The sequence below is a fragment of the Calypte anna genome, chromosome 1, assembly GCF_003957555.1.
Source record: "Calypte anna isolate BGI_N300 chromosome 1, bCalAnn1_v1.p, whole genome shotgun sequence".
In the NCBI taxonomy this organism is placed as follows: domain Eukaryota; kingdom Metazoa; phylum Chordata; class Aves; order Apodiformes; family Trochilidae; genus Calypte; species Calypte anna.
This window is the reverse complement of record NC_044244.1, coordinates 47938194-47999141: the sequence shown is the minus strand read 5'-3', so window position 1 is coordinate 47999141 and position 60948 is coordinate 47938194. Positions and strand designations below refer to the sequence as shown.

At 37.2% G+C, this 60948-nt stretch overlaps 3 protein-coding genes across 3 annotated transcripts in view; 1 reads left to right on the top strand and 2 right to left on the bottom strand.

Moving 5' to 3' along the window:
- Positions 1 to 3045: 3045 nt before the first annotated feature.
- Positions 3046 to 41669, bottom strand: SCYL2 (SCY1 like pseudokinase 2). Its single transcript, XM_030453219.1, has 18 exons — positions 41483 to 41669; positions 36961 to 37165; positions 29355 to 29512; positions 25300 to 25444; positions 24565 to 24714; positions 23778 to 23999; positions 22766 to 22882; positions 21164 to 21289; positions 19211 to 19387; positions 14060 to 14182; positions 12724 to 12837; positions 12125 to 12257; positions 10209 to 10327; positions 9454 to 9554; positions 8625 to 8691; positions 8413 to 8502; positions 7145 to 7264; positions 3046 to 6565 (listed from the first exon to the last, which is right to left on the bottom strand). The coding sequence occupies exons 2-18, from the start codon at positions 37135 to 37137 to the stop codon at positions 5915 to 5917; spliced, it is 2790 nt and encodes a 929-aa protein (XP_030309079.1). The 5' UTR covers positions 37138 to 37165; positions 41483 to 41669; the 3' UTR covers positions 3046 to 5914.
- A 79-nt stretch (positions 41670 to 41748) lies between these two features.
- On the top strand, positions 41749 to 56446 carry DEPDC4 (DEP domain containing 4). The gene is made up of 9 exons (XM_030454143.1): positions 41749 to 41858; positions 43169 to 43595; positions 44098 to 44249; positions 44767 to 44953; positions 48227 to 48453; positions 51049 to 51191; positions 51387 to 51512; positions 52900 to 52978; positions 55306 to 56446. Exons 1-9 carry the CDS (start codon positions 41774 to 41776, stop codon positions 55521 to 55523), a joined length of 1644 nt encoding a protein of 547 aa, XP_030310003.1. The 5' UTR covers positions 41749 to 41773; the 3' UTR covers positions 55524 to 56446.
- A 2179-nt stretch (positions 56447 to 58625) lies between these two features.
- ACTR6 (actin related protein 6) overlaps positions 58626 to 60948 on the bottom strand; it is a 9871-nt gene continuing 7548 nt past the window's right edge. Inside the window, exons 9-11 of the mRNA XM_030447027.1 lie at positions 60712 to 60883; positions 59737 to 59875; positions 58626 to 59029 (exon numbers count right to left, since the gene is read on the bottom strand). Coding sequence (XP_030302887.1) covers positions 58900 to 59029; positions 59737 to 59875; positions 60712 to 60883 — 441 coding nt within the window. The 3' untranslated portion in view covers positions 58626 to 58899. The remainder of the gene's footprint in view (positions 59030 to 59736; positions 59876 to 60711; positions 60884 to 60948) is intronic.

The following is a 60948-nucleotide window of genomic DNA, read 5'->3' as shown; positions in this document are numbered from 1 at the left end:
ATCCTACCAGTGTTCACTAAAGGAGGGGACAAAAAGAGTATTAGCACAGTAAAGGATATTCAAGTCAGATTGGAACTGGGATCTGCTGAGTAGCTTAAGGCAGATGTTTTCTCTGCAGGGTGCCATCAGATGTGGCTCCACCTTACTGAAATTCCACTCTCATCTTCTGCTACTATTGACTGCAAGCTGCATATATTAAGGGTGCTCTCCATCGATGGATAAAGCTGTGGGAGGAATAGGGATGCTGTCATGAAAAGAGACACCTGATGCCACTTTTCTATTTTCTCCTAATCCATCTCTTTCTTTTTATTCTCTCCTCCCACACCATCTCCAGCAAGCAATGGTGCTTGTAAGCAGATCAAAACTCTGATGTCTCATACTCCATCAATTTATACCATACAAAAAGCTGAGAACTAGCTTCCTGCAGAGTGCTGGCAAACCCCAAGCCTGACAAAGCAGTGTATCCTAAAACCCACCTTAGCCAAAGGGCTGGTTTCTGGGAGAGAAAGCAGTGAAAATGCAAACTGAGATCATTATGTGGCATCAGAACCCCAGATTATGGAATGGGCTAAGTGTCTTTCAGAAAAAGCAAATGGTAATGTTAAAGACATCTAGTGCATCACTTCTTCCCCAGGACTTTTATTTTTTGCATGAATATAGTATGTTATCATATTTTACAGATGCCTGGACAGCAAATTCTCTAAAAAATTAACTCAAAATTAATTGGGAAAAACATATTTTAAGCGAAATATACAGTGATAAACTCTTCTACATAAATTACTATTAGTTAATGTTTGGAACTTTAAAATAAAAATATATTCCAACATGAAAATATGAAAAATTCATTTTATTCTCATAGGCAACCTCATTCACAGTACAAAGTGATACGAATTTCTCAAAACCATCACTGTACCTTTTACATGGTTTTTAAGTAACTGATCTAAAAGTTGATACAAGAATAAATTTGGCTTTTAAGAGCTGCCCAATAAACCAGATATACACAATGCCATGCTATGACAGTTCTATTTATGAATCACAGCTGACACTACAGCAACATCACTTGATAAATCTCATGAGAATTTTGATGTTTTACAATCAAAACATAAAACTGTCACTTGTACAGAGACTGTACGATTAGACAAATAAACAAGTATTAAATAGTTTGCACAAGGCCTGAGTTCACTATAGCACATTTTGATTTACAACTTCATCTCAGAAATCTGTACAGCAGTTAGAACTGTTTCAGAGACAATACAACTTCCAGGGTTTATTTATTCTGTTGATCCAAGTGTGAGGCCTAGAAGGCAAGAGGATTTGGTGCACCTTGGAGTCCAAGGTTTTACTGCCTTCTGTCATTTCCTTCTAAAGCAGCCAAAGCCTAATGAAAAGCAAGGTACAAGGCAGGACCTCACTTTAACATCAGCTAACTCATCTGAATTTCTCCAGATAGGTTTCCCCACAGCTATTTCAGAGTAAAAGTTCACCACGAGTCTATAAAATGCAGCATATCTCTTAACAAAGAACAGAAAAGGGTCACATATACAACAGGGTATTTTTTCTCTGCTCCCCCTCCCAGTATTACTTACACTGGAAATGGCACAAATCAGCAATATCCCACCCACACCCAATAAAAACATTCCTAATCAATAAACGAAAGTAATTCTAAGTCCAAAAATGTGATCTGTAACAACAGATCCATAAACTTATGTTTTAAAACCCTTTCTTTTCTGCTCAAGTCTTACAGATGTAGGCAGAATAATACATAAATTTTTTGACTAACAGAACTATCATATAATTGTTAGCCTGGATGGAAGCCTTGTGGAATTTGTTTGAAACCTAACTTCTAATTTAATCTTTGCTCTTCTGGTGCAAATGAACTGAAAAATCTAAAATCCTGTAGTATATATACACACTTCTCTATCTACGGACAGATAACATTATAACATGGCTTATAATACAAAAGTTAACACACATTTTTTTTTCAATTCAGAAGGCCATTTGGATATTTAAGTTCCATATCAGTGTGAAACAGGTGTTGCCAAGCAGACAAAACTTAACAGAAAAGGAAAGTTTTAAACAATAAGGCTTAAAATGCTGTGCACTGATACATCCCCAAATTCTGCCTTTTGCTTGGGATAGTCAGCATCTGTGCAGACCTGGAGGGCCACAACTTCTCCAAAACATTTCTAATTCACATAACCATTGAGAGAGGAAGACACAGCATCTTCATTAAAACAAACCACACCGTTCTACTTATGATCCCAGTAAAACTTCTCTTTACATCTCTCAAACTGATGGACTCCTTTGCCTATCAAGGCTCCTCTGGTGCTGCTGTCCTCCTGCATAAGCAGCTTCCACAGGCTTTCCAACACTTGTGTGAAAAGGAACAGAAAATCTGCTCCTTCTTCCATCCCTAAAAGGACATTTGTGCCCTTCCCCTCCATTTCCCTCCTCTTTAGAGAGGCAAACCTAGGGGCTTCTGAGCTAATCTGTGAGTAGTTTCAAGGTTCCTCTCCATCAGCCCCAGCAGAGAAAGTTTTCCAAGCATCTTTAATAAAATCCTTCTTCCATCTAGCAGAATTAGTTTATATTCTGAGATTTCAAAGGATGCTTTGGACATTTTTATCTTTAAAAACAAAAAGCAACAGTTCTAACAGGGAAAACTCTGGTGTCTTGGTGCCCCCACATTCATTTAGCACACCCCAGAGCAGCCAAAGGATAACTGGTGCTTATATTTAAGATGTGCTGCTACTTCCACATCTCTCCTTTTGGAGTAAACACAATATAGATAAATCAAATAAAGAATAAGAATTTATTCCCTTTTTACCTCTTTTTTACATAAGGCTGTAAGGTAACGATATAACTTGCCAGGTTTCACATTTTCACTGTTAAATTAGGTTGACAACAAAGGGTAGAAATTTTGTGTGATTCACAGTATTGTTCAAGGCCTTGCAATACAAGGTTATTTTGTATCATGTTACTTTCCCAGGAACAGAATTTGCAATTTGATAATCAGATAGCAATTTCAAACCTGTGTTGTCCAACTTGCACTAGGGCTGGACAGTCCCTCTGCTGCAGGCAAAGCCAGATGTAACAAAGCCAGATGCTTCTATCCAGCTCCAGAAACAGGAGGTCCCTGGAATGCCCACATTTTGTACCAGTGTCTTTTCCTTCTACTCTTCCCCAAACAAAAACTTGGACGTGAAGTACAACTGTTGCTTTCACACAGTGGTATCCACTCTGGCCACAAGATGAATCTTCCACTGATGATTTGTAAGTGGAGAGGTCAACTGGACAAGGCTTCCTAAAGGAAAACTATTGGAGCAAGGGCCTGGTGGCACATGCCCTTGAAGACTTACCTCTTACAACTCCTCTTTCCTTTAAGCTAAGAAGAAATAATTAGAGGACTTCACACACACACACAGTTTCCTGACAGACTAAGCAGGAAGCTTATACAAGGAAGAGAGATTTAGAGATTTGACCCTCTCATTTTAACTGAAGTTATTTTTTCTTTTTTATTTTTAAATAACCAGAATTTTTTTTTTTTTTTGCTTTCATAAGCACCCTTTTCTTTTTATTCTTCTATTTTATATTCTCAAATCTAAACAGGAAAATTCATATCACTTGAGCCAGGTAAAGATCCTGTTCCATTACATTACCACTGCATAGAAGAGCCTCACTTAGTTTGAATTTTTAGGATTTCTTTTACTTTGTTCCTTTGAAAAAGATTGTATTCTCAGACAGCCCATGCCAAAAGCACATACTCCAAAACCCCACTCTTCAGGAGGCCTAGTATATAAAATCAGACCTTTTTCAGTCAATTTTCCCTCCAACAGGTTAACTTAAAATCCAGTTCTGAAAAGCCCCCAAACCAGGAAGATCTGTGACTGAAATTCCAAACCAGGACACTGACATTTAAGACTGCCTTTAAATGGATATATTAATTTAATACATTGTAGTGTCCTATGAGATGTTATTTTTAATATAAACTTATTTTTCAAATAATTTAGAGGGATACAGATTCAAGTAATTCTTCAAGGGCTGGCCGTAAGTTACACTAACAAAAAGTAGCTTCCAAAAGTTGACATAAAAGACATTAGTGTGACTGAGAGCATAGAATACTAGTAACCATAAATGAACTTATAGTTTAACTGTTCTAGTATTTCACTTATTTACACAGGCATCTTAACATAACCTACAAAGTTTACCATGACTAATAACAGTACATATGCTTCACAATGTGTTAGATATTGTTTTCTAAACCACAATTTCACTGGTCCCTGGTTTTTAAAATGACAGGACTAAGGCAGCAGCTAGAATACATAAACGATTCTTTAAGAAATATGCTTAATGCCATTACTGCTTAGAACTGTGGAAATATAACAAAATACAAGTTACATTTACAGCATAAGGCCCTTTGGTTTCTTAAGCAGCAAATGAAAGAACAATTTCTTTAGTGAAAGGCTTTGAAAAATAAAGCATGTTGGCTTTCCATAAAAAAGGCAACTAGTTCTTTCCTGCTCAAAATAGCCAGCTCTACTTTTCAAAATATTGTATAAGAAAGCTCCTGAAATTCCTAGGAAAGAAAAAGTTAAAGCCCAACAGCAGTATCTGACAGAGCACAGATTCCATCATGGGCAAGCTGAACATACACCTTCTGGGAAGTAGAAGAAACTACTTTTTTGTTTTCTTTGGACAGCTTTATTAAATCTGGAGTAATACAATAAAAAGGATCTGAAATACCTGTGTATTTACTATATATTCTAGAGCTTACAAATCCATATTTGAGAACTTGCTCAGTATTGATCTATCCTTCACAGGGACTTAAGTTAAAACAGAATTAAAATGAAATTGTTTATTCTAGTCAAGGCCATTTATGGCAGTCTGCTTTTTTACACAACCATGTGCAACTTGTACCAGGCAATCCCTTTCCATCTTCCCAACGGAGCCAAAATTTATGAATTAATTCAAGATATTTCTGTGTAACTAGTGTGTGTGTTCAGCTGGGGCACTCAGCATATGAATTTTGAGTACATTCTCTCTGGGAGGTTCCATACCTACTCATACTCTTTTTTTTTTTTTTTTCCTTCCCTCACACCAGTTAAAAGCAGTGTCACAGTAGCCAAAACACTGGAATAAATAAAAAATGTGATCAAGTTACCACATGTATTTTAAAAGTGGTATGTTCTTTTTCCTATGTGGATGGTAACAAGCATCTGGCATTATAAAACATGTTCCCAGATAGCATGACCATGGGAGCAGTGCTCTTACTCAGCCCCAAACTTGCACAAAATTTTAAGCCAACTTATGCCTCCTCAGTCTTCCTGTTTACTACCAAATTAATTTTTTTTATCTCATAAGAGAAAAAATAGAAAATATTTTCTCAGCCTCTTGCATACTTACCAGTTAGAGATTTTTCTATGCAACATAACTTTATGAGGCAGTGTAGGAATTTATTTTACAAACTGTCAATATGGGAAAATGACAGCTTGGGCCAAATCCAGGCAACACAAACCATCAATAAGAATTTATCAGGCACTGAAAGGACTGGGCTGCAGGATTGTGTTAACCCAGTATTAATCCCCCCCAGGCATTTTTGTTAAACTTAAGAAGCAAAATTTTGTAGGAACTTTCGTAGGATTCTTTTTTAGTTGAATAGATGCATCCTACCTTCAGTGCTCTGATGTTCAGTAAAGAGACAGGAAATCTTTAGCATTTAAGAAGACTTTGCACTTAGACAATTCCACTGCAGTACCAGGCAAATGTAAAATCAGTCTTTTTTTCCAGTGCAAAAGTCTTTACTTTGCTGGGTTGAAAGTTTCCCCAAGTCATGCTTTTACTAATCAAAAAGATGTTAATCAGCTTACCCATGATCCAAATTTTCTCAGTCTTTGAAAGACGAAAACAACACATTTTACCCAAAAAGATCTTTTAGGTCATTACTAGCTGAGCTGCTGTTTGTCATTGTGTTTGCTGGTTGTGCAAAGTTCTGAGGAGCAAAGAAAGGATTACCCTGTATACCAAATCCAGGCTGTCCTATCATGTTCATCTGAGGTCCCAGGACTGAGCTGCTTGCACTTGGGGACCCTTGTGGGGGTACAAACTGATTAACCCACTGGCTTGATTTCTGCTGAGCCAACTGCTTCATACTAACTTTGGGTTTTTGAGGACCAAAAAGATTATCTAGAGCAGACATATCTGGGGGTCTGTTTTGTTGTGCCAGTGGAGACACTGGAGGTGCAGCATTCATAGGAATGTAATTTGGCATACTGGCAGCTGGTACAATGTTCATCTTGGTTGTTCCTGTTGCACTTGGACCACTGAAGAAATTCTGAGTGGGGGGAGCAGCTCCCATGCTGAATCCCGCAGTCTGAAAACCCATGTTAGGATTTAGTCCATTTGTGATGTTTCTCTTTGTGTTGTCAACAGGTGATGCAAATCCCATTCCAACACCCATAGAAGGGACAGAAGAGAAGCTGTTTGAAGATGCAGCTTTAGCTTTGTTGATAGGATGGCTACTCAACGATGATATATTATCTATCAAGGTGTCTGTCAAGTCTTTTGTCTGCAAAATACACAAAATGCAGTTAAAGGCTCCTCCTGTACAAACACTTCAGCAACACTTTGTGTCATTGTTCCTGCAGAAGTGGCATTCATTTTTCAGAATCAAAAATCCACTGCATGGAATTGGGCATGAAATGTAATTATACACAGGAGCAATCAGGTTCTTTGCTACCTACAACTAATAGTTATACAGCTTCAGTTTGTCAACAAAGACTATACATGAAGTAATACATTTGCTTACATGTCCCACTTCTATCTCCCAAGTCTTTGTAAATTTAGTTAATCTACTCTTCAAAGAAAAACTTTTTTAATACATGCTTTTTCCCTATCTAGAACAATGGCATTCCAATAACACTTATTCCTTTTGGAGAGTTCTGCAATTTAAAAACTGGGAAACATTGCTAACATTGCTAATGCAAATGGAATGCAGATTGAGACTTACTTTAGTTTTTCTCAGCTGTGACACTTACTACCCGTGAAAACAAACATAATTTTAAAAAATGCTAAATTCATACAGCATTTGATAGGAGAAAGCATCACAGCTCCAATGGAAACAGCACAGTAGTTTGCTCTTTCTCACCTGCTTCACTGGAGGTGTTACTGCAGTTGGTTGTGGCTTAAGAGGTTGCTGGCTTTTCAGTTTCTGTGCCTGTTCTTGTTCTTTAGCTAACTTCTGCTTCTCTTCAAGTGTAAGTGATGCCTTTAAAAGGGAAAGTACTGACACTAAGTTGCACTGAATTGTTATTCTTACTATGATATTTTTATTTCATAAATAGCACTGGCCTTTCAGTAACATGATAGAACAATACATATCATTAACATGGTAGAACAATACATATCATTTACACAAAAGAGAATGTGGATAAACACAAAATCTATTATAATATTGAACATATTGCTAAAAGCAAATAAATGCAAACTTAAAGTATTTTATGTTTTTTGAAAATGTATTAATTTCTCAAATGAGAAATTTGAGCAGATCACAAACTTTAAAAAAATCACAAATAAACAGCTGTCACAAAAAACAAAACACCAAAACATTTTAGCTTTGTCATCTTTATGTTGGGCATAAGAAGAAGTATTTGTCACTGGTTTTGTTTTCATATGGCTACCAAATGGCACTTGAATCAGAACTGCAACTGACCATGGAGTTGCAAAGGGAATTTTATTTTAAGATTGCTTAAGAGGCTTTTTCGAATTTTACTTCTGTTAATGACAAAGGAGAAAATAATAAAATCATTCCCCTTTAGTAAAAAATTAGTGAGATAGTTCAGATAACTAGTAATGGAAATGATAAAATGTATAGATTCTAGGAATCTATTTACATAATTATTAGGAGGAAAAGAATTGTATAGTTGTCTATGCTTGTGTTTAATATTCTATGTCATGTCATGCTTTTTCTTTGATTTTTATATTTATCCCCATTTTCACTTAACTGAACTGTATAGAATATGTTAATCTTTGTTGCTATAGGGAATTCTAAATTTTACCTTCACCTCTGTAATTTTATCATAAAGTTGATTTTCATATCTGAATTTACTCCTGAAGTTTCAGTTTCACTGAAATGTATAATTAAGGGAAATGAAAATGACTAAAAATGTATATTTCTAATTGCTGCCTATTTTGCACAAAACTACTTTCAAGGACAAGCATTCACAGAATTTCAAGGATATGATCTGAACACCTTTCACTGTACCTTGACATGTAACTATGTTTGGAGCTGTGGTTAAAAAAAAAGCACTTAGTTTTTCTTTTATATATGGTAAATATTTACAGATACTCTTTCTATGAAACTCTGTTAGTCTCATACTAGACAGATGGATGTAACCAAAACAAAGGAAAACACACCTTTCTCTGTATTGATGACACCTCATTCTCTTTACTATCTGATCCACTAGTTAGAAGGTCAGCTCCACTCGTATTAAATACCTTGTCAAGCTGTTTAAGTTCAAAGAAACAAAACTTAGTTATTTGAAACGTTGTAATTTAAAGTAACTATTATCTAAGTAATTTTATATTTCAAATTTCTGTATGTAACACATTAAAGCATTATTGCTTACCTGATTACTTGTACTACTAGATCTTGCCTCTTCAGACACATTCATTTGATTAGCTATATCCAGAGATCTATACAGTGCAGAGTATATGTATTACAAAAAGATAACTTTGCAGACACATCCTCAACACTAATTCAGCAATGCAGATTAGTCTTCTGCATTTAAAAAATACAAAAAATTGCATTATGAAAGTACTGCCATTTCTATGAAATGCCTGCAGGAGACTGAAAAATCTCAATATTCCAAATTATAAAGGCTTTTTTGGTTTAGATTATAAAGGCTTCTGATTGGTTTAGATGGTCTTAGTTCTTCCTGTTGAGCAGGACGACACAGACTTCAGCTAGCCCACGTTAACTTGTCTCAGAAGTTTCATCTCACATCAGCCTCCATAAAATAGTTCTAAGTATCTTCAAATATAATGGCCTTCTAAAAGACTTAAATGTTTACATTTCTCCAGTATGGTTATTTTTCTCAACAACTACAAAAAAGCAACTTAGCATACAGAATCAAGAAATAAACTGTACTAGTGAAGCTCAGTATGAACATTTAATGAATTTAAAAATGCTGAAAATTAATAATAAAAGGTGACTGAAGGTATAAAAGTAAAGGTTTTTACTCCTACAAAACCACTAACATCACAGTATTATTAGAATGCTAGGACTAATAAATCTTCTCATGACTGTTTTTATTTGACGTAATGCTCAACTACTGAACTAAGAATTACTTATATTTTCTATTTCTATGGCTAGAGTTTTCACATATGTGCTAAAAAATTAACTGAAAACTATCTCTACTCCCTTAGTCATTTGCTAATACAAACATAAACACTTACTTCTGTTGCTCTTGCATGACATGAAGTTGCTCAAGTTTTGTTTTATGCTCTGCCTCCAATCTATTAAGCATATCTTTTATAACACAAATAAAAGAATTGAACTGGAAAAGAAATACACAAGAGGTTTGTATTTTGCAGTGATGGAATTCAGAGATGCATAATTTGAAAGTTAAGACCCCATAAAACTTAGAATATATCAGATGAATCACAGATTTAGAAATAATTTATAAATATCCACTTTCACTATCTTGTGTTGGATACTGAGCTACAAGCAGAATGTAGAGTGAAACAATGAAAAATATATATCACTAAATAAAAATGAAAGTGAGGCAATACAGACAAAAACTCCACAGATCAGTATTACCAGATTAATATTAAAAATAATCCCATTAGATTCAATTTCCTAAAATTTCATAATAACATGACTGTACATTTTCTGCAATAATTACAACCAAAAGAAGGGAAGAAACATTATGACTTCATTTTAGCTCTTAATCTGAATTATTAGTAACTGAGTACTTTTGCAGAATATTAGGAAGGGGACAGTATAGTATTAAGTTTGAAATTGTATACCAGATCAGTTAAAGCTACTAACAAGCTTTAAACATGCAACTACAGTACCACTGGAAGGTTTTTTGGCTTTGTTTGTTTTTACAAGTGACATGGAGTAATGTATATATTTTTCTCTGACAAAAATTTAAATTCCTTCTCTGCCAATTATCAAATAAAAGCCTGCAAACCAGTCATGTCCATACCTGATTGAGATTAAGATTGTTCTCAATACTAAGAGGAATCAGATGGGGCAGTACCCTTCCTGCAAGCTGTTCTTTGGTGATTCCCAACTTCTTGTGAGTAAATGTACACTTGTAAATACCTGACATACAACATCAAAAGAGCAAAAATCATTATGTTTAGTAAATCATTATGTTTATAAAAAACAAGTAAACAAGCTCCAAGTAGCATACTCTGCTATGTATTGATCATCTGAATGTACATTGGCTCTGTGTGCAAACAGGGACAAGAATGGTCCAGAGAATCATAAAAGCAAAATATCCATCTACAACAAAAGCATTTATAGCAAGAGGCTTTGCTGAAGTTCACAACAAGAGAAGGTCCAAAATAATACTTGCAGGTATGAAACCTGATATTAGTCAATATATTGTTCTGGTCAATTATCTGAGTATATTAAATCTTGGCACAGATCACAAGCAACCGAATTACCACCAACTGAAAAATTGCCAAGAGATATTAAGTTGCCTTAACTAATATGTGGTCTCTCCTGGAACACTGATATGGCTAGAAATAACTATCACATTGCTCTCTGACTCTCTGCTTTTTACAGAGACTCTTACCTAAAAGTTTGGAACTGTGTTACACATTGGATCAGAAATTATGCATAGTCTTTATCTGCTCTCAAATCAGTGAAAAAAGGAAACTGACAGCCACAAGGAATCCAGTGTTAGGCCTACAAGATTCAATAGTGTTTTTCATAGGAGGATTCCTCTGCTTAAACAGTCCACCTCTGGCAGCAAACACTGAACATAAAAGCATTAAGGAAGAAGCTTTCCTCACTTTCAGTGGTTAGTATTAGAACAGAGTTGACATCTAGCCAAAGAAGGCATCACATACAAGATGGAAGGTACCATGATTCTGGAAAAAAAGGAGAGTCCAAGTATAAAAAATTGATTTGAGCCCATCATTTCCAAAGTAGGGTGCACTTATCCACTGCATCTAAGTAGAATTCAGGAGATATACAACTAAAGATACACTGTCCCTCATTCTCACACAGCAAGTAAAAGTTGCAAAGGTTCAGAGAAACAAAAAGCTTTATATCAATACAGATTATGCCCTCTTGCTGATTTTGAGGAAATCAAAATAATGCTGCCATCACGTTTTATTGTGGTATTTAACAAGGGCTTTTGCTGATACAGCTCAACTTTTAAAAGTGGTCTTCTGCCTACTATTTGTTGTCAATAAAAAAATTGTCTTCCAGACGTGGCCACACAGTCACATCTGTTTCTCGACTCTGGTCATCTGGTCTCCCTGAGCCCATCCAAGTTGTAAAAATCACACATCCTGCATTAGGCAAGCATGAGAATGCCACTAGAAAAGCACAACTGGGAGTGAGTTCTCCCCTTCCAGAAGTAACAAGCCTTTAGGTTTTGTTAGCTGCGTTGTGAAACCTCACTCAGACTGTGCTCCATCTCAGAGCAAAGGCAGCCAAATAGCCAACAAAATGAATCTAACAAAACCTGCAGTGAAAGCAGTACGTTTGTAGACAATCATTTATAGCATCTGACATGCAGGAGTGGCAAGAGAAGGCAACAGTAATATCTTAAAAGCTCCAGCAGCATCTGAAAGAAGAGAGATGATTTCCTCTTCTGAGGAAAACTGCCTCTCTGACTGTGTGGAACATACATAAAAGTGTTAACAGACCAAGAAGTGCAATGAGTGATCAGAACTGCCCTGAAGACTACAAATATACCTGCTAGTGTTGGGAAGTACCATCAATACATATGGTAACCAAAAAGGAGCACGTGCTCAAGGCCCAGAAGTTTTTGACTGTCATTTTAGTGATACACAATCTCAACATCAGTGATAATAATAAAGGAAGCTCTCAGATCTACAACATCAAAGCACAAAAGAGGAGAATGTTTAAAATACTAATTACCTAAAATTCCCATTAGCACTGCAGGTTCCTTCGATGGAATTTGTTGTAGGAAAGGTAAAATATCATCAAGCACAAACCATTTATCTAAGTACTCCAAAATCTTGCCTAAGCACACTAGTGAGTTTACTCGGACCTGTGAAGTATGATAAGAATTAAACAAACTCCTCACTATATTTTTGTCTAAGAAAAAAAAAAACACATACAAAATTCACACGTAGAAGGAAAGAAGTGCTGCTGCAATTATGACATTAATATCTGAAAACTCAAGTTAAAAAAACCTTTCATGTCATGAAAGGAAAATATACATAGTTACACACTGCTCATAAAACCCTGGCTTTTCTGTAGGACAAAAACACTGTTACTTTGGAACACACCTGAACAATTTTTACAGTATTGTTGCTAATACCTTTAAACATTCTTAGAGAAAAAAGTAACTGGTGCTTTTGTATTTGTAAAAAATAAATTTAAAAAGTCTCAAGAAGAAATCCAGGCACATTGATAAGTTTCTTTAAAGACACAATGGCCAAAAAACCAAAGCAGTTAAAGGCAAAAACATTTCCTGATGTCTAAGAAAGAGATAAAATTGTTAGGATACTTACAGCAAGAGAAGAAGTTTGCAAACATGCGTTTTTAATTCTTGGTATTAATGAATTTTTCATTGATGGGTAATCTATTAAATTGGCAAATGTGGGAATTATGTTTAGGCAAAGCTCCTATGAAAACAAATTTCACATAAGATTAAAAAGAAACATGTACATTTATTATATAATTAGTACTAGTACTACTAGTATTACTCAAGATTTAAATTAGTCTCCTTAACCTTTCCTTTTAAGGCAATATTGAAGGAAACATCATGTTTAACTCAGCTGACCTAAATCTATCAGACTTACTTAAAAATAGCTGCAATAATAAAGCATCATGATATGCAGGTAGAAACCTGGAAAATTTATTTCAAAACCAGTAGCATTTGGATAGCAAGAATATCTTGCATTTTCACAAAACCCCTTTAGATAAAAAACTTTCATTACATCAAACTAGTATTTTCCTACATAAATCAAGCAAATTAAAATGAGTACTATCAACAACACTGCAGCAGCACAAAGATTTGCCGAAAGATAAAAGAGCTTATCAAGATAAAACACAGTTAAACAACAGAAAAAAAAATACTCAGTTTCAGGGCCAGACAGCTCTAGGTTGCAAGTGTGTGAATAAGCAAACTACTGATGCAGAAAAACCTCAGGACAGATATTTAGAAAACAAAACAGATTCTACATAATTCCAAAAGTGCTTTGCACAGGTGAAAGTCACATCTGCTGTTACAAACCCTTCTTCAATAAATATTTTTTTGTTTATCTCCCCCTCCCAATCCTCAATGCCTTTGTCTAACTGGAATTTAATTCCAGTGGAAGAATGATTTAAAAACAAAAATAAAACAGGAACAAAACCAAAACAACCCAATTTTTAGAAAGGCAAAGAAAGCACAAATAGAAAAAATGAAAAATGTCACCAGAAGGTATATTAATATGATCTTACATCAAATCAAGTCTTCCAAAGTAACTGCTAGCACACTTTCTAATTAGTGGGACAATAAGAAAAAGCCCTGCCAAGAGCTCTGACTGGCAAGAGCATGCATGCCTGCATAGTTTCTGTGGCACAGGTAAATGCACATACTACTTGCTATAGTTGCTAGCCAGAATCAAGGGTAAGAGCATTAAAATAACAATCAAATGGTTCTTCCTGGAAAATAAGGGGTAAAATTTATTCTCCTAGGAAGAATTTTCTTTAATAAAACAAGAATCTCTCTCAAAATTCAGGAATAGAACACAGCTTTATCATATTTTTCAAGTAAACAAACACAGGGGTATACAAAAAGTTGGCACATCAACTTAAACGTAAGAGAAAAACTGTTTTCAATAAAGGCTGAAATCACTGTACCTGGATCTGAATTGAAGGTGCTTCCAAAGCTCTATAAACCATTGGTAGAACACTGTTCTTTATTTCATCTTGTGGAGTTTTGGTTAGAAGCAAGTCCATTTTTTGCAGGAAGATCAACAGTATCTAGTAGAAGAAGAATTCTTAAGCCAAAGTTTTAACTCCAGAATATAAATTTACTATTTAAAGTTGGTTGTATCATATCATAAAAACTTCAGAATTTTTCTTGTAACTCAGTAAATGTGATCACTTACCATGTTGCTTGCCTGAAGGCATGGAAGACAAAAAACACTTTGACATATTACTGCATTTTAAAACCAGTAAATACAAATCAAGCAAAATATGCATGTTCTAGGCTAGTCCTTCTGAAATAAGAAATCAGAATGGCTAAGGAGAGAGTCATTGTTTCTGTTTACTATTTGGTCTTTTGTTAAAATCCACCCACAGAAAATCTTTATTCAGATACCACTACTGAAAAACCTAAGCTTTCAAAAAAATGGCTCAAATGATGTCCTCAAAGCATTTGACCACAACTCCAGAGATAAAAGCTGCATCTAGAATCAAAATAGGGACAATAATGAAAAGAACAGTATAGCTACTACATAAAAAGCTGCACTAGAATAGCTCATTCACATAGAGGGATTCATCTTGCTTAGGTTTAGCCATCCGTAAGTTGGTGGCTATTCTAAATTACTCAACCAGGCTCGGTCTCCAGTACAGAGAGAGATGTAACTCATTAGACTAATGTCTCATTTCAGATAGGTGAGGCCATTTCCTAGCCACTGATAGATATTTAAACCCCTTTTAGAAAACTGGTTGGACTACATAGTTAAATTGCGGTGAATGCTATCACATTCATAATAAAAAGCCAAGTATTTAATAGGAGGAAAATATTTCATTTTTTGACTCTACAAATAAAGAGCAGTCTGTGCTTCAATGTCAAATAAGAAGAAGCATGAGAGAAATGTAAGTGTACCAAGTTTCCCCCACTTAAGTTCCCCCTACCACTTGCTTCCTTTACAGGGAAGAAAACCAAATTATTTTAAACAGCAGCTAAAATGTGCTTTCTTATTATGTACTTATAATTACCTAAAACATACACACTCACTCATTCATTCATTCATTCAGTGATCACTAATTCTAATGCAACATCCTCAGTTTTGGATCAGAATTAGGGTGAGATGGACCAAATCAGTTTAAAAGTTAGATTTTATCATTTTTCTTGAATAAAGAATTTTTGTCTTAAACTTGGCTTTCCAAAACTTTCATGTGCTCATAACATTGTTCCTTTGGCTAGCAACCCTCTGGCTAGCAATACTCTGGCATGACTCACTGTTTCTGTGTATGGTAAGTGTGTATTTTGGAAAAAGGATTGTTTGATCATTTTTGTAAATTTAAAAGGATATGAATAAAACCTGTTATTTAATAACTAGAGAAGCTTCTTTAAAATAAGCAGATGTTTAAACATATAACAGACTGTCTCTAAGCTAAACGTACTAGCTATTTAGTTTTCAGAGAAAGTCCAGCTGTTTTTGCACTGGCTATTAACAATTTTCAACTAAGATACCAAAAAGCTGAATTGTTTTTGATCTGCCTGTCCTTAACTTGAATATGGTTCAAGCTGTTCCAAGGAACCCCGTTTATTTTTAGCTTTCTAAGATCATATTTAATATTTTTTATCTATTTAAGTAGAAACTAAGGTGTCATAGTCACAGATTCAGACATACAATCTAATAAGCAAGTAGCAGCAGTTGCACTCTAAATGAAAAGATGTGCTTGCTTCATCAGTACAGAGCCTTCCCAGCATTTGTCAGGGTACACTCTGGTGTACTGAATGAGAATAGGAACTTAAAGCACATCATATGCCAAGTCTCTATGAGATTCCCCCAGATATAAATTAAAGGTTTGTCTACACTGAGAAACCACATCAAGAGTAAGCTGGATGAGGGGCAATGGATTCAAGACAGAGCACAAAAAGTTCCACCTCATGAGGAGGAAAAAGTTCCTAAACATGAGGAAAAATTTCTTTACTGTAAAGGTTACAGAGCCCTGGAACAGGCTCCCCAGAGAGGCCGTAGAGTCTCCTCCTCTGAAGATTTAGAAGACCCATCTGGATGCATATCTGAGTGACCTGCTCTGGCAGAGGGGATGGACTCGATGATCTTCAGAGGTCCCTTCCAAGCCCTGACATTCTGTGATCCTTATTCTGTGATTCTAGGATGGTAATTTACAGCAAACGAGTTAACTCCATGCTAACTCCAAGAGCATAAGAATGCATAGTTTAAATTTTTAGTTTTCATATTATAAATTCCCACAAACAAAGATATTGTGAACACTGGATAACAATTTCTTTAGACTGAATTATAAGAACCTCCCTATGATACATTCACTTCCTAACTCAAGTACCCTACAAAAGCAGGAAACACAGAATCACAGAATGTTTAGGGTTGGAAGGGACCTTAAAAGATCACCAAGTCCAACCTGCCTGCCAGAGCAGGATCACCTAAAGTAGGTCACACAGGAACGCATCCAGCTGGGTTTCAAATATCTCCAGGGAAGGAGACTCCACAACCTCACTGGGCAGCCTGTTCCAGTGTTCAGTTACTCTCACAGTGAAAAAGCTTTTTTGTTATATTTACATGGAACCTTCTATCCTCCAGCTTGCACCTGTTATCCCTTAATCCTATCATTGGACATCCCTGAGAAGAGCCTGGCTCCGTCCTCCTGACACTCGCTCTTTACATATTTATTAACATCAATGAGGTCACCCCTCATTCTCCTCTTCACCAAGCTAAAGAGACCCAGCTGCCTCAGCCTTTCCTCATAAGGAAGATGTTCCAGTCCTTTAATTATCTTGGTTGCTCTGCACTGGACTCTTTCAAGCAGTTCTCTGTCCTTGAACTGAAGGAGCCCAGAACTGGATGCAATATTACAGATGCAGTCTGATCAGGGCAGAGTAGAGGAGGAGGAGGAGAACCTCTCTCAACCTACTAACCACCCCCCTTCTAATGCACCCCAGGATGCCATTGGCCTTCTTGGGCACATTGCTGGCTCATGGTCATCCTTCTGGCCACCAGCACCCCAAGATCCCTTTCCTCTGTGCTGCTTTCTAACACATTAGTCCCCAGCCTACATTGGTACCTGGGGTTGTTCTTTCCCAGATGCAAAACTACACTTGCCCTTGTTGCATTTCATTATGTCTCTCCCTGCCCAACTCTCCAGCCTGTCCAGGTCCCTCTGGTGTATCAGCCACTCTGCCCAGTTTTGTGTCACCACCAAACTGCTGAGAGCACACTCCATTCCCTCATCCAGGTCACTGGTAAGTATGTTTAATAGTACTGGTCCCAGTACTGACACCTGAGGGTGTCCACTAGATACAAGGTCTCCAGCTAGAGTCTGTCCTATTGACCACAACCCTCTGGCTTCCTTCTTTTAACCAGTTCACAATCCACCTCACTACCCAATCACCCAGACTACGCTTGCTCAGTTTAGCTCCAAGGATGCTGTGGGAGACAGTGTCAAATGCTTTACTCAAATCAATGTCAAACACACCCATTGCACTACCACCATCTATCCACCAGGTTATATCCTCATTAGAGGCAGCAGCCTCATAGAAATCTACAACAGCTGAAGACAGTGTTTGAAAGAAACACTGATACCTTCCCCATCCAGCCCTCTCTATGCATTACAAACACAAGAACACAGTGGACATTTTTGTCTTGCACAAAAACAGTCACTCCTGGTATTCTCCCCTCTGGCACTCTGAATCTTCCTTTTTTTTCCCCCTGAATTCCTGGTATACCAGCTTTGAAAACCTGTCCTAGAGTACTTAAACTTTGTCTTACCAAAAAGTCTGTAGAAATAACATCTAGTACTTGGTGTAAATTAAAAATGTCAACATAGGACTTTAATATACAGTATCTAGAAAGCCACAGAGAAGCTTTGCAAAGTTTGATCTTTGTGAGCTGATGCCAAGTCTGTCTTTTGCTTCCCTCATTTTTTGAGAAATAAGTAAGATTTTTTGCCCATTACACTCCAGAGACAACTTTGAAGCAACCCTTTTGCAGTGAGGACTGTCTGGCAAAACTGCTCTTAAAGGTAGCAAAACAAAAAGTTACCTTTTGGGATGAAACAGCACAAATAAGATGTTCACTGGCTTTCGGCTGGATAGAGGTTTCATTATTTCAAGACAACAACCAAGCTAAAATAAAGCCCCAGTATACTAAAAATGAAGACCATTGGGAAGTTCTAGTTTTCGGAGGTATTATTAGCTACACAATTGTTCCTCTCCCCCCCTCCCTAGTATAATGAGAGTTCTCTGATGTGGCTTTCTAAAATTCAGGGACAAAAATGTCTACTTATTTATTCCTATGTTTTTCATGCCCCTGAAATGCTCTGCAAAGAAGCATCCAGCCATAAACCCAGAAACACGTAGCTGCCTTTTATCTACAGAGGCACAGTGCTTAACTTAGTGACAGAATTCTCAGGAATCATCAAGCACATGGTGTTGACAAAAGCATCCAAATGTTTTTCTCCATTACAGTAATGATAATGTCTTACTGCTTTCATACATCTAAATAAACACAAAAAAGCATATTTTACTTATACATTTGTCTAATTAAATGAAACAAATTTCACAATTTTGTACACAGCCCTCAAATAAACACTATTTTATCATCATCAATAAACAACACTTTTAAGAGAGTGTGAAAGCTAAAGGCTTTTCTTCACCATGATCCCTGTGTCAGCAGTCTGGATACAAGAAAGAAAATAAATCATAGATTTAGCTACTGGTAGAATATGTACAACCCTGCCCAGATTGGCAAGATAATGGATAAAATGCTAACAAATATACCTTCTATAACCAAACAAAAATTAAAATTGAGGGGTAAATTGTTTCCTCTTTTTGCTAAGATATCTCATCTATAAATGCAAATATACCTTCAGAAAACCCATCTAAAAAAACAGGGGTAGAGGCTTTGTTAATTTCCTGGAAAAAATAAGTTTCATATGAATCAAGACTGACTGCTTGAACAACTACAGAGCAGGTTGGGCAAGCTGTGTGAAGCTGAAAAAGGGAAATAGAACAATTAGTTCTTTTTCAGGGAAAAAACACCAAAGGGAACAAGCTTAATCTGAACAGTATTAACATACCTGGATTGGTTCTTGCTGTTTAAAAACAGGACCAAGATCAGGCAGAATGAGCCTGATGTATTCCTCTTTGGTGCATTCCTCAGCAATCAGGAGAACATTAGGCAAGACAAAGGGTACCATATCAGGATTCACAAATTCAGATGTCAAGCAAGGCAAAATTCGCTGAATTATAACACGCTAAAAGAAAAACAACAGGCAGTCAAAACATTGCACTGCACTGCAGTAAAGTAATGTTGTGTCAGCTCAACAGCTTTTGTATTAATCCATTTACAAGAAAACAGACCAATAATTTTCCCTTTTGCACTCTTATTTTGACTGTTCGACTTTGCTTACATTCTCTTTTTTACAATCAAAACGTAAGTGGAGACTGTAACAACTGTGAAAGTCAAGAAAAAACAATTAACTGTGCAGAACATAGGATTTTCAGTCATGTACACAAATTATGAAAGCCTTACTCGATATGCTTTCTTTAAAAAAAACCTTAAAAAAAAACATATCACCCCCAAATATATAAATATACAATTTAAGAGCATAGTTCCTTTCCTTATAAAATATACTTTCAAGACAGAAAAAAAAAATTATGCCCTAAAGATGATTACGTCAGTAAGTGGCTGTCTAATGCTATTAGGCATCTATTTCCAAATTCAAAACACCAGATATTTCTAATCAAACAAAAAAATTACTAAACTAAAAAGAAGAGAGTATCAAACACTAGATTTGAATTTTGCACTTTGTAGTTAAAAATAAAATTAAAAATCAAACAACATGAATGCAAGTGTTGAGAAGCTCAGCCATTCTACTATGTACTAAACTAATACGATTTTTTTGCATCACTATAATGATATGCATTTATATAAATTAAAGAATACCACAAAGGGAAAAGGAGTCAGTCTAGACATAAGGTCTAACAGTACACAGAAGAAATCTGTAATGACAGACATTTGCCTGAGGTTTCTGGGTTCTGCCATCACACTTGGTTTGTTGAAGGAAGGAGATGCATCATTCAACATTCAAGTACTGCCTTGCTATGAAAAAATGTGAAGCAATCTTACTGGTAGAAAAGGTGGCAAAATGACTTCAAAGAGCTATGATAGCTTCTAAAAACAAAGGGAAAGCCTTGTAAGTGGAGAAAAGAAGACGAAATAGGGATGAACTATAAGAGGATATGCAAATGATGGTTCTTGACACATACTGATGGCACAAGCCACCATTTTCTGTTTGAAGAATTATTGGTAGGTGCGGAGTATTTCCCTGTCAATTATTTCCTAATCTTCCTTTCTGTGGTGAGGCCACATCTTGAGTACTGTGTCCAGTTCTGGGCCCCTCAGTTCAGGAAGGATATCGAGGTCCTGGAGCAGGTCCAAAGGAGGGCAACCAGGCTGGTGAAGGGACTCGAGCACAGACCCTATGAGGAGAGGCTGAGGGAGCTGGGGGTGTTCAGCCTAAAGAAGAGGCGGCTCAGGGGAGACCTCATCACTCTCTACAACTCCCTGAAAGGAGGGTGTAGCCAAGTGGGGGTTGGGCTCTTTTCCCAGGCAACTCTCAGCAAGACAAGAGGGCACGGTCTCAAGTTGTGCCAGGGGAGGTTTAGGTTGGACATTAGAAAGAATTTCTTTACGGAGAGGGTGATCAGGCATTGGAATGGGCTGCCCAGGGAAGTAGTGGATTCTCCATCCCTGGAGATATTTAAAAAGAGACTGGATGTGGCACTCAGTGCCATGGTCTGGTAACTGCAGCAGTAGTGGATCAAGGGTTGGACTCGATGATCTCTGAGGTCCCTTCCAACCCAGCCAATTCTATGATTCTATGATTCCCAATACTCTATTCTGACAGTCTCCTGGCAGTCTGCTTTGGTACAATGCTACACAAGTTCCACCATTTCCAGATTCAGAATGTTAATAGATACTCACATATTTTTAAACTCAAGTATTTTAAGATATCATACATACATACCTTAGGTAGTTTTGGAAGAACCTTTGGTAAACCTTTAAAAAACTGTGATTTCTGAAGGTTATCCCTTTGAAATAATGAATCAAAATATTGAAGAGTCACTGCCCCTACATCATCGAAGAATGGTATCTAAAAATAAGATTAAAAGCTTGTGATTTGGATGGAGACAACACTAATACTGCTACAAAGATTCCATAATATAATGACCAATTTACCTTCTCAATGCACTACAGTAAAACTATACAGTTAGGTGCCTGCAACTAACAATTAGAAAAGTACATTTTTACATACTAAGTAGTATAACATTCCCAATAATTATTGAGGCTCTATTTTCCTAACATTTAAAAGAAACCCATGTACATTATGTGTATCTAAAGTAACTTATTATATATAAAATAATGTTTAGTATAGAAAAAAACCCACCTTAATTAAAAGTTCTCTGATTAATAATTATATGTATTACAACAAAGAATTAGTGACTAAGCCATCCAGATCTGGCTACCACCTTTCAAAACTTACAATAATCAACAAGCATCTACATACAATCAATGTGTAATCATGTAAATTTCTCTCCAGTGTTCAGACCCACTTGTAAATCCAGTCCACTATAATTTCCCACATTGTGACCAAGCAAGAGGGCTCAGGTTTCTTAAGTATTGTGTAACATACACAAATACCAGGCTTATAATGATGGCATCAACAAAACACCAGCAGGTGTTTTGTAGTCATAGTATGTCATCAATATGGATAGAGCACCTTCATCACTAATAAAAGACTGATAAAAATGCATGATGATAATGCAAGATTTATATAGAAATTTATCTATAAATATTCAGCTTTTAGTTAGTAGATGAGCAAAAAGAGTAGAAGAGACTCTATCCCAGACTTACACAGATTGTAATTAAAAGTTCTCTATACTAAAAATGGCAGGGATAAGATCCCTCCTTCCTGATAGCTCTCAGTTTTAGGGAGGGATTCATCAAACCTGTTCAGCTAGACCAATCTATAAGCAGGAACTCGAAAGGCTATCAGATATGAGAAAACAGAGTATAAGAGAAATGAAGAATCATGTTTTTAAGTTCTTCTTTCGGATAGGAAAATGCATGAAGTGTTTGTCAAATTAAAACTTAAATTATTCTACTCACAATTAATTTTTGCTTTATAATGGCAAGTAAGCTCTGAGTGTATTTGAAGCTATTCTGCATATTTTAAGAATACAATGAAAATCATAAGCTGAAAGTTAATCCTTACATTCATTGCCCTTTAGAATTTTATGGCTTGGAAATCCTTCCAACACAGTTTTATACACTGAACTGTATAAAAACATAGTATTGAAAGTACTTTCAACTGCATTGGGAAGCAACAAGACAGTGTTGCATTAAATTATTATTCTGCATCCTGTCTCACATCCACTTCTTCCATATTAATAATGCTCAGCATTAAGGAGAACTTTTGGCATCAACTAAAATCACTATAGTTAAACAATATTTAACATTTCAACAAAAATTAGTGACAAGAAAACACTTTAAAATAGCTCTGTTGTTTCTACAAACCACACGTTATTTTCTTTCTTTCCTATGGCTAATGTAATTTCCATGAACTGACCTTAGTCATTTGATCTGCGTCTGGTCTGACCGCTGGAGCTACATTTAAGAGTAGCTTTACATGTTCACGCACTTCCTCTGGGATATTCTGAAGAGTACTGGAGCTTAAACGGCTCAGCTGTGTAAGTAATTTAAGCACATGCACCATGAAGTCAGAAAATCCTGCATATAACTATTTCCAATATACAATAGGACTACTTTGTCCTCTTGATGGCTTCTCTACCCACTATCCCTCCCTTCTCCCCTTTTGTAACCCATTTGCTTCTGATCCTTCGTAGTCTCCTTCCTGTCCCCCAGCAGCCTGCCTGCTTCGGGTCACATTCCCCTATTTCCAACTTCTTACTGTGTTCAGGTTCTAGGAGAACATAAACCCACTATTTTTAAACAGGTACACATTATTATCTGAGGTGCTGAATACACTCCTTAAAATACAGTACATGCAACTAAGGCAATGTGCACCAAAGTAGTTAAGACAAGTTACATCAGGTCACCTGACCCAGGTATCTGTCTTCTGTTAATATTCAAAGTCCACAAATAATGTGAAAAAGCTGACAACTAAGTGGATACCAACTGCAATCAGTCAAGTGACCAAATCACTCAAAACTCAGCCATCTTCAATGGTCCAATATAGGTCATTCACTGACTGCCCACCTCACTATTCACCCCAACAGGTATTTATTCCACAAGACCAGCATTTGACAGGTTTACAGAGAAATCTGGTGAAAAATTACATTCGTAGTTTATAAAGTTGATACACATAACCTTTGCTTTTATTTCCCCCATTCTGACAGGATTTGTTGTTGGTGTTATAAAGACAGCATGCAAGGTAATGCTATCACCATCTATATAATGCTATATCACTATCTATATATAATGCTATCACCAGGTAATGCTACCATACCATTATCACACTGTTTATATTGGAGTACTGGTATTGTGGTCTAAGTACTTAGATCCATTTTAAAACAGTAACTTGTCAAATATGAAAATCAGTGAATAACAGTCACAAATACCTGATCCAGCTGCCTGCTAAAGCTTTTATAAATATCCTGCTTGTTGACCTCAAAAATTGGTTTTCCTTTATTAAACACTGCATACATAACAGCTCCTAGGGAGTACATATCACTGGCTGTCTCACAGCTGACAGAGAGAATATATTCTGGGGCCAGATATTCAGGATTTGGAAGACATAAGGATGGCAAGTTTGGATCCCATTCCTTACAAGGAAACTTTGGCTACAAGAGAAGTAAAAGAAAATTCATTTATTAGGAATTTTTAAAGAACACTTTAAATAAGACACTCAAGAAGCAAAAAATAATGAATCCCTATTCAATTATGAAGGAAACAGAAACTGAATAAGGTAAAACTGTTAAGCATCTATGTCTGTAACAGTGTGATTAACTGATGCAGTGAAGTCTAAACATTAGAATTCTGAAGTGCAATGTAAAAATCAAAGCACTGCTATAAGAGAGAAATATGAGCTACAACAGGAATACATTTTAGAAGGTAGCAACCAGGCACAGACTAAATTAGGTAGCTTTGCATGTCATCCAACATGCAGGTGAGCAGAGGTGGCACAGGCTTCAGCCTCTAAAGCCATTGCTCTTTTGACTCCACTGAGAGAAATCAGATCAAGGCAGCACTTCAGTCCAGACCTGTACCATATGTTTAAACTTCCTGCCAACAAAATATAGAGGGGAATATTAAATGACTCTGTATTCAAATGCAAGGTCATGAAATTGGTTTCTAACAAAGATCTGAAATTCAAATTTAATGATTATAAATATAGATCTCTATTACCTCCTGTTCAGATGGATTTGTTGACTGGATGCAAAAATCAAAGCCCATAATTTTCCATGCTCCACTCTTATTCAAAATTATGTTTTCAGGAGTAATATTTCCATGGACCATTTTCACACTGCTATGCAAAAACGACAAGCCTTCAGAAACCTGTTAATCAAATATTATTATTTCAGGTTAAATATTTCCCCAAACATCCCATAAGAAATTTCCAAAATTCCCTTCTTGTGGCCTCAATTAAATTGGTAAATTAAGTAAGAAGCTATTTTTCACCACTATTTTAGGCTGTGTCTTAAAAATGATGCCTGAAGGAAATAAAACACAGATGGATAATCAGCAGACAAGATTACTAATGCCAATTAACTATCACAGTAGAAGAAGAAAAAAATGCTTTTCAAAGTTGATCAACATATCCACCCACTAAAACCTGGGAGTTACTGTTCCTCTGCATAAGGTAAAGAAAAGACTGATATATGCTAGAGACAGCACAGACACTTATATGAAAAACAAAAATTAATTTGATTTCATATTTTCCATATCAGAATAAGCAAGAACAGTAGCAATTTAGAGCCTCCAGGGTTTATCCTCTCTTACAGTGATCTGGGCACTATCATCTTTCACTTCCCAATTATTTGATTTACTATAAGCAAACAAAACTTCAGCAGTTACAAACTTCATAAAATAATCAATAACACTACAAGAACAAGGAAACTGTAAGGACAACCTGTGGCATACCTGAAGCAAACCGTATTTGGTCTCCACATCATAGAGTTTGTAATCTTTCATGTCAGATGGCAAAGGAGAAGGTAAGTTGTCCCAGCTCCCAAGAACATTAGCTAAACTTGCACAGACTGGTTCTGTACAAAATGCCAAACAATCCCTAGAGAGGAAATACATAAAATCATTTCTTGCAACTGTAATAAATCTCCATACTGCATTTAAAAACCCATACAAACATCATGTTATACATTATCAGAGCATTTGGCTCTACCTAAGAACATGTTATATTTAAGGTTTTGAATCTCCATAGGTAATACCATAATAGAGAAAAATATGTAAATACCACAAATATTTAAAAATATTAGAATGTAGAAAGCAGCCTAAGTTATTTTATTCTCTAGCATTCACATACATCACTAATGATGCACACAACGCTTCATAAAATGTTTTAATAAAACAATGTTCCTCTTGTCTTGATCCAGAAAAATCAAACAAATAATTCTTACTTTTATCAGAACTTGTCAAATCAGACTTTTAGCCCTTCCTAAAACTGACACTTCTCTGACAGAAGCAATCCTTAATTTGGGCAGGCAATCATCAGAAATAGAATAAAATATAAGCTAGCACCAAAATATTCTTTTATTTTGCAGATGAATAGAAGAGATGCAAACACAAATATGCTTATTGTATCGACTGCAGTTTGCATGTGAAGTGACTGCTCTCTAAATTATTTTATTTAGAGATAAATTTTATCTACATTAATATATTTTATCTAGAGTAAATTTTATCTACTGTTTTCTTCCTGGAAGAAATACAGGTCTTGCTTATGCATTTTTGTATCAACACTGATAAAGCAAACTTTTGCACATAAAATTGACTGGTTTTAACACTCTCCTCCAAAATTTCAAAGTTATGGAAACAACACATGTGTCAAATGTGTTTGAACACAAAACTTCATGTAACATGGACCAAGTCATTCTTTATATCCATGTTCTTCATACTGATTTATTCAGTCCTGGAGGCTCTGGACAGTCACTGCACTTCACTTCTTAATTTTTTTTTTTTTTTTTTTTTTTTTTTATAAAGTATTACATGGCTGGTAGCACACACAACTGGTTTAAGGATGAGCGATTTGTGAGAACACTAAATACTGCATCAGTTTGACCACAGAAAACTGAGACTGAGTAATAAAGATATATATTTAAAGTTACAGGCAAGAAGACAGAAACCTAACTTTTTGACCATCCCATAAAAATATGACAGAAGGCACAAAGCCTCAGCATGCAACTACCACACCGTTTTTATATAACTCAATAATTAATAAGATTGCTCTTTGAAGTAAAATGAGGCAGATGAAACGTGCAAACCTCTTATTAATCAACAGATTTTAGTTTTGCTTTAGTTTTATCTACTGCTTTTCTGAAGGAAAAACAACTGAAAATTAAATTAACTGAATCATATGTGCCAGCCAACCTGACAGGAACATCTTTCTTTGGTGCCCTTCGTAGCATTTGTTAACACCATCCCTTTTGTGTTTCCAGTAACACAAGTAGGGCTTTAAAACTAGTTTTTGCAGTAATCACAAGGAAGAATCAGAGCACAGAAAGACCAGGACCTTCATTTTTCATCTGACCTCAACTTTACCATAGAGTTCAAACATTCAGTCACAGCTAAGCACAGATGGTAGAAAACAGCGAGGGAACAACTATTCAGTGGCTTTCATCACATTAACTCTCTGATTACTGCTGTTTTGAAGGAACAAAAAGATGCCTGTTTATTTTTTGCTTTAGGAGCTAATTAAATAAGGAACAAAATTGGAGTAATGGAAGGATGAGGCAAATCTAATTAAAGCAAATGAATACTGCAGCAGCTGATGTCATACAGTGTAGCTTTTTTACCAGTTCCCTGAGCAGTATCAAAATGAAATTCAGGATACTATAATAAAAACAAAACAAGTTGAAAATAAGTGATGCCCCCAAATGCATACGCTTTGAGAAAACCTGCAACAGATGAAATGCCTAGTAAATTAAGTATCTGGGTCTCTTCACACTACTTCATTTTTAATGGGTAGCAATGGCATACAAATGAACATATGATTTGGCTTCTTTATCCTTTTCTCCAATAATAAGGTAAATCTAGAATACTGTTTCTCATCTGTGATATTACTGGAATTCAAGACCGGTTGCAAATATATATATATTTACTTTATACATTGTATTGTAAGAAATGTGCATATATATTTAGGATAAAGTTGTTATACAAATGCACATAAATGTATAAATTGCAATTTATTAATTATAATTAATAAAATGATATTGTATAACAATAATATGGAGTAGAATTACTCTTTTAATAATGGTAAAGCTACCTACACACTAGAATCAGAAAGGTATGGGCCTTCTGTATCTACTTCAGCTGTTCAGGTACACCAAGTATTCCTTTTCCCCTCAAAGGAAGCAACTCCATGTTACTTTGGAGACACAAAAAAAGACCAGATACAGTCTAGCCAGAAGGAACTGATGCCAGATTTCTTCAAGAGAAGAGCTCTGGAAAGACCTGCAATTCTAAAGAAATCTTACAGCATTCTTTAAAAAGTTGCACACACAAATATTCTAAGCAAACTCTTCTTCTATGAACCCCCTCCAAAACCTACTACACCATTTTCTGGTGTGGAAAGCAAATGGACAGGTTTTGTCGTGTTGGCATTTCTAGCAGTAGATGAGCATGTTGATGAGTATTGAAAGAGCAATGCCAGTAAGGCATAGGATGTTACTAAAACTGAAGAATGAGAACTCTGATATAACTACACTGTTAATTTTATTAAAAGGCTTAAATTCTTCAGGAAAGGACAACCAGAGCTTTCTTAACACTCCAAGGTATGAATCTAAACCTCTTCTTCTCAAGTACAGAATTCAGGGAAAAAACAGTTACAAGATGCACTTGTTGAGTTAATTGAAATATTGTGATAATTTTAGGAAGAAATTCCAGGTATTCTCTGGGATTCACTTGCATACACTGTGACAGAAACAACCCTGAGGCCTTTAGTGTGTAATGGTTTATTTAATGTTGCAGAGTACTGAGCTGCCTTTGATACCTAATTAATCCTCCTTAGGCTTTTGTGAGGAGCACACTGAACCACAGGGACAGTGACAGATTTGAAGGTTTTTGGTACATGAATATGCAAGAGTCATTTAATCCAAGAAATCTTTCCCAAAGTACATATTGCAATGAGGAAGACACACTCCTGCAGTATTTTCAGTTCCCACAAGTCAGGACATTTGGAAAAATGCAGATTGATGGACACAATAAAAAAAATGCAGACATTTGAAAGGCAGTGTACATAAATCTTTTTAGGCTACCATTTAGAAAAACTATTCTGGGAAAAAACCCTCTAAAATCTTCATTATATTCCTCAGTAGGATCTGAATCAGTTTCCTATTTCAACATAGACCCTTAATTTTATTTTTTAGATTTTAATGTGCTGTCATCACTACAGTTGAACTACCTTTAATCTTTAAGACTAACCCATTATTGTGCCTTGTGACCAACCTTAGATAAAAGAAACAAGCACTGAAAAATTCACAGCATTCTGACTCCCTCAGTTGGCATTTGGGGACCTTTTAAATACTTGTGGCCATAACACAAACAATTTACCAAAACAACTCCAATACAAATGTATGTACAGCCTTTTAAAAGAAAACAGTTTCAATAGACCTATCGAATTTTCAGGTTCTAAGGGCCATGCATATCTTTAGAGCTGCAACTGGACAAAGATCATGCAATAGTTTATTAATTATATTCACAACAGAAATGCATGGGGGGGGGAAAGATGCATGACTTGGGAGGAAAAAATTTCTGAGATGGTTGGACTGGATGACCTTGGAGGTCTCTTCCAACCCAAAACATTCTGTGTTTCTGTGATCCTGTAATGGGGCAGATACCACTCTCACATGAGTAACTACAGTCAACTTGAATCTCATGAGATTTATGTGTTGAATGTTCCGTATCTTTTATGTCCAATAAGAAAACAATTATTAAGAAAGTCTGTTCTCAACTTTACTACAGCTTACCTGGATTCTTCCAATGGATGTTGAACAGTAAGTAGTCGAGGGTGTCGAAGCCTGGTGAGCTGTTGAACACCTCGTTTTAAAGAATCAAGAATCTGATCCTTTTCAAATTTTTGATACTTGTCTATTAGCTTCTTATCAAAAACAAAAACAGCCACTTCCTAGAAATAGGCAAAAAAATTCACTCAGTGCATAACACAGCTAAAACACAAGCCCATACACAATTACATAAATACACACATTTTTTGAATAACAGTACAACCCCATGGGTGCAGTTAAGTACTTCAATATACATGTATTTACTTTGTCCCAGTCATAACCACACAGGCTACTGTGTAATCTCTGGAATATTCTTTGCTCCTTATCTTTCAAACAGTAATATGTAATCTGTAACAACTGTGTACACAGTGACAAAGCAGCAGATCCATAGGACAGAAATTGCCTTGATTGTAAGTAGATGAAAGCATTTACATCAGATATGAAAAATTAAAAGATTCTGAGCATATATTCTTTCATTTGGCATTAAATATACCAAGCACTTTATTAAACTAGATCCTTTCTCATAATTCTGCTCCGAAACAATGCAATCTATATTTAATTAGATATTAATGAAAGACATAGAGTCACATTAATTAATCCGATTAGACCATTCATTGGATAAAACATCGACAATTTTTAATAGCTAAATATGTGTAAAAGAAGTCCTAGAAATGTGGTAGTTGTTAAAAACTGGGAAAATAGTTCCTCCACCCAACCTCTGCAAATGGAGTAGGAGAAAATTAAGAAATTTGTATGAAACTTTGAAATTACAGAGGTTGATGTGAAATCAAAAATTTGGTAACATCACCATCTTAGAAGCCATTAAATGGAAATATATCAATTGAAGAAAAAGGAATTAAAACTGTATCATGAAACAGAGACCTCCTTACAGCTTTACTCCTTATACAGCATTATCAATAGTAAAGGCCAGAAACCAGTAGTACATAATATGAAAATACAGTTTACAGTCCCAAGAGGATGTCTATGCTCTCATACTGCACATTTAATAACCATTATTCTAATTGAAATTTGGAACATTTATACTTTTGATTAAAAAATATAAATAAATAAAAAACCTCTTCTAGAATTTAGCAAATACACAATATTTATATTTTTATTTATTATTTATATTTTTTAGCTGGTACTTATTTCATTAAGCCATTAGTACATGAATGTCTGTACCTAACTCAAGTAAGTACATTTTCCTGCTTTGATCCACACCAGCTCTGTTCCAACTCTAAAGTGTGATGAATCAAACACTAACATTGACACAAAGCAGGGAGAAACCAATGAAACAGGATTGAAAGCATACACTACACCCACTAGTTTAAAAACAATATGCATTTTGCGGTACAAAATGGGAATGGAGGAAACAACCAACAACAGTATTTGTAGTACAGCACTTCCAAAAGCACTTCTGTTTAGTAACAAGTCAAAAGTCTCAGGAAGTGAATATTTGATAGTATGGAACATCAGCTATGGTTTGAATATTTTATGACAGCTATAAATACGTTCTATTGGTGCTTGCTGCAATCTTGCATTGTTTGTTTAACAGAACTTTTAAGTATCCAAAATTAGCTCACATTTCAGTAGGAACAAGAATTTGTTGTGTTCTTGGTGTGAAAATGATTGTTATCACATTGGTTTTGTAGACATTTATTGTGGAGTGTCAAGAATCAAAACAATTTGAGTTGTGTGACCACTTGCTTGCAGTATCTTCATTTTCATGTAACATATCTGATAGAAGAAGAAAGCATACAGGCACCTTTGTCTGCTCATGGACATTAAAATGTGAAATGTGTTCTGGTATTATTAATTCCAAGTATGTAACTCTGAAATTCAATTCCATAATCAACATTTTTATATGGAGAATGCCATATCAATAATATAATACCTCAAGCCCCACAAGTCACCAGGTATTATTGTACATAAGAATGAAGAGTAGTGGACTCGTGGACCATAGAACACACACTCAGTGCACAAATATTACTGAAACTATACAGTACGCTTGGAAACATTAAAAATTGCTCATGGTTTTATGCTGCATGAAGCAAATAACTCTCCCAAATTTTGACAACAAACACATGATTTCTGGTTTTCATTTTCTTCTTTACAAGGGCTTATATTCACCCTCCAAAAAAGCAGGGCTACTGACTGCAGCTGATAGGAATTCCATTTCCTGTAATTCCTTCCATGAAAACCTTCTGAGATGAAAACCTGCAAAGGCTTACACAATTACTGCTGCTTTCCAGAGAAAGCTGTAGAGGAGCTTGTACTTTGGTTTTTTTCACTTCACAGTTTAGAAGGAAGAGCAGCTTCCTCCTGCAGATGACCACTTGTTATTTAATGCTGCAGTTTTGTCATAAGCCCCATTTTGCAACGTATCAAAAAAAAAAAAAAAAAAAAAAAAAAAAAAAAAAAAAAGTGTACTGCTGCTTTCCACAAAGAAAGTCTAAAAGTTGAGACAAAACAACCTTATCTTAATGGCACAAATTTTCATTCATCATTTGACAGGAAGTATACACACCTTGCTTAACATGCTTTTGTTTCAACACAGTATAATGGTAATGCTACCACCTGGGTTAGGAAGCATAGACAATTACATATGGGACTGTCCTCTTCAAAGTTTAAATTTCATTTCTGCTCAAAAGCATGAGCTACTTTGCACCTTCTGTCTCAATCCCACATGTTTAAACTAAGTGCTTTACTTCAAAGTGGTTAGGTAAAGATCAGTGACAACACTGAGACAGTTGTACCTTATGATGTATACCATATTTACCAGAAGGAAGACCTTCACAAAATGCTTCACAAAACCAATAAATGCTTCTACAAAAATTAGAAAAGAAACCTGAATCTCAGAAAATATCAGTCTTTAATTTCTACAATGCCTTTGCCAAGGAATTAAATGTCACCTATGCAAAGAGAAGTAAACATTGCCCACAACAGGTAAGACACAGCACAGGGTTTAAAGGGGCTATAATCACATTAATTCATTTAGAACACCTTTGAACACAGAACAGAAAAGAGCAAACTGGTTCTCTTTGATAGTGCTCACGTATTTCAGGGGAAACCTGTTGTCTTTTGTCTCAGGGACCTGGTATTCACTAACATATGGCTTTATAAAGGTTTTATATCCTTGCATTTGCAGTCACTAAATGCCACAATTTCTTTTTCCCAGCTTCTTTGGGCAGTTTGTCCTGCATCTGGCTGAGATGTAGTTAACTTTCTTCACAGCAGCCCATACCATGCTGTGTTTCAGATTTGTGGCTAAGTGTTGACAACACACCAATGTTCTGGCTGTTGCTGAACAGTCCTTGCAGAAGGTCAAGGCTTCCCTTTTTCCCCACTCTGCCCCCACAGCAAGTAGGCTACAGGTGGGCAGGAGACTAGGATGGGATGTGGCCAGGACAGCTAATGCAAACTCACCAAAGGGCTATTCCATACCAGATAACATCATGCTCAGTGATAAAAACCAGAGTAGAGCAAGAAGGAGGGGGTTTTGGCTTCCCAAGTGGCTGTTTTCCAGAGAGTAGCTGAGCATTGGTATGGCTATGGGTTTTGACGAGCAGCATCATTGGTTTTGCTTGGGTTTTCCCCCTCTTCTTTCACCTTTTAAACTGATCTATGAGTTTTTGAGCAATTCTTCCTATTATCTGCCCCATTCCTGCTAGGGGATGGGGAAGTGAGTGAGTAGCTGCATGGGTGCTTGGTTGCTGGTTGGAGCTAACCCACTACATCCTCTAAGTCCATTTGCAACCCTGCATTCCTTATGAAACACACACCAGTTTGAAATGTACTGACAGTTTAAAATTTGTCCTTATTTACAGACATAAATACCTTATAAACCAAAAAGAATGCAAAAATCCTGCTCGTAATATTAGCAAATGGAAATGCTAGAGAGAAGACAATATAGAAAGGGAGAAAGGTAAAGAAAGATAATTTTCAGATCTTAAGCAATTAGGTAGTCAAAATAAAAAGCAAGTCCTACTTTTTGATCATGCAAGGAAAAAGAAGTACTGCTGATGTCCATGAACAAAGTTCATGGGGAAAGAAATATAAATAGTACACCTATCCTTGGTACTTCTTAGCAAGCTGTGGCCCATCACTTCCATTCTAACTCCTGATGCCCTTGCTACTACAAGAAAAAGGCAACCAGGCAGCTAAGGCATGGCACACTTTCTCTGCTGCCCCCAAGAAGAACAGAAGAATTCAGAGACCATATTTTTCAAAAAGATACAAAAAGAATTAGAATGTATTCTAAATTAAAGACTAAAAGCTGTACTGATAACAAAATAGCAATACCTCTTCCTATTCATCTCACCATGTATTGAGAAAGCACATTAACAACGCCTGTAAATATAGTGATGATTGCTACAGAAATTCAGATCCTTTTTTCAATGAGATTTTGAATAGTGTGGAGTAATAACACCAGAGACTAAGCACAGAACAGTAAGGAAGAAAAAAAAAAAAAAAGAAAGAACAGAACAAAATAAAACAAACAACAAAAAGAAACCACAAAATTAGTAACCACAGTTGACTATTTATCCTCAGAACTGATACAGTGCTATCATGGAAAAAAATTTATACGTGATCATGTGAATGACTAAGTCATGAACAGACAAGCAAAGGAATTTTTAAGGTAGTGGCCAAAGCACTGAATTTCAGAAACTTCATTGTTTGTTTTCATTTTTGTTCTGTATTTTACCCATATGCACTCACACATTTTTTTATGATTAATCAAATATAACTCGATATGCAAACACATGATGTTTTACTAAAACCTCTCACTGTGCAAAGGAAAATAGTCTCTGAATTAAAACACAGGAAAGCATTCCAGCATTACTCTGGTCTTTTGCCAGAAAAAGATTTTCCTCCAGCTTTTGGGGGTTTTATTTTTACAAGTTTGCCAATGTTTTTTAATACCCTACTTTCCTATAAGTTTGTTTCAGTCATAAGGTACCGACTTCTGTTTGTCTTGAAAACAAAGATTTCAGATCAACTCTTATGCTGCGATGCTAAACTTCCAAAGTCAGCTATTTTATCTGGCAACAGTGCCTTAAATTATTACATGTGCTGTTGTAAAGGGATAACATTGGCAATTAAGTGCTTACATCCTGCTTGTCTGATTACAATACACGCTTACTGTAAAAAAGCTGAGTGCTTCTAGCTTCAAATTAGTTATATACACTGGCAATATAGCAAATATCATAGAACCATAGAATTGGCTGGGTTGGAAGGGACCTCAGAGATCATCGAGTCCAACCCTTGAACCACCGTTGCGGTTGCTAGACCATGGCACTGAGTGCCACATCCAGTCTCTTTTTAAATATCTTGAGGGATGGAGAATCCACCACTTCAGTGGGCAGCCCATTCCAATGCCAGATCACTCTTTCCGTAAAGAAATTCTTTCTAATATCTAACCTAAATTTCCCCTGGCACAACTTAAGACCATGCCCTCTTGTCTTGTTGAAAGTCGTCTGGCAAAAGAGCCCAACCCCCCCCTGGCTACACCCTCCTTTCAGGGAGTTTTAGACAGCGATGAGGTCTCCCCTGAGCCTCCTCTTCTCCAGGCTGAACAACCCCAGTTCCCTCAGCCTCTCCTCATAGGGTCTGTGCTCCAGTCCCTTCACCAGCCTGGTTGCCCTCCTTTGGACCTGCTCCAGGACCTCGATATCCTTCCTAAACTGAGGGGCCCAGAACTGGACACTGGACACAGATATGTGCATCACTTCACAAAAGTGACTGCTACCACTTGGAAAATGACAGTCAGCCACTTCCATATTGCCTTATCAACATTCAAAAGGAACATGCAAAAGAAGTATGGCTACAGAACAGGGAAACTGCAATACAACACAACATGAATTGTTCCTATTGCTGCACAGTTTTATTTTGCAAAGGCAAACTGAATGCTGATACGATGTTACCTAACTAGTAATATTAATAATAAAAGGTAAATCACCAGCCAGCTAAAATTCCCTGCAGTATTTTTAATGTTATTTAATTGTACATATGTATCATATGTATATGTATACATATATGCGTAATATATGTATAAATAAATGTAATATTAAAAAATAATATAATTAATACTGCTGCTGTATTTTTAATGACTAATGATGGCATACCAATGTAACAATGTCAGTGAGGGTTTAGAAAGATACTGAAGGATCACACCTGTGATAGCACCTGAACACTACAAAATCATTGCCCAGAACACCCCTTCAAAGCATGAAAAACATGACTGACAGGAACCAAGTTACGTAGACTGTCAAGCAGTGAAACAAGCTCCAGACCCTCAAAGCTACACCTGCTCAAATGCTTACTGAACATGAAGATTGTATAAAACCTATTAAAACTATCACACTTTCAATGTTATCGCTTCTTCATTTTAACAAGACAAAAAAACCCAAAAAATCAAACAAAAAAACCCCAAATAAAACCAACACAACAAACAAAAACCCCATCAAACCAAAAAACAACTCAGATATTGTTGAATTCAACTAGACTGCTGCAACAACTAGACAGATGCTTGAGAATACAGTAAAAGTACCTCATTTACATTATTTAGATTCTGTCACAAACAGATCACACATTCTCCAAGGATTACGTATTCTTAATAGTATACTTCTATATTGGCTACAGTTTATTTTCTGACCATCTAACAGACCGTGTATGTGTTCTCCAAATTTATTCCTTTGTGTCCATATCTTTTTAGTACATTTGTAGCAAGCTGATCCACTGTCTAAGTGACTCACATCACTTCAGCCTCAAGTTTAACTGAAGACTAACTTATTAACCCTTCTATTTACTTGCTGGAAATTCTTCTCCCTCTCCAAGTTTGAAAAAAGACATTTCACATTTCTGCAGTACAAACAAATCATTTTCTATAATGGAAGTTCTTAAACTGCTTCTGCCAAATCTTCTTACCAAGTCACAATCCCACTATCATTCACACATACGACTTGAGGTGAGTCAAAAGTTTTCAAACAAGTGCTTTAAACCCTAATACTTCAAGGAAACTAAAATGGAACAATACAGCTCTGAAAGCAGCACAGGGAAGGCACAACTCACTTCCTCCACAACCTCTTCTACCCCCGTGCCTTTCTGTCACTCTGTCTCATGACTAACCCTTCAATTTCTGTATGGCAGCTGAGCAAAAATCTAGTCTCTTTTTGCTGAGGACAAATGATACTAGTTCATGATTACTTTAAACTGTAAAAATCAGTAGTGCTGCCAAAGAAAGATGCAAAATAAAATACTTTGGGGGTCAGATCCATGCTAAGACTGCTGCTTCTTGTCAGACAGGTTTTAATTCAGATTAGTTCTTGATCTTGGTCTCGAATTCTATGCTATGAATGCAGAACCATTTCTTTCTCCAGCAGCAAACACTTAAAGAAAATATCACCTATGTAGCAGAGAACATTGTATTTAAATACTGCTGTCTTCTTCACTTAAAGTTCTAGCACTAGTCTGCTCAGTTTGACTCTGTTTTTAAATGCCAAGTAGCAACTGCTACCTCTGAGTCTCTTATCTAAAGCTTATAAGCTTAGGTCTTAACTTGACAACCCACCTGTTTGGTTGATTTTTTGGTCCCATTAAATATCTTCCAAGCAAGACCATTACCACCACTGGCAATGTGTCGGCCAACATCAAATTCCCTGGTAACAGGATTTCCCATGACGGCGCTGGTGACATCCGCCGTCACCTTCGTCACGGTGCTCTTCAATTTATTCAGCATGGACTCCATTGTCTCGGCTCTGCACCAACGTGTTATCCTACAAAGACAAGGGAAAAAGGCTTCATAGTCCCCTCACAATTTCTGTTGAAGCAAGAAGCATGTTGAAAACATGAAAATCCAACAGGATACAGGAGTAATGCAGGGAAATTAATACTGAAATATAACGCTCAAGTTGTTTGCTGTTGTAAATATTCACAAATGCCTGGGGATTCTGTGTCATTGCTTCTACCCCTTCTCCAGAACTTCTCAATCTCTTGAACATTCTTCAAGAGATCTAACAAATCACTGAGAAATTTAACCATTTCTTGAAAACAGGTAATGGACTCGATCAACAAAGAGACCCAAATATGAAGGATACCAGGCTCTTGTAGTTCCAGTGCTCATGGAACTACACATTTTCTGAAGAAAAGGATTTCTTAAGATCCCAGGTCAGCAAAAGAAGGTATATCTATTACACAAAAGACAAGTGAAAACTGTGTTCTTTCTTACACTGTGCCTGTCAAAATATAAGCTCTAATTCAGTATTTTACCCACCAGATTGCTGACATTAGTATTTGCATGATCTAAGTATTAACGAACTAAAGTATTAATCAGCTGCTGTAGGTAAAGGAAACAAGAAACCATCTCTTTATGCTTTATCTTAACAAAACTGTACAAGGAGTTTTTTTACATCACCTTGCAAATTTAAGAGCTTAAAGACTCTGGCAGCTTACTATGCAGTTCATCTTGCCTTGGACTGTGTATGTCCACAGTTTCCTAAGTTGTGATAATTAGTTCAAAAGACTTGCCTTGTCTGCCAGACAGAAGTTCCAAATCCTATGTATGTCCCATTTACAAAATTGTCTAATAATTGATATACAAGAAAGAATGAAGACAGGAAAGAAAAAATGGGGGGAAAAAATGAGGTAAAACATTCATCTTTCTTATTGGTGTGAGCAAAGGTGGAGAGACAATACAAGAGGAAATGATTTCCTGGAAACAGTATTATGTGGTACATTCAAAAGCAACACTTAAGGGTATTTCTTCATACTTTTTCAAGTAAGGTGGGTGTGAAGTGCACTGATTTCTTCAACCTGTAGTAAAACAAACCCCATCATCAGCAATGTAATTAAATCCACAGAAATGCTATTTTCATTTATGGCCTTATTTGCCAAATACTCCATTCACTGGAATAATCTTCTAAAACTAATCTTTGAAAAATAGGTAATGTTACTCCTATTCAAATGGAAGTGACAAGATTCTGTTGTGATGAAGATGATGTTTGCTAAGTCATGGTAACAAGGGCAAAAGACGCAGAAGGCACAAGCAAATAATCACTGAACACTGAGACTAATTAGCCCCAAAGTCTATCTGATGCAAGGTGCTTGCTTGTATGAATTACATCTCCTCTCACTGCATTAAACACCTTTATGAGGTGGTGTTCTGGTCTACAGAGATTAACTAGTGCCTATTAATATAAGTACTTAAGCAACACCTTTATCCACATTCAAGACACGGATGGAATTTGTTTCCTTTCCACAGCTCCTTTGTGGCTCAAAACCTGTAGAAACTTTATTTCTAACACCTGTATAGCTCAGTCAAGCTTGACTGAAATCAACCACACTAAATTATTTGGACATGCACATCTTCTCCCCCTGCTCCTATAGACTGGGTTGCATGAGAAATCAGGACAAATAATCTGCTTAGTATTAAATTGGAAAGACAGACTTGCTTTCTAAAAGAAGCTATAAACATACCAAACAAAACTTCACAAAAAGTTGTATGAGTTATTGAACAATTCAATCGAGTGTCAATGTGCATAAATAATATTAAATTAATCCAGAGCACACTCTAGCACAGTGCTAAAAGCAACACAGCTCCACTGCTCAGTCTTGACTGTTGTTGCAGTTACATCCCATCTTCAGCATTCTGCCACAGCAAAATGCAGAAATACAGTAATGCTGTGGCTTCACAGGTATTTCTCCAGTTTCCACGACATAACTTTGTGCTACTAAATGGAAAATCAGACTAAGAGTTTTAAGAAAAAATTTAATAAGAAAGGTATCCAGCTGCACAGGTATCTACCTTGCAAATACTCAATTTTAAAATCAGAAATAGTGGTTATGGCTTCAACTTGACTACTCATGAGCAATACCTGATCTGACTACAAGCACATCCTGGGTGGAGTTAGTCTTAATTATGGGGAATGTGAATTTTAGATATGAGAAGCCAAGTCCAAATACCAGGAGATAATCTTAAGAATAATAAGGTACTTGCTTGATATAAAGTGTTTTATTGAGAAAATAGCTGGAAATAAATTACAGAAACATGGAAATCCTTTATTAAGTCATTTCATTACAGCATGTGACATTTTATATCAATATATATCAGTTCTTCTTTATTAATTGTTCTATGGAAAAAATGCATGCAATTCTTAACTGTGCAGCCCAAGACCAAAGAGCCATTAGACATTGTCTAAAATCTCTGCATAAAGGAACTTTTCATCAACCCGATAAATAGGTAGAAACAAGAACCATGGAGTATTCTGAATAGGAGCTCATAGGTATTTCCAGCCCTTGGGGATTTTTTTCTGCAGCTATACCATGGGGCAAACTCTATATGCTGAAGAACAACCAAATCAATCCTAATTAGTTTAGGATAACCACAAATCTAATATTTACTTGGTTTTAAACCTTGTGTGCTTTTTGCATTGTTGTGCATATGCACGTTCAAATTCCTTCATATAAATGCGACAGGAAGAGTCTTTATATTGATGGTGGAAAAATGGTATTGATTAAATCAGAAGTGCCCTCTGCTGTGGGTGACAGACTAACTGCAGTGAGAAGCCTGGAAGGCCACTAGATGAGAATGTTAACAGCATTCCAGTGTCTGAAGGGTTAGGATTTTAAAAAACGCAGGCCTGGTAGGCCCTGTCCAACCTGTTTCTCTCCAGCTTGACAGCATGCAAACTGCTGTTTAATTTAGCTACTGAGTAAGCAGTACTGAGAAACTTCCCGGAATACAGCTTGGGGTTTAAGTCTACGTCCATCTAACACTGTGAGTTTGTAGAAATCCTCGTGTCAACATTTGAACTGTAATCTAAAATAGCACATTACTTTTGCTTTATAAAAACAACTGTTACTACCAACTTCAGTAAAAGCTCAACAGACAACAACAAGAACAACATACACAGAAAATCCATGCCAAAAAAAGACCCCAGAACTATTTTGGGTAGTATCTACAATACCACAAATCATTATGATATTAACCAAGCCTGGAATATGCAACTTTAGTTCTCAACTGCATGAAAACTCGTTTGTTCAGTTTTTAAGACTTGAATTCTTGTTCATGTTAAACAACTGCCTGGTTTTAAAACTATTAAGTTATCCTTGAAGTAATTCATAGCTTCATCTGATGTACAGCTTCGGGTGCACACTGTGCAGCACAGTGCCATACACTCTGCCAGAATTTTGACCTATAACAAGCTGGAATTCCCATCTGTGAACCAAGGCAGCAGGCTGGTGCATGGGGGCACTTCATACCACACAACCCTAAGTTGCATCCTATCCATCACACTCCAACAATGAATTAATTCACAGAAGAAACAGGTGCTAGGGAAAAAAAAAAAAGAAAAAAAGAAAAAAAAAAAGTGCCAGAAAAAAAGAAAAAACAAAATGCCTAAACCCAAAAATCGATTTGGGCACAACCAAGCTTCTGCATTTGTTACAAGAGGATCAAATGCAGTGATGCCCTCTGCACGGTGTAGCTGCCCTCAGAGTTATGTCACCATGACTTATTTTCAGCATCTTCGGTACTGAGTTGCGACTGAAACCCTACCAGAAACTCACAGAACGAGATCCAAGCACAGGGATCTGTTGTTCGTCTCCTGCTGACAGGAGAAACCCAACCCACATGCCGCCCAAACCCCTGGATTCTCTCTTCTGCTCCAGTCCTCCCGGTCGAAGTGTTTACTGCTATTTACGAGACCGGACTGGCACCGCTTCACCGAGAAACACCCGACAGCGGCAGGAAGGGAATCTCCCCCTTCCCGCTGCCGAAGGGCCGGTGGTCACCGTGCTCCTCGCTCCGCAGGGCAGCCGGGAGGAGCCTGCCCGGGCCGGCGGCGGCCCTGGCCGGCGGCGAGCGGGGTTTGCGGGCAGGTGACCCGTGATCCGCCGTCCGGGGCAGCTCAGCCCTCCCCGCCAGGCCCTGCTCCCGCAAGGATCGCGCCTCCACCCCTCGGCGCCGAGCTCCCGGGAAGTGACACCGCTGCCCACAGCCTCTGCGGAGCCAGCGGGCCCTCCCCGCTCCAGGCAATGCCGCTAGGCCACGGGCAGCCGCTCCTGCCCCGGGGTGCCGCGGACAGGCCTCTTACCTGAGCCTGCGGGAAGCTGCGGGCGCAGCGCCCGGCTGACCGTCAACCTGTGGGCCTGGCGGGCCGCCTGTCACGCCGGCTCCGGCTCCGGCCGCGGCTCGACCCCGTCCCGCTCCAGCTACTCCATAGCGACGGCGACAGCCACAGCGCCGGGGGAGGGGGGCGGGCGGCCCGAGCGCGCCTCACTTCCGCCCCGGGGGGCGGTGTTGGGGCGGTGGCCGCGGGAGGTGGCGGAGGGCGGGAAGTGATGCACTCCGCCGGCTTCCGCCAGGGGCAGCAGCCGACGCCGCGATGGCGGGATGTTTGACTCCGAGGTTCAGGAGGCTCCGGAGTCAGAGCGAGCTACGGCCGAGGCCGGGGATCGGGCGGCGGCGAGGTGAGGGGGGAAGAGAGTCGGTCGCGTCCCGCCGCTGCCTGTTTTCTCCCGCGGGGTCCGCCAGCGGCTCCGCGTCTGGCGGCGGAGGGGAAGGGAGCGTGCCCGCACGTTGGAGCTGGCGGGGGACGGAGGAGGTGGGGGGGGGAAGCAGCTGAAGGGAGGAGAGAGGAGCTCCCTCTGGTTCTGCCGCCAGAGGTGGTGGTGAAGTTTAAAGCCGCGGTTCGGGCTGGGCTGTGTCTGAGCGCTCGGAGCGAAGGGTTTGGGGACGGGAAGGTTGAATGTGTGGCCAGTGTGGTTTTGTCGTCTGCCGGTCCGCGGGTGATGGGGAAACTGCGGACTGTGGGAGCATCTCTTGGTGAGGTGGGGAGAGCTGGGACTGTTCACCCTGGAGAACTGAAGGCTCCGGAGGTTCCCATCGGTGTCTACAAGTACTAGGAGGGACGAAGCAAAGGGGGTGTACCCAGGGTTCAGGCTCTTCTCAGTGGTGCCCCGAGAGGTTATGGATGCTCAGCCTTTGGAGATATTCAGAAGCTGTCTGAACATGGCCCGGGTGTCTGGGTGGCTCTGCTTGAACAAAGGAGGTTGGACCTGATGGACCCCCGAGGTCCCTGTAAGCTTTGGCTGTTCTGTGATTCTGTAATGAATTAATGTGTATCATAGAATGGTTTGAATTGGAAGGAACCTTAAAGACCATCTGGTTCCAACTCCCCCTGTGTGGGCAGGGACACGTCCCACTAGACCAGGTTACTCAAAGTTGCATCCAATCTCATAGAGTGTGTGTGGCAATAACAAAAAACCTTCCTCACTTCCTTTAGTGTCTTTAGTTCTCTTCTGTGGACTGTACCCGACTGGGAATCAACTTACAAGAATGACTGATCCATGAAGTATTATCTTTATCTTTGTAAAATTAAACTGACTTCTGGAGAATTTCTGAGTGTACCTAGAATCATAGAATGGCAGAGGTTGGAAGGGAACTTTGGAGATCACTCAATCCAACCCCTCTGCCAAAACAGGATCACCTAGGGTAAGTCACACAGAAATGCGGCCAGACAATTCTTGAAAGTCTCAAGAGAAAGAAACCCCACAACCTCTCTGGGCAGCCTGTGCCAGTGCTCCATCACCCTTATACTAAGGAAGTTTTGAGTCATGTTGAGGTGGAACTTTCTGTGCTCCACTTTGTGTCGTCTGCCCCTTCTCCTGTCACAGGGCACTACTGAATATATGCAACTAATTTCAAAGAGTAAAAATATACTTTAAAATGTTAAAGATTTTATAAAAATCTGTAAAACTGTCATATAAATATTTTGCAGATTGTGATGGCCCTTTCCAAGCAACTCAGCTGTGGAATAGTATTATTCATGCTCTTCACAGCCAAGTGGAAATCAAAAGACGTAGGCAACATCTGAAAACATATAAGAACTGTTTCACGGGCTCAGATGCCGTTGATGTTGTTCTAAGCCATCTTATGCAAAGCATGTACCTAAGCTGCAATGATATATCTCGGCTGAAGGGAGTCCGTGTATGCCAAGCATTGATGGATCACAAGGTGTTTGAGCCAGCTGGAGCAAAGCTTTGCTTGTTCAAGAATGAGAAAGAAATGGTGTTTGAAGACACAAACACTAGTCTCTATAAATTTGTAGATAGTGGTCTTACTCCTCTTCTTCCAAGAAAGAATAAAGACAATCAAGGCTTGTCTCCAGGGAAAATCTGCAAACAGAAGACAAAAAGATATTCCAAGTGAGTTATTCTGAAATTGTCTGGGGTTTTTTTATTTTTATTTTTCTAAGATGGTAGATGAAATTATGTCTGTGTAATCTAGGTATTAGAGACTTGGAAACTACATGCCAGTTTGGGGAAATGTTCCTAAATCACAGATGCTACCTAATATTTGTTGGTAGTATTAAACTGCTTTGGTATGCCCTTTGTTATTTAGAGTCTGGCACAGTAGCATAGGTGTAGGAATAATTTTGTTTTGCAATCACTTGTGCTAAAATCTGAGAACTAGTATAAGCGAGCTACTTCCTGGAAGCTAGAGAAAAAATTGAACTAATAAACAATATTTGGATTCAATGTCTTTGCCCTTTCCACAAAGCAGATGATTGGTTTTCTAGCAGCAGGGTAGTCCCCAGATATAATGAAGCCTTAAAGTCCTGATTTAATAGCACTGTAGAAAGTGAGAGAAGGATAAATATGTCCTGATCATATTTGTTATGCATGTACTTATTTTTTGCCTAAGCAGAACAAAGTGTGAAACAACACTTTCAAACCCCTTAGCATTAGAAGCAGCTGATAAAAAGAGGGTGGAGGAGCTTCTTCGGCCACTAAACATTCATGCATCTTTACCTCCAAGGATCATGGTTAATGAACCAACTCATCTGCTTTCAAAAAGAGGTGAGAATTGAACTTTGCTTCTTAAAATTTTATTGTTTTTCACTGTATCTGCTCCTAGTGCCTTATTTCTGTTGAACACTGGCTCTGAATCCAGCATTTAATATATCACTAATGACAAAATAGCTGAATGGGTAAATGCTCACAGTACATTAACTGAAGGGAACAGAACAGGATTAAGTTTTTGCAGGATGGTGCTATTTTATTTATGCAAATGTCACTTCAGAAGGAAATAGTTTTTAAGTCCATCTGTACTACATGATTCCTTTGCTATTCATGTCTTTTTATGTACATGTTAATAATTACATTATTACTAATTCCAATATGATGGAGAGCAATGTTCTCTTTAAAGCCTTCTTTTTTAGTGTTCTTATTTTGATCCCTTTTTCTCTTAACACAGAAACTTCACGTTATGCTGTTACCTTGTTTTCTTTGAACTTTTAAAGTTGTGAGCGTGTAAAAGCAAAGGTTAGTGTTTTGCACAAGGTCTTATTTTGAAGGTGTTTTTTTCTGTTGTCAGTAATAGATGATGTGTGGAAAGAGCAAACACTGCTACGACTGCTGCAGTTAATTGATGTTCCATTTTTAGAAGACATTCTGGTGTCTTCAGTGAAGCAAAAACCAGACTGTTTTGGCAAAGAAGAAGACCTGATTATTTCAAATACTTTCCTGGACAGAGAGGTTACGTGTAGTTTGAACCTGCCTGAGTAAGTTAAACATTTACAAAACAGACTTGTTAGTTAAGGCTTTATTTTACCTTTGATCACCAACCTGTGTTAAGTGAACAAAACAGAAGTTGCTACACATGTACTTCATAGACAGGGTTGGCATTAATGTATTTTTCTCTGTTGATGTCTTTTCAGAAGTAGTATAGGAATTTCTAAAAAGTATATGTTTATGACTGGACACTTGAGGATTTTACTTCTGTGTTAAAACATTAACCCCAAGTGTTAAAAGCATTTGTAGTTTCTAGATCAGACGCTTACTCTTAGGTCTCTAAAACATATATGGGAAACTGAACACATCATGAGGCTTTTTATTTGTTTGTCACAGTTCCTGATAATGCTGCTGTAAAGATGTAGAGTCAATGATGCATCTATTGTTAGCATCAGGGAAGGAGAAACTAATCTGTAGCACTGAAGAATGCTTATATCCTGAGCATATAGAGGTGGAAGTGGTTGCAAGTTGTCTTTTGCTTTTTTCCTTAAATTTTCTTATTTTTGAAGTGTTCCCATTGATTTCGGTCTTAGGATGTACTTGTATATGTCAAGACATTCCTCCTTGTGTGTGTGTGTCTTAGTAATGCTTATTTCTGTCAAATCAATACAATTTTTTGTTTGTGAGACTGAGGTTCATCTGTATCCCTAAAGAGACACTTCTATTACAGTTTTTGCGTGTTCTTGCTTTAGGGGGAAAATACTAATAATTTTACACATGGTCAGAGTTTTATATAAGATAATGAAACTTCTGCTTCCAAACTAGATTTATTGCTGGATACCATCTTAACTCTGGGTTTTTCTTCCCAGAATGACTTAATGACCACTGTTTCCTTTAAGCTCTATACTTCCTTTATACTTGATTCTTGGGGGATTGCTGGATTTATGTCTCGTGTGGTTATTACAGTGTATTATTCTATAGTGTCTCTAGCATTTGGGTCTTTGCTAGTATCTCAGATAATTAAAAAAAAAATGCTTGCTTCATTACTTTATTCTACTACTAGTTAAGTAGAGGCTATAGTAGCATCTTAGTAGACAGTATATTATTTATGTCTGGTTTACAGCATGCCTAACAAATGTGAAATTCCAGGTGTGAAGAATAGCCACTAGTATTTCAAATTGTTGTAGGATTAATTGCCTCAATATGAAAGGGAGAGGGAAGCATGAATTGGATCTCAAATTTTATGTTTGCAGTTTTCAAATGGAGTTGTATATTGTTTGAAATAAGTATTTCTTCTTCATGTATATACTTAAAAACTTCAAGCAAATCCTCCTTTATCCACCCTCTCTTATAAGGCTAACTGGACTGCTTTCTGAATGTGTGACTTAGAGATGTTTTGCAGTTTATTTTTTCTGTAGTACTGTTCTTTTATGGATTACAAAATTAGAAGCAGTGTGACTGCATTGCTCATGGGATTATAACTAAAGAGTTACAATTCCTTTTCTGCTTTACTGCATGGCTCAGCTCATGCATCCAGTACACAATTCTTGGCTGCAGCAGTCCTAGCAAAAGTTCATGTTTATCTAGATGTCAAGTAGCAGGTTAAAAATATCTTTGTTTCTGCTCTCCATGATAAAAAATGCAACTGGGGGTGTGTATCTTAAATATTAGGTTTAAATTATTTCATATTCAGAGTGACAGATAAAGTAATTCTTTCGCTGCCCCCCAGAGTCCTATGATTTTAGATTTCTTCTGAACAAAATGTTTCAGTGACTTTTTCCTCTGACTTTTCCAGCCTCTTTGAACAGTAAGTTGTCTGCCTGAATTCTATGCTCACTTTACATTTTCTCTCCCTTAGTTAAGTCATCCAGGCAACAAATGCTTGATAAAACCCATGTCTTTTGAGTAGGTTCTGTAATAAACTGGTTCTGCAGTGACTTGCAGAAAATGACCCTACAACTTTGAAAGTTCTAGAGAGGGGTGTGTTTATTCAGCACTGGGCACACAAGGGGATAATTCCTCTGGAATCCATGGGCACCAACCTCAAAATCAGGCTTTTGTTATCTATGCTGAAGGTTTACATATTCATTAGATTTCACAATACACCTATACATACGCATCACCTACTCATGCTTTGTATTAAAATTAGTGCCAAGAGACCATTTTCATTATCTCCTCCCTCCTGTGCTTGCCTAGTGTCTCCTGATAGTGGTCGTGAGGGTCGTGGGGATGAAGTAAAGATGAAGCAAAGTTCTTTCTCTGGGTAAACTTTTCACCTCTTCTTCTTTGGGCATGTGCATTTCTTCAGTCTTCAGCCAAGCTGACAACATGTTCTGTTTCTTGTCTCAAGGTTGCTATAGTTACCAGTTTAGCACATATATTTCCCTCAGCTCTGGCCATACTGACTGCCAGCAGTGTTCCACTGCGGCCTCCAGTCGGGAGACATGGAGACACCATCCATAACGCTGCTGCCTCCTTTGAGAACGCAGCAGAATCAGTCTGGAGGAGAAAATACAGCTCAGAAAGCATCGTGCCTTGGCTGACCCCTCACAGGACACTTTTCTGCTCTGCCTTTTGCAACCCCACTGCCTGTCCCCCATTGGCCTCATCGGCCATCAGCACGCTTGCAGCAGGTGTGTGGAGAGAGAACCCTTCTGAAATCTTTGTTCCTGAAGCCAAGACATGATGATGATGACTTATACACCCTTATACTACACCCTTATACTACACCCTTATGAGGTGATGACTACCTAAACAATTTCTTAGCTTCTATTAAACAAGCATTCTGTGTTAGCTTCTATCAGGTCAATGTGACCCCTAGACAATTACTAGCAGGCATTTTATATTAACCCTTACATCAGCAGTCTCTTCTGGGTTTTCAACCATACTCTTCTTTTTCTCTTTTTTCAAACTAATTTTTTGTGTCATTTCTCTGAAGATTCAGTCTCTTGCTTTTTCACTCAGCTTAGCCTGAGTTGAAGTAATGGTGGGAGTGGTGTTTGGTTTTAAATAATAGCTAAATTAGGGAACTGTCCTGGGGTCAGTGGTGGTCTGATGTGATTGCAATTTGTTTTGATCTGGGCATACCTCAGGTGTATTGTCTGTAGCACAGGAGAACCATGAGAGCTGCTTATTTGGGCATGTCCTCAAACTACTGCAGTGAAATAAGTTACATATACAGTTCAGTAAGCACCAAGTATAATGCTGTTGTTCAAATATATGGCTATACCGCCATGGTTATTGCTCTCTAATTTTTTAAGTATTAAATAAGATTAGGTGGAGTGTTTTAAAGTAAGCACTAAAACTAACTTTTCCTTCTACAGGCTTGACAATTGGCTCTATGCTGCAATTGAATGCTTGGAGTATTTCCCAGACCAGTTCATAGTGATGGTTACTCAGCAGTTACCTCAAAGTGCTAACAAACTGAACAGTCTGAATACATACAAGAAGATTCTTTTTGACGTTATAATAAAGTACTATAGCCAAAAGAAGGACTCCCTTCTTGCCACTCAGGATCTCAATATTCATTCAGGAATCACAGAACTTATAGGTAAGACCAAACTGGAATAAAAGCTGCAAGTGGAAGCTCTATAAAGGATGGAACTTTCTGAGCGTTGATTGGTTGAATCATAACACCATTTGCAAGGTAGTTGCAAATGCCCTTCAATTTATAGGTTGGAAAGGAATGCTCCAGGTCACTAGTCAGAACGTCTGCTCAAGGCAGGAACAAATTAGATCAAGTTGCTTAGGGCCTGGTCCAGCTAAATCTTGAAGATCTGAAAAGACAGAGATTCAACAACCTCCATGGGTAACCTGTTTCAATATGGAACTACTGTAGCTGTGAAAATTTCTTAGGCAACTCAGAATTTGCATTGTTGCTGCTTCAAACTAATAGCATAAAAGTAAAATAAATGCTAGAAGGTTGTTTTTTTTTTTTGTTAAACAGAAGAGATTTGTAAATTTTTGACTAAGGTTTTTTTAGTAATATAAGTTATTTAAAATTATAAATGGGTTGTTTAGATTGTGTTTCAGGCTGTAATCCCTCCAAAAATAAATTTCCCAATGTATGTGTTTTACTTAAGTAAAGTTCATTTTACATAAGTAAAATGGAAAGGTTTAATTTAAATAAAAGTTTAAGATTAACCCTACCCTAAATAGGCCCTGTAACTTGTTCAGTTCTGTAGAGTTTATGGAATGTTACTAGAATATGACAAGTTTACTGACAGAGGAGCAGAGCTGGCATGTGTAAACAGGAGCAACATAGTAGATCCTGTGGCTGAAATCTTATGAAAATACAAAAGGCAGTATTTTATCAGTAGTGTTGTGGTAAGGAGAAAAAAAAACAGAACAAGTTATAATAGAAGATGCAAAGGGGAAGCTATTCTAAAATTACATAACCTATCCACAAAAAAAAAGAATGCTAATTTGAAATAACTGACTTAGCTGCTAGTAACCTCTGCTAAATGTTCACTTAAATTAAATGTGTTATAGAATGTATACAGACTTCATAACTGATATAAACAAGTATTATGGAGTAATACTAAATTACAGAATCAAAACAGCCAAATGTGTAGGCAGGGGAAAAAAGGGTATCCTAATTCTGCTGAATTACTCTAAAGCTTTAGTTGACTGTAGGTCTTTTCCTTCTGAATTACCTGCTTGAGCTAAACTATGACTTGTTGAGTGTCCAGGGCTATTCCATTTTCTTATTCTTGCTTTAATTTTGTCATCTTTCCAACTTTAGTAAGATGATCTCACAAGCAGTTTCTAATACTTTATTTCTTTTTGATGAAGTTGTAGCCGTAGTTTCATCGTTAGGAAATAATTCTCTGTTTGGAGCATTAGTCTGTGTTCTTGGGTCCTCAGCTGTGTTCTAGTTCATACTAAGTCACTGCTAGGAGTGTACTTAACAATTTTATAACCACTTTTTTTACAACCACTTGCTATAGAATAGATTAGGGGCACTGGTGCATAATAATGTGAGTTGTAGTAAAGATTTTCTAGTAGAATCCAGTGCAGTAACCATACTATGATAAAGTGCTGTTGTTCTGAGTCTAGTGCAAGAGGGTGAGCTCAAACTAGCTATGAACATCTGCATATTGAAAACACATCTAATGGTAGTTTGCTGCAATTAGCTGACTTCTTTTTATTATCAATGTATATATGGTTTTAACTTTATTTTCTTCAGTTGTTAAAGTTAGGTTTAAAATGACTGTTAGTACAGATCTGTTGTGAAGGCAAACATTGCTGTGCTTGCTGCCTTTAAGATAAATAGATATAGAGTACTTACATTATAATTAAATGCAGTTGGTCAAGCTAGCCCATGTGATTTACTGAACCTTTTTATATTTGAACTTTGTTCCCTATAGTCTTTCTTTTAAATTAACTCAGCAAAGCTTTTATCACAGATTAGAGAAACTTAAACTTTTATGTAGAAATGATTTAACTTCCTGTCTTCATAACTACACTTTTATCTGCCTTGATCATGACCTTTGGCAGTTTTCTTTCCTGCTTTTTTTTCTGCCCATCTTTTGGAAAAAGGTCTTACCTTTTTGGTTTTCTTTTTGAGTAAAGATAATTCCAAATGGCTTGTGGTATACCCCAGAAAGACCTGGATTATTTCTTGTAAAATATAACCTCTGTCCCAGTATGAGGACAGAGGTCCAAAAATCATACATACAGAAAGAAAATCCTACATACATTTAAAAAATCATACATAGATTCTGTTTCTGTATCTGCCCTTGTCTTGCTCTTGACTTAAACAAGTTACTTGGCTTTTCGGTAGTTCCTCATTTTGAGAATAAAGATAACTAGAATTATCATCTAAAGGGATTTTTATAGGAAAATATTTCCATTTTATCACATTTCCTTGAGAAATTTATTGCCTAATCACATAATAATGTCCTGTATATGTTGTCCAAGTACGTCTGTTTTCTTGCTAGCTATGGGACAAAGGCTTTGAGCTTATATTGCTTAAATACTATATTGAGTCTTCTCAAAAGGTTTTACAAGTCACTGAGATAATCTTCTTTATTTGGAGGGAGAAGCCCCCAAAATTGAATTCTTACTGGAATTTACATATGTATTCTTGACTCTGAAAATGAATATCTAGTTGCACTGGCTACACTGTTTTACCCCATTGCAGAAAAAGGAAAAACAGATCAAGCTCTAGAGGCATCACAACTTTATTTTAAATTATTAGCACCAAATATCAGAGAAGAACTACACAGACTCCTGACATTTGCAGCCATTGCATCTGAACCTGAGGGCTACAAATTACAAAAACAAGTAAGTATCATAGCACTTTCCTATAGAAAAGCTAATGCTTTTCCCTGGAGTCAGAATTATTATGTTTACTGCTTTTCAATGTGGTCTGTTTTAAAACAAATACCAAGATGTTCTTCCCATTGATACCATCGTGTCAGTCTTTGCTGGCACACTGCAAGTCCATCTAATGCCAAATCTGGGTTCTTCATTTTCTAGTTTGATAACAGATCGGTGATCATCAAGACTTGCACAAAGTTCATCTTGGAAAATAAGACCTTGTCTAAAGCACAGGCAGAGCTGCTTACTCAGTTTCTGATGGACAATCATTCTGAACTCTTCAAGGTAGCATTTTCTATACCTCGTGGGCTTTGTCATTCTACATGTGAAATGCCATGAAGTGCCTTTTCGGGGATGGGAGATTTGAGCAGAGTTTAGTAGTCCATCTGTAACAGGGTAATGGTATGGTAAAGAAGGGTGAGAAGCTATTTCAGACCATGGAGAGCCTTTTGAGAGCTTGGCAATCCTCTCCATACAGTGTAATTTCTCTAGTTGTGTTAAGAAAAAAATTGAAATATCAAGAAATTTTTATTGAGGCCTTTTGATACCTTGTTTCTGATGGCTGTCTACTAAACTTTTAGATTTCATAGTGTCTTTGTCCTTTAGGCCATGTACTCCAAGTGATGTGTCAGACAGCCTGCTCTGTTGTCCCAGTGTACACAAACAGCTTTGACAACACTTAAGAGTTCCTTTAGGTGTTTTTTAATGTTAACTCCTAAATCCAAGAAAATAAATAGAACTGTAAAATAAAATACCCTTTCTGTTTAACTTGATCACTTATGTAACTAGAGTTACATTTTACAAATGTCTTAGTTTATGTTCCATCATATTGTCACATGGCGAAAAGATGCAACCTTCCCAGACCCTGTATTGACTTCTTAAATTCATGTTGTGATGCTTCTCTACTGTTTTCCTCAACTATAAAATTCCTCATTAAATCACTAAATAGAGATTTATCTGAGCTCTTTTAAGGTAGCTGTAAAATGCTTTAGACGTTGTGTAGTTACAAATAAGCCTCACAAACATTGGTTTAGTTTTTGTAAAATATTATTTTAGTTCTTATACAACCCATTCTTTCCAACTTCTGACCTCAGCTGAAGAGACATGGAAGGTTTTTTTTAATTAGTTTGGAAGTATAAAGTGGTTACTGTGAGTTTTGTATATGTTAATATACAGCAAAAAACAAATACTACTTTTTTGTTGTTGTTAAGGTCTTGTAATGAGGATTAGGGTTTTGATCCATGGTTGGAGGTGAAGCCAGATCTGCCAAATGAAGTGCCCATTGCTTCATAGCAGTGACAGCACTGTGGATGGTGTCTTGCTTTTTTTTCACAACTGCAATTGAGAGCCTTCTGGATTATGTAAGATGAAATCAGTTCAAAGTCTACACTACAGTTTTTGCTGTAGTTCAGTGGAAAACAGCACAGAACATCTTCCTTCCTATATCTTTGGCCATAAATATCAGGAATAAACATATCTAGATGTGTTTTAGTGCAGTTTATGAGACATTTTGGATATGTACCTAAATAAATGTAGGCATAGATTCTTCTGCAGTTAATTATGTGATTTCTTTTGTTTGTTTGTTTTTAATTGATCATCTTAAATCTTTAGATTATCAAAATACAGATGTATTGGTTTTGTAATTTTTGTTTTTGTTGGATTGTATTTTCAGACACCTTTAACTCTTCTGGAACTAACCAGCAGGAAACTTGAGAGTTTGCTAGAAGGACAAGATCCAGATATTGATTCAGGTAGAAGATGTTGTACATATTTTCATATAAACCTTGCTATACAAATCAGTTTATCATCAGCTGTCCGATTTTGCATAGACTGTGTTCTTTTCCTTTATTAGAAGTGAGTAGTGGCAAATTCACCAAATAACTAAATTATTTGCTGTAAACATAATGCTGATCTCTGCATATTAGAGAACAAGGTTTCTGTTGATTATTTCGTTTGAACACATCCTAAATTTTTTTTACCAAATAATTACTTCTGGACAACTTAATGAAAATGTGGTTCCTGAGGTGATTTGCTTATAATTTGGTTTGTGAATTTGATGTGATTTTTATATTTAGGAACAGCATTCTTGTATTTCTGCCACAAAGCACCCAAAAATTCTCATAGGACTTAGTATTTAGAGGTTCTAGCAGATGTCTTGAGCACAGACCTAGATGATTTAGTGTTTTGAGGCACTTTTCCTTTTCTGAGTAAGCACAAAGTGTATTCAGAGCTTAAGCCTTACAGAAGGGTGGTGAAGCCTAAAAGGAAGGCATTTGACACTTGGTGTCTATGTGGGATTTGTGTTTTCCAGCTCATTTCCTTAATGAGCTAACATTCCACCTGGCCTTGCATCTTTCAGCACAGTGAATAGAAGGGCTGGCTTAAATAATTTAATTTTTCTCTGACTCTAGCTTCTTCCTTTTGACTTCTGTATTGCCAGTGTATTGTGTGCTTAAACATTGAAGAGAAACCACTAGGGAACTGAATAATACTAAAAGTTATTGCACTGTTTAATACTGTATTTAATAGAGCAGCTGTCTGAGAGGTAGTTTTGATACACAGTCTTTTACCATCTGTTTTTGGTTCTGGCATGGGTCCAGATTGCTTCCAGTTCAGTGTTCTGAGTGTATGGCACATTGTGTACCCAAAGAATGGAGAAATGAGCCACAGTGGAAGGAGCCACCATTCTACTATATTAGAGTCTGTGTGAGGTCCATCAGCACATTGAACAGAGAAGTGAAGTATGAACTCCATGCTGTATTCTCCCCACTAATTTTGGAGTGTCAATCTCTAAATGCATAGAGATTTCATGTACATGTTGAAATAGCCAGCTAGATCTGATGGTAAGCTCTTCAGGATGGCATATTCCTTCTTTCCTTTGTCTCACGTTCTGGAGTGACTTTCCCTTTTCTCATGGAGGAGAGAGGAGGAAAATCTTTCCCGAGAGCTATTGGGCATTCTTGGCTGGTGAACTTCTGAAGTGCAGGTGGGAGCAGGAGTAAAGGCTGGGGGGCCCTGAAAGGAGTCTTACCCATTGCAGGGAGTTATCCTTAATGTCTGTTGCAAAGAAGCATTCCTAAAAACAAGGAGGGAACTCTGGATGGTTTTCATTTAGTAAGACACTTGAAACCACTGGACTAAAGGATCCAGCCGGAAGCTTTAGGAGTTAATTTCTTTGCTAGAAGTTAAGGTTTCCCTTTAGAAAGAGCTATCTTTTCTTGATCTAAACTTCTTACTAAACCATAAAAAGTAATCTACATTTTGTGATTGGCAAACTAATTGTAAAAGAAGGGAAGGACAGGTCCACATGACAGATCAGGCAGCTCAGGTTATTACTACCCTGCATGTGAACCCTTAAGAAGATGGTGTTTTGTGCAGAAGGAATAGTAAGAATTTTTTCCCCTTCAGGCAACTTGCCCTCTAACATGCATAGGAGTAAAAAGTATCTGTGGAGTAGCTGAATGCCAGCCTTTCCTCAGGCCTGCCCAGTGAAGGGCTTTGAATCTTTCCAATGCAGCACTCCAATGCTTAGATTCATAGACAAGCTGTCATGCCTGAGCTGTGGATCTCTTGGAACTGGACTTGCTCAGTCCTTACCCTGAACCACTGCCTGTTACATCTGATGCCCAAACCATGCTGAACCTTAGAGTTCTGAATTCTATTCCATATTTCAGAGGTGAGGCAACTGTTTCTCCCAGTTATTTAAGGTGTACCCTGCTACAGATCTGAGCAGAATTGCTGGATTGTGCCAACTGCAAGGTGCCATTCTTGTCATGTAGCATTCTTCATTCTGGTTTCTGTTTGCAAGAATTATATTGGTCGTTTGCCCTGGAAGCCTATTTGCAACTCAAAAATCATCTGATTGTACTTGTAAGACTGCTTTTCAATTTTGTTTTTAGTTTTGAAAATAATGTTTGTATGTTCATCCATGCTTAGTGGAGGGCTGCATGTTTCACATTGTAGAGAACTGTAATCACATCTGAGCTGTAATATCATACCTACATGTCTGATCATATTTTTTAATCAGGGTCTTACATGATGCATTAATCTTAATCTGAATCTCTGATTTCTTATAAAGGGTTCACCTTCTGTCAGCGTGTGACAACTAAAGAATACGAAGATCAAAAACAACAAACAAATCAGTATCTTCTAGCATTGGTCAAAGAGATGGACAATGACCCCACTATTACTTTGAAGCAGAAGAAGAAATTAGTTAAAGAATTCCGAAAATACCATTCTCTTATCTATTGTGGTGGTTGTAAAACTGCATGTGAATTTTGTACTCCAAATGGTTAGACATCAATACAGCTTTTATTAAAAAAGAAAAAATTAAAAATGGGGGGAATGCATATGAAAATTTCTGATGTTACCAACCATTTTCTTCTTATCTCCTTACATCTTCAGTTCCAGGATCCTATCACAATTACTATGCTGCTGAAAGGTATTAATTCTGATTTGTGACTCTTCTAAGCAAAATTTACTTAGTTACTTTCAAGGTAGTAATAATGGCACACAGTTTGTGCTGGTTTTAGTTCAGGTTTTTGGCACTTTTTTTCTTAGTTCCTGCAATCCCATGGATTTCTAGCTGAGCCAAGCCTATAGAAGAGCCATGCTTGGGTTGAAAAACTGAAGTTTTTAATTCTTCTTATCTCTAGTTCATAATCTAATTGTTATCTAATCTTAAACTGTAGATTGTGACTCCTAGGAGTACTGTAAAAGTCTACAAAGTATGTCCAAAATATTAGGAGCAGGTCAGTGGATTTTACATCTGTGGCAGACAAGATTCATTAGGTGGGGGAGCTGTCTGCTCTTTTCCCACTGTGGCAGTCTGAGCTGCTGCTAATTTAGCAGTTGCACAAAAGCAAGTAAGAAAATTACATTTTGAAAAAAAAGAGAAATAATAATAATAATATAAAATCTTCTTTGCTCCCTCCCCTGAACCTTCTCAAGGCTGAATAATTGCAGCTCTGTCATCCTTCTCCCTGTATGATACATGGTCCAACCCCTTACCATTTTCTCAATCCCTATGCTGGGCAGCTCTACTATGGCCAAGATTTTTATTGTAAATATGCTTCTTTAGGTGCCTGTATCCTTAAATGCTGTTCAGATGAATGTGGTCAAGTTACCAGGATACCAAAGCCTTCTGAAAGAAAAGTGCTGGGTTTTTTCTTTCATAAATTGAAGTGGCTACTCTGTTAGCTATAACCAGCTGTGTGTACGGGTACACATATAACAGATACCTGTATGGGTACTAGGTTTTTAGCTTGCATTTTTCAAGTATCCTTAATTGCAGGACCCAGGCCTGTTAGAAGTCAGTGAATGTAGTTTGTGTAGAAATCTCTGTCCACTTGCCCCTATTTATGCACCTGTTATTTAGCAGTGACTGTCCAGTGTAAAACAGATTTTTTCTAGAGAAGGAAAAAAGACCAAGTTTCACCTTTCAGAGATGAATGCCCTGGACTACAGGACTATGTGAATTCTTTTTCTGGCCTTGTGTGAAGGTTTGTGGTCATTCTTCCAGAAAAGGGAGCAGTTATAAAAGTAGATAATTGAGAACTGTAAACATGGAAGTATCTCCTGATTGAGTGCTTCTGGTGTTGGGAATAGCGGGAAAGAGGATTTTAGTTTGGTTTAGGTTTGGGGTTTTTTTTGTGAGGGGAAGTATTCACCTCTCTTCAGTGCCTTTACTGTGTCTCCCTCAAAATATTGAACCTGGTAACAGGGAGGGATGCTAACTTTGTAACTTATAGGATAGATGGACTGGGCATTACTTGGGAGAAATGTGTTTTAAAAAACAAATTCTTGCACTTTCTGGCTTGATTTGAATTTTCGTGTTCTAATTTAAAGATGATTACAATAAAGCATTACATAAAAAGCAATGTATCAGTATCATTTCATAGTACTTTCATATGGAAGAGGCAGGTCAGCAGGTGTGGAAGCAGGGATCGAATAGTAAGGAAATGCTTCAAGTGGACAACAGGAGTTTATAGCTGCCAGGTGTTTTGTTTGACAGGAAGTTAAGAGTGATCTGGTCCTGCAAAGGAAAGGAAGAGCTCTTGAGAGCCCTGTTACTTGCCTAAGCTGACAGGAGGATCTACTAAGTTATCTTCTGTAAAAAGAAATGTGATTTTTTACATTGAAATGTCTGCTGAATAGAACAAGTGTGGTGAACTCCAGATTACTGGTTTTCATCGTTATGCTTTCAGTTCCAGTCCAAAATTAGGAAAACTTTACTGGGCATTAGAAAGTTCTGTCACTTATTAATTTCTATTTACATTTTCTAGCTCAGAGCTATCAAATTAATTGCCAGTGGAAAACTGTATTTGAAGTATAAAATTTCCAGAGAGAAGAGTTTAGAGGTACTTTCCAGTGCAGTCTTAACAGAACAAGGGATAGCATCTTCAAAGGAAGGAGGCTTGCTATTATTTGTACAGCATTCATGTTTGCTCCTACCAAGCAGATTAATTTTTGCTTTTATGGGAGCAATGTGCCTTTTACCATATAAAGCACACTGATAATTTTGTGAAGCAGTTATTTAAAAACTAGAAGTCACCCACAAGGGCCTCTACACGTTGCTATCTAAACAACTGTACCAGACTTGCTCATGTCCTCTTCTTTCTGGCACAGAGTAATACAACAGCTCTATCCTACAATTTGTAGGTGGTGTTCTGCATTAGACCCTAGATGCCTCCTGTGCTTCACCTAGCTGGTGACAGCAGGAAGGTGCCTCTTCAGCAGGTTAGACTGGAGGAAAGCCACCATGAGTTGGCAGTCTGAAGTAACAAAGATCCCATTCACAATCACCTTGGAGAACTATTTAATTGAGTCAGCTCATCATCAAGATCTTCCATTCTCAGAAGTGTTGATCAGAACAACATAGCTCTAATACTCACAATACTCAGAGATGATACCTCTGTCTTAATGCTGTGAGCCCAGGGGCTGGTACAGTTACACCTTTATTTCCCCCCCTCACAGCTCTGACTGTTCAGCTCTATCAGTTACCCTTGGGTCACTCATCATCACAAACAGTTTTTCAGGTGATACAGAGTGCCCCTCTCAGGACCTTGTCAAGGACCACTAGAGGGGCACAAAATCCACTGAAACCTCTGACCCCTGCCACCAGCTACTCAAATCACTCTTTGCTCCAAGCTGGGCAAGTGTATGCTGTTCTGTGTACTTACGGGTTGTACAAAGGGGCAGACAAGAGAAAGGAACATAAGACTTCAGCTGATGTCTGCAAATAGGCAGTCACTGAATACCACCAGCCCAATTAAAAGAGCTTTTTTGAGATGGGTTTTATGTCCATTCAATTGCATGCATGAGTTAGGGTAATATTCATTTGTAATTAAAATAGAAAAATCTTGTTTTCTTCTCACTATGTATTAAGAGTTGCACCAGTACAAGCATTCAGTATTTTTATTAACTCATTGTTTTCTGCAATTAGAATACAATAAAGCTATCAATAATAGATGATAATGAAATGGCAACAAACATACTATTTCACAGCATTAGGCTTGTAAAGTTTATTTTTAAATTCTGAAAATTATTTTTTCACAACCCACTTAAATACAGGAAAGCTAAAACACAATCCTAACTGATAAAAGAAGAGGTTGTAGTTCATAGTTCCATTCTGCATAAAACAACGGAAAAACAACGTATCCAACTACAGTATCTATATATCAAATTTCTCTTCACAGATATTGTGTCCGTGTTCTTCATAATCTTCTCTAGTTACTACCATGTCTTCAAAATCATCATTTTCAGAAATGAGCTTCCCACCTTCCCAAGAGTAAGTAATAGGGCTGAAAAATTAACAAAGATTAATAACGTTAATTGTTATTCATCTGTAAGTTCATTTTAGACAGAATTATGCTGTGATGATTTCCAAGACTTCTACTTAGTCATACCTATTTAAAAATATTTTTTTGATTGCTAAATCAAACCATCCAGCTCAAAACAAAGTTAAATTTTAGCAGGGTAACTTCTTATAAACAGTAATTGCCTCTCCAGAGGCAGGTGTAAAGAGGGCTGGAAGTGCAGATGTGTTTTTATTTACTTTTTACAGAAAATTATTCTTAATGAGATGTAAAAATACTCATTATTAATACATTAAAAATCGCAAAGATTTTTTTTTTTGTTCTTTCATAACATACTCGTTTGGTCTCAGCTGAATAGTGTCTCTCTGCAAATTCTGAAGTGGCTACATTAATAATGACATGGCAACATTCATATGCTGAAAAATCTTCTAAGTAAAAAACTAAACACTAATCTTGCATACTGATTTGTCCACTTAATGACAGTACAGTCATATGCTTAACTTTATTAGCCTAAGTACAAGGCAGGCAGGTAGTCTCTCTTTGTTTTGTCTTAAAATACAGTTTTAATACATTCTTCTTGTTCACCTAGTATTTATATAAAACCCTTTATCTTTTTAATCAGCAAAAGAAATCCTGCTTTATAGTTTTTCTGCTAGAAGGACAAAGCTTGTTCTGTAGAGTTTAAAACTTACTTTTCAGGAAGAACAACAGAAACATCATAATCAGTTGGAGTAAGACATCGAACTTCAGAATAAACACGATCTCTGAAGCCTGGAAAAAGGGTGTTTCCCCCAGTCAGAACTATGTTCTTGAAAAAGTGAGGCTGCATTTCTGTAAAATAAGTAAGTCTGTAGTTAAGAGACTGAATATATTTTCAAAAGGCTTTTTTTACCAATTTTGTTATAAATTGATACAGAAGTAAGAACTATGCATAGGAGAATTTTATGTTAATCTGATGCTCATATCAGTTAAATAGTTTTATTGAGAAATAGTATTTATTGAGGTGATCAATAACCTTCTGGTATGTTTTTAGAATCTGTCTTGATAACTACTGTTTTCTTATATTGTCTGTTAAATGTCATGTCTCCTAATACAATTCCCTTTTGATGTGGAATTTAAATAACACAATTTTGTAAGAGTACAAAGTAATAGTCTCAAGGCCACCATACTTATGTAGTAACATAAGACCCATGAAAGTCATCTTTGTAGTCAAAGTTTTATACTTTATACTTAATGCTTAAGTTTTTGATTTTGGTCCATTTCATTTTTCTCATTAGTTTGATTATTCTCTTCCTCCAGTAACAAAAGATTTATTAAAACAACTAAAATTAATTTCAAATGTATTTCATTTTTGGCATCAAAGACATAGGTCATGTTAGAAAAGGATGTTAAGTGAGTCCACAGCAAACAGCTGAAAAAAAAGTAGACACCAATTAATGACTCACCACAGAACTGTTTGCCTAAGAGAATCTTGTAGATGATCAGTTCTAGCATATATATGACAGACACCAGGAAACAGAACAATTCACAACAAAATAATAACTTGCATATTGAGAGTACTGAAGTCTTAAGGCACTTTGCATGCTTTAAAAAAAAAATACACCAAAATCCCCAAAACACCACCTCCACCCTTCCCCTCCACTTACAAAAATACATTTAAGTTATACCTTCAGGTAAATTCTGAATAGAATAAACAATGGCTTCAGGAATTCCCATCTCTTGAATACCAATGTCTGAAGGATGGAAGAGTATTTCTGGAACTGCAAATCTTTCATTTGTTAGACGAAGGATTTGTTCACCAGTCTTGTATTTTCCACTTAGCACCATCTCATCCCTTGGCTAAATTAAAGATATGAACAGTGGCCACTGTTTTAAGAAAAGAAATTATATCCTAGAATATTCAG

Coding starts and splice junctions, on each gene's coding strand:
- SCYL2 (XM_030453219.1), bottom strand. CDS start 37,137: ATGGAGTCCATGCTGAATAAATTGAAGAGCACCGTGACGAAGGTGACG. Junction 22,883..23,777: donor TTAGCAGGCAGCTGGATCAG/GTATTTGTGACT, acceptor TTACTTACACAG/CTGAGCCGTTTAAGCTCCAG. Junction 12,838..14,059: donor CACCTTCAATTCAGATCCAG/GTACAGTGATTT, acceptor TTGTTTTCATAG/GAGCTTTGCCTAAACATAAT.
- DEPDC4 (XM_030454143.1), top strand. CDS start 41,774: ATGGCGGGATGTTTGACTCCGAGGTTCAGGAGGCTCCGGAGTCAGAGC. Junction 44,954..48,226: donor TGTAGTTTGAACCTGCCTGA/GTAAGTTAAACA, acceptor TTCCTTCTACAG/GCTTGACAATTGGCTCTATG. Junction 51,513..52,899: donor ATCATTCTGAACTCTTCAAG/GTAGCATTTTCT, acceptor TTGTATTTTCAG/ACACCTTTAACTCTTCTGGA.